The sequence below is a fragment of the Spermophilus citellus genome (assembly GCF_964194105.1).
Source record: "Spermophilus citellus genome assembly, chromosome: 1".
NCBI lineage: Eukaryota > Metazoa > Chordata > Mammalia > Rodentia > Sciuridae > Spermophilus > Spermophilus citellus.
Window position 1 is genome coordinate 190185674 of NC_138182.1, and position 67472 is coordinate 190253145.

The following is a 67472-nucleotide window of genomic DNA, read 5'->3' on the forward strand; positions in this document are numbered from 1 at the left end:
GCCCTGATCCGCTGAATTCAAACTCCCGGTCACCTGCTTCCCGCAGACAAGCTGCCCGGCTCCTTCGGCCCCTTCTCCTTCTCCTCTCCGCCTCTCCGCCTTGCTTCTTTCTCCCCAGCTGTCTCCCCTCCCAAGCTCAGTCTCTAAATTTAGATCTCAATTTCTTTCCCCCACCCCACCCGCTCTCCTGCGTGTCTGGTACCCAGACCACGCGGCCCTGAGGCGCCGCCTCCCCTCCCCCAACCCGCACCCCCTCCCCGGGGGTCCCGAAGGCCGCCGCCGCCGCCGCAGCCGCATCCCGCGGAACACCATAGAGCAGAATCTGCACCGCGCGAATGAGCTGCCGAATTATATGAAACAGCTGATAAGATGAGTGACAATTTAAAATCCAAGTGATCCGAGAACACACACTGAGCTCTGACCCGCTGAATTCAAACTCCCGGTCACCTGCTTCCCGCAGACAAACAGCTATGACACTGCATTAATTCATCCGGCTGAAACAACTGGTCAGCCCTTCTCATCATACGAATGTAAATGCCTACCGAGCCTTCATAAGTAGTGGCCACTGGTTTGAAACGGGGCTTGGGAGAGGAGGACCCACACGTTGAATTGGTCGCCCGGCAAAGGGAAACAACGTCATCAGACTGCTGCAGAGGAGATAACTTAGTTGAAACAGGTGTGTGATCCCATAGCCTTACCTCTCCACACATCGGGAAACCCTTAGGGCCCCTCCCAGCTCTCCCGTGAGTGCTACAGCCAGCCCGAGGAAGTCAGAGGTGGTGCGGGTCCCGCGGAGCGGAACCACCACCCCCACCAGGGCTGACAGCTGAGGTTCCTTGCACCAGCTACCGGGGGCGTGGCTACTGGAGGGCAAGTAAAATACGCTGAGGATTCTCAGCCCCAAACTCTACAAGCTTAGGGTCTGAGGGAATGGCAAACTGGAAGAGTGTGCCCAGTCGTTCATGAAAACAGGGGTCCCGGGAGCAGCAGACTTGGCGTGTAGCCAGTATTGTGAGAGGGGGCCTGGCTAGAGAAAAAGTGGGAAGTGACTAGACACAAGAAGAGGCCCTAGACACTCAGGATTGGAGACTCGCCCAGTCTGGGAGGAGCTACTGCACAGTGATTGGTTCCCGCGTATTGACAGGAGTAACTTGACCTGGTGGGCACAGCGCCATCTCCTGGAAGAGAAGTTAATCAAACTCTAAGACTGCATCTATTAGGGTTTTTTTTTTTTCTTTTTTTTTTTTTTTGATCTGGGTTTTTCTTTCATTTTCATTTTTTCTTTCTTGTTGTTTTATTAATTTTTTTTTCTTTCTTAAAATTTTTTTTTAATTTTTTTTTCTACTAATTTTAATTTAAATTTTTTTTTAAAAAAATTATTATTATTACTTTATTTTATTATTTTTTTTAAATCTTTTTCTTTTTTAGTTCCTATTCTTTTACTTCTTTAGTCTTTTCATTTTTCTTATCCTCCCTTTTTTCTTGAATTCTACCTGCCTATTCTCATTCTCTTTAGAGACTTCTTCCCTTCCCTTCAAATACCTTTCCTCCCAAGCATCAAATTAATTTATAGGGTAAACAGTAACTCAACAGTCAAACAGAACAAGAAGCAACATGAGCAGCTTCAAAAAACAAGGAAGAAAAGGAGTACAAACAATGCAGGACAGCCTAAATATTCAGGAGGACCTAGAGTCATCAGATAAATGGTCATATAAAGAACTCAAGGAACACCTTAGACAGATGGAATGGAACCTTAAAGAAGATACAAGACAGCAAATTCAAGCAGCGAAAGAACACATTGAGAATGCATTTCACAAACAGATAAAAGAAGAAGTTAAGCATCTTTATCAGGAGATAGAGGTTATAAAAAATAATCAAACAATAATTCTAGAAATGAAGGAAACGATAAACCAAATGAAAAACTCAATTGAGAGTATCACTAACAGAGTGGAGCAGGTAGAAGCCAGAACGTCAGATAATGAAGACAAAATATACCATCTTGAAAAGAGTCTAGCCAACTCAGAAAGGCTGGTAAAAAATCACGAGAAAAACCTCCAAGAATTATGGGATAACATAAAGAAACCAAACTTACGAGTCATCGGGATAGAGGAGGGCACAGAGATTCAAACCAAGGGAATGAGAAACTTGCTGAATGAGATAATTACAGAAAACTTTCCAGAAATAAAAAAGGAAACAGATATACAAATTGAAGATGCATACAGGACACCGAGCACACAAAATCACAGTAGACCAACGCCAAGACACATTGTTATGAAGATATCCAATATACAGAACAAAGAGAAAATATTAAAAGCTACAAGAGAAAGGAGACAGATTACATTTAGGGGTAAACCAATACGGTTAACCACGGATTTTTCATCACAGACACTGAAAGCAAGAAGGTCATGGAACAATGTATTTCAAACACTGAAAGACAATGGATGCCAACCAAGAATTCTGTATCCAGCAAAATTAAGCTTTAGGTATGACAACGAAATAAAAATCTTTCATGATAAACAAAAGTTAAAAGAATTTGCAGCCAGAAAACCAGCATTGCAAAGCATTTTGAACAAAACACTACAAGAAGAAGAAATGAAAAACAATAACCAAAACCATCAGTGGGAAGTGCCTCAGTAAAGACAGAGGGCAAGGGGAAAGACAATCATGGAGAAACAAACTAAATTTTTTTTTTTTTTAAAAAGGATAAACAATCAAACATGGATGGAAGTTCAAACCACATATCAATAGTAACTCTGAATGTTAATGGCTTAAACTCTCCAATAAAGCGACATAGGCTGGTATCATGGATTAAAAAAACAAATCCAACAATATGCTGCCTCCAGGAGACACATCTGATTGGAAATGACATACACAGGCTGAAGGTGAAAGGATGGGAAAAAATATACCACGCACACGCTCCTCGCAAGCAAGCAGGGGTGGCCATCCTCATATCGAATAAAATTGACTTCAAGACTAAGTTAATCAAAAGGGATAAAGAAGGTCATTATATACTGTTAAAAGGAACCATTCACCAACAAGACATAACAATTATCAATATTTACGCACCAAATAATGGTGCTGTGACATACATAAAACAAATTCTCCTCAAATTCAAGAATCAAATAGACCACAACACAATAATTATGGGAGACTTCAACACACCTCTCTCACCATTGGACAGATCCTCCAAACAAAAGTTAAATAAAGAAACTATAGAACTCAATACCACAATCAATAACCTAGACTTAACTGACTTATATAGAATATATCAACCATCATCAAATGGATATACTTTCTTCTCAGCAGCACATGGATCCTTCTCAAAAATAGACCATATATTATGCCATAGGGCAACCCTCAGTAAATATAAAGGGGTGGAGATAATACCATGCATTCTATCTGATCATAATGGAATGAAACTGGAAATCAATAACAAAAGAAGGAAGGAAAAATCCTACATCACATGGAAAATGAACAATATACTACTGAATGATCAATGGGTTACAGAAGACATAAAGGAGGAAATCAAAAAATTCTTGGAGATAAACGAAAATACAGACACAACATATCGGAATCTATGGGACACAATGAAAGCAGTTTTAAGAGGAAAGTTCATCGCCTGGTGGTCACTCCTCAAAAAAAGAAGAAACCAACAAATAAATGAGCTCACACTCCAACTCAAAGCCCTAGAAAAGGAGGAGCAAAACAACAGCAAATATAGCAGAAGGCAAGAAATAATTAAAATCAGAGCGGAAATTAATGAAATTGAAACAAAAGAAACTATTGAAAAAATTAACAAAACTAAAAGTTGGTTCTTCGAAAAAATAAATAAGATCGACAGACCTCTAGCCATGCTAACAAAGAGAAGAAGAGAGAGAACTCAAATTACTAACATACGGGATGAAAAAGGCAATATCACAACAGATGCTACAGAAATACAGAAGACAATTAGAAATTATTTTGAAAACCTATATTCCAATAAAATAGAGGATAGTGAAGACATCGATAAATTTCTTAAGTCATATGATTTGCCCAGACTGAGTCAGGAGGATACACACAATCTGAACAGACCAATATCAATGGATGAAATTGAAGAAGCCATCAAAAGACTACCATCCAAGAAAAGCCCAGGACCGGATGGGTATACAGCAGAGTTTTACAAAACCTTTAAAGAAGAATTAATACCAATACTTTTCAAGTTATTTCAGGAAATAGAAAAAGAGGGAGCTCTTCCAAATTCATTCTATGAGGCCAACATCACCCTGATCCCGAAACCAGACAAAGACACCTCAAAGAAAGAAAACTACAGACCAATATCTCTAATGAACCTAGATGCAAAAATCCTCAATAAAATTCTGGCGAATCGAATACAAAAACACATCAAAAAAATTGTGCACCATGATCAAGTAGGATTCATCCCTGGGATGCAAGGATGGTTCAACATACGAAAATCAATAAATGTTATTCACCACATCAATAGACTTAAAGATAAGAACCATATGATCATCTCGATAGATGCAGAGAAAGCATTCGACAAAGTACAGCATGACTTTATGTTCAAAACATTAGAAAAACTAGGGATAACAGGAACTTACCTTGACATTGTAAAAGCTATCTACGCTAAGCCTCAGGCTAGCATCATTCTCAATGGACAAAAGTTGAAGGCATTCCCTCTAAAATCCGGAACAAGACAGGGATTCCCTCTATCTCCACTTCTATTCAATATAGTTCTCGAAACATTGGCCAGAGCAATTAGACAGACGAAAGAAATTAAAGGCATAAAAATTGGAAAAGAAGAACTTAAATTATCACTATTTGCAGATGACATGATTCTATACCTAGAAGACCCAAAAGGGTCTACAAAAAAACTACTAGAACTAATAAATGAATTCAGCAAAGTGGCAGGATATAAAATCAACACGCATAAATCAAAGGCATTTCTGTATATCAGCGACAAAACTTCTGAAATGGAAATGAGGAAAAACACTCCATTCACAATATCTGCAAAAAAAATAAAATACTTGGGAATCAACCTAACAAAAGAGGTGAAAGACCTATACAATGAAAACTACAGAACCCTAAAGAGAGAAATAGAAGAGGATCTTAGAAGATGGAAAAATATACCTTGTTCATGGATAGGCAGAACTAACATCATCAAAATGGCAATATTACCAAAAGTTCTCTATAGGTTTAATGCAATGCCAATCAAAATACCAACGGCATTTCTTGTAGAAATAGATAAAGCAATCATGAAATTCATATGGAAAAATAAAAGACCCAGAATAGCAAAAGCAATTCTAAGCAGAAAGTGTGAATCAGGCGGTATAGCGATACCAGATTTCAAACTATATTACAGAGCAATAGTGACAAAAACAGCATGGTACTGGTACCAAAACAGGCGGGTGGACCAATGGTATAAAATAGAGGACACAGAGACTAATCCACAAAGTTACAACTATCTTATATTTGATAAAGGGGCTATAAGCATGCAATGGAGGAAGGATAGCATCTTCAACAAATGGTGTTGGGAAAACTGGAAATCCATATGCAACAAAATGAAACTGAATCCCTTTCTCTCGCCATGCACAAAAGTTAACTCAAAATGGATCAAGGAGCTTGATATCAAATCAGAAACTCTGCGTCTGATAGAAGATAAAGTTGGCTCCGATCTACAGATTGTGGGGTCGGGCCCCAAATTCCTTAATAGGACACCCATAGCACAAGAGTTAACAACTAGAATCAACAAATGGGACTTAATTAAACTTAAAAGTTTTTTCTCAGCAAAAGAAACAATAAGAGAGGTAAATAGGGAGCCTACATCCTGGGAACAAATTTTTACGCCTCACACTTCAGATAGAGCCCTAATATCCAGAGTATACAAAGAACTCAAAAAATTAGACAATAAGATAACAAATAACCCAATCAACAAATGGGCCAAGGACCTGAACAGACACTTCTCAGAGGAGGATATACAATCAATCAACAAGTACATGAAAAAATGCTCTCCATCTCTAGCAGTCAGAGAAATGCAAATCAAAACCACCCTAAGATACCATCTCACTCCAGTAAGATTGGCAGCCACTATGAAGTCAAACAACAACAAGTGCTGGCGAGGATGTGGAGAAAAGGGTACACTTGTACATTGCTGGTGGGACTGCAAATTGGTGCGGCCAATTTGGAAAGCAGTTTGGAGATTCCTGGGAAAGCTGGGAATGGAACCACCATTTGACCCTGCTATTGCCCTTCTCGGACTATTCCCTGAAGACCTCAAAAAAGCATGCTACAGGGATACTGCCACATCAATGTTCATAGCAGCACAATTCACAATAGCTAGACTGTGGAACCAACCCAGATGCCCTTCAATAGATGAATGGATAAAAAAAATGTGGCATCTATACACAATGGAGTACTATGCAGCAATAAAAAATGACAAAATCATAGAATTTTCAGGGAAATGGTTGGTACTAGAGCAGATTATGCTTAGTGAAGCTAGCCAAACCCTAAAAAACAAATACCAAATGTCTTCTTTGATATAATGAGAGCAACTAAGAACAGAGCAGTGAGGAAGAGTAGGAAGAAAAAATTAACATTAAACAGAGACTTGAGATGGGAGGGAAAGGGAGAGAAAAGGGAAATTGCATGGAAATGAAGGGAGACCCTCATTGCTAAACAAAATTACACATAAGAGGTTGTGAGGGGAATGGGAAAATAAACAAAGAGAGAAATGAATTACAGTAGATGGGATAGAGAGAGAAGTTGGGAGGGGAGGGGAGGGGGGATAGTAGGGGATAGGAAAGGTAGCAGAATACAACAATTACTATTAGGGCATTATGTAAAATTGTGGATGTGTAACCGACGTGATTCTGCTATCTGCATTTGGGGTAAAATTGGGGGTTCATAACCCACTTCAATCTAATGTATGAAATATCATATGTCAAGAGCTTTGTAATGTTATGAACAACCAATAAAAAATAAATAAATAAAAAAATAAAAAATAAATAAAAAAAAAAACTTTCCAACAAAGAAAAAACCAGGACCAAGATGGCTTCACTAGAGAATTCTACCAAGCAATTAAAGAAGAACTAATAGCCATCTTTTTCAAATGCTTTTAAAAAATTGAAAGTTGGAACACTTTCAAATTCATCTGATAAAGTCAACATTATCCTAACAAAATAAAAGTCAGACAAGGACATTGCAAAAGTAATAGCCCTTAGGAACACTGATGCAAAATCCTCAACAATGTTCAGGGTACAGCTCAGTGTATTACCTAGTATTGCCACAGCACCACAAAACAAAGACAAACAAAATCAACAAAAAAACTAGTAACTGAACTCATCAGCATATTTAAAGATTTATATGCCATAATTAAGTTCTTTTAATCCTCAAATGCAAGAATGATTCAATATGTAAAAATCAATTAATGTAATTCACCACATTAAGAGAACAAAAACCACCACATGATGATCTCAGGTGATGCAGAAAAAGCATATGGTAAAATTCCACACCCTTTTATGAAAAAAAAAAAGAAACAAAAAACTAGGAATAGAAGAAAACTACTTCAACATAATAGAAACCATATAAGAAAATTCAGCAAAAAAATCTTACTTAATGATAAAATACTGAGAAGCTTCCCTTCTATGATCAGGAATATGACAAAGATACACACTTTCACCACTTTTATTCAGCATAATGCTGGAATTTCTAGCCATACAAATTAAGAAATTTTTTAAAATCTACAGTGTAAAGGAAGAAATAAAATTCTCTCTGTTCATAGATGATATGTATAAAACTCTAAAGATTCCTCCAAATATCTAATAAGTTAATTCAGTAAAGTAACAAAAATCAATTGCAGCTGGACGTGGTGTTGCACACCTATAATCCCAGTGATTCAGCAAGCTGAGACAGGAGGATTATGAGTTCAAAGTGGGATTCATAATCCTCCTGTCTCGGCAACTTTGTGAGGCCTTAAGCAACTCAATGAGACCCTGTCTTAAATAAAATACAAAAAAAAAAAAATCAGTCGCATTTCTACACAATCCTGAAAAGGAAATTAAGGGTAAATTCCACTTACAATATAATAAAAAAATTCTTAGACATAAACTTAACCAAGGAAACAGAAGACTCACACTGAAAACTACAAATTGTTGTTAAAATAAAAAAGATAAAAATAAATGGGAGGGCTGGGGTTGTGGCTCAGTGGTACAGTGCTAGCCTAGCATGTGAGACACTGGGTTCAATCCTCAGCACCACATAAAAAAAATAAGTAAGCAAAATAAACATATTGTGTCCATCTACAACTTAAAATTTTTAAATAAATAGGAAAACAGCCTAGTTTATTTATTGGGAAAATGAACATTATTAAGATATCAATATTACCCAAAGTGATATACAGCTTCAGTGCAATCCCTATCAAAATCCAATGTAATCGCAAGGCACAGTGGCCCATGCCTGTAATCCCAACACCTCAGAAGGCTGAGGCAGGAGGATAAGTTCAAAGCCAGCTTCAGCAACTTAATGAGGACCTATGTAATTTGGCAAGACTCCATCTCTAAATAAAAAATTTAAAGAGGGCTGGGGAAGCTATCCCACTTCTAGGTTTATACTCAAAGGATTTAATCAGCATACTATAATGACCCAGATACATCAATGTTTATAGTAGCTGAATTCACAATAGCTAAATTATGGAACCAACCTAGGTGACTTTCAACAGACGACTGGATAAAGAAAATGTGGTATATATACACAGTAGAATATTACTCCACCTTAAAGAGAAATGAAATTATGGAATTTGCTGGTAAATGGATGGAGTTGGAGAAAAGTATTCTAAGTGAAATAAGTCAATCCCAAAGAATGATTGTTTTATCTGATATGCAGATGCTAATTCACAATAAGGGGGGCAGGTAGCTAGGGATGAATAGATGTATTTTGGATTAGAAAGAGGGAAGTGAAGAGAGGGGAGTGGGTATGGGGGTAGAAAGGATAATAGAATGAATCAGACATTATGACCCTATGTGCATATATAATTACACAACCAATGTAAATCCTACATCATGTACAACCAAAAGAATGAGAAGTTATACTTCATTTATATATGACATGTCAAAATGCATTTGGATGTCATGTATAACTAATTAGAATAAAAATAAACTTTGAATTGAATAATCTATTTTCATTATTTAAGAAAAGACTGGGGATTTGGCCTAGTGGTTAAGCTTCCCTGGGTTCAATCCCTGGTGCCAAAAAAAAAAAAATCAAATGGCATTTTTTGCAGAAATATAAAAATCTATACCCTAAAACTCATATGGAATCATAAGAAACCCAGCATAGCCAAAACAAACTTGAAAAAGAACAACAAAATTGGAAGTCTCACACTTTCTGATTTCAAAACACATTACAAAGCTACAGTAATCAGAATAATGTGGCATGAAAACAGACATATTAGCCAATAGAATAAAATACAGAGGCCATAAATTTGTGTATGCAAAAAATGATCTTTAACAAGGATGCCAAGACCACTCAATGAGAAACATATAGCCTCTTCAACAAATGTTATTGGCAAAAGAATGAAATTGGATCCTTAACACCATATACAAAAAATAATTCAAAATGAATTAAAGACCTAAGTATACAAAACTCCTAAAAGAAAATACAGAGGAAAAACTTAATGAAATTGGATTTGGTAATGATCTCTTAGATATGATGCCAAAAGAACAGGCAACAAATGCAAAATCAGAGAAATGGGACCACATCCAACCTAAAAACTTCTGTATCAAAGAACACACCAGAGTGGAAAGGCAACCTATACAATAAGAGAGAATACTTGCAAATCATATATCTGATAAGATGTTAATATCCAGGATACATAACAAACTCCTATAATTGATCAACAAAAAATAATCCAATTAAAAATGCGCAAAGCCAGCAGTTTGAGAGACTAAGGCAGGAGGATTGCAGGTTCAAAGCCAGCCTAAGCAACTCAGTGAGACACTGTCTCTAAATAAAATATAAAAATGGGCTGGGAATATGGTTCAGTGGTTAAGCCCCCCTGGGTTCAATCCCTTGTACCAAAAAATAAATAGACAGGAAAGAAGGTAACCCAGGTATCCATTAACAGATGAGTGGATTAACATGAATGGATAAATAAAATGTATTATATACATACAATATTATATCATTTACTCATAAAGTGAAAGGAAATTTCAACACATTCTATAAGATGAATGAAACTTAAAACAATATGCTAAGTAAAATAAATCAACTACAAAAAGATACTGTATGGGGCTGGGGATGTGGCTCAAGTGGTAGCGCGCTCGCCTGGCATGCGTGCGGCCGGGTTCGATTCTCAGCACCACATACAAACAAAGATGTTGTGCCCGCCGAAAACTAAAAAAAAAAAAATAAAGATTAAAAAATTCTCTCTCTCTAAAAAAAAAAAGATACTGTATGATCACACTTAGATACTTATAGTTGTTAAATTCATGGAGACAGAAAGAATTGTGGTTGCCAGGGGCTGGGAGGAACCGAATTGAAAGTTATTGTTTGTTGGGTACAGAATTGTAGTTTTGCAAAATAAAAAGTTCTGGAGCTTTGTTGTATAACAATGTGACTATACTTAACATTACTAGACTGTGATTTTAAAATGGTTAGAAGGTAATTTTTGTTTCATATTGTTTGCAGTTCTGGGAATTGAATACAGGGCCTCATACATGTTAGGTAAGCACTCTACCACTGAGTTATATCCACCTCCCATGAAGATGATAAATTTTTTGTGATGGATTTTGCCACAGTTTTTAAAAATGATTTTAAAACTATGTCAAGAAAGAAAAAACTGTCAGGTGACATAGGAAACTAGAGAAATATAACAAACCAAATAAATTCAAAGCATGATTTTTAATTGGTTCAAGAATCAAACATGTTTGTACTTAAGTATACCTTCATGTATGTATACAAATGTCCAACCAAGTAACAAGATTTTTTGTTTTGTTTTTTTTAGTTGTAGTTGAACACAATATCTTTATTTTTTTTATTTTTATGTGGTGCTGAGGATCAAACCCAGGGCCTTGCTCTACTGCTGAGCCACAACCCCAGCCCACAATACCTTTATTTTATGTATTTATTTATGTGGTGCTGAGGATCGAACCTAGCACCTTGCACATGTTAGGCACGTATTCTACTGCTGAGCCACAACCCCAAACTCAACAAATTTTATTCTCCACTTTTTTTTTTTTTTAGTTTTCGGTGGACACAACATCTTTATTTTTATGTGGTGGTGAGAATGGAACCCAGTGCCCCACGCATGCCAGACCAGCACGCTACTGCTTGAGCCACATGCCCAGCCCCTTATTCTCCACTTCTTGTGAGCACTTGTAGGAGCCACAGGAAAAATCTTTTGGGCCTCTCTCAAAAAAATAAATAAAAATAAATAAAAACAAAAATCTATAGTAAAATTAATAAGAATAGCACATTTTATAAATATAATGGTCAATATTCACCAAAGGGTTATGAGAAAAAATTGAGATTTATTACAAAAATAAATGTCAAATTGGCAGTGAGAGAGTAACTCACAAATTATTTGATTAATGACAAATGTGATCGTGAAAGGCCATACTCTGGAGTCAAATTGAAAGGCAATTTTTCCAAATAATGCAAACAGTAACTCAGAAAGGATGAATATAATTCAGAAACATATTTAGGGACATAAAGAAATGCACCCTTTTTTTTCTTGGTTTTTGTTATTTTTAAATGCTGGGGATTGAATCCAGGGCCTCAGGCAGGCCAGGCCTGGCAAGCCCTCTACAACTAAGCTACTTCCCCAGCCCCAGGTATTTCATGATCAATAAGTAAACAGAGAACAAAAGGAAGGGAAAGAGTATCAGGAGAATTGCTACTGAAGGAAATCTACATGACATTTTGTTTGATTTTCACTTCGTTGTTTTATTCTTCTTGCCTTCATGTTACTCCAATATTCTTCAAAATTCCATTTTGACTTATTTATGATGTTTTGGCATTGTCTTCCTTTAAATCCCTTTTTATGGGGGAGGACAGGTAACAGAGGATTACCTCCTGCCTCAGCCTATCAAGCTACTGGGATTATAGGCATGCACCACCACACACAGTGTCCTTTAAATCCCTTTATCCTCTCCAACTTATATTGTAATCTTAACTATTTCCTCTAGCTACATTTAGAGTCACTTTGAACAGTAAGTAATTTTTTCTTCAGCCATCAAACACAATATAGGAAACTCAACATAAGGAAAGCCTATTTTATTTATCCATATTCTTGTTAACTGTGTTTTTTTGTTTTGTTTTGTTTTGTTTTGTTTTTTTACTTACTGGTGTTCCAAGATTTCTAGTTTTGTCAATTTCTTTGTTTAGTGAACATCCTTATGTCATTTTTTAAGGACAGATCTGCTGGCAGCAAATTCTCTTGGTTTTCTTTTACCTAAGAACCTCTTGATCCTCCTTCCCCCACTTCATTCTTGAAGAATATTTTGATGGCATAGGATCCTGGATTGCCAGTTCTCTTCCTTTAACACCTGAAAAATATTGTGACACATTCTTCCAGTACCCACAGTTTCTGGGGGAAACGAGTTTACTGATCTAATTCTTTTTCTTTGTGTGTGTTGTCTTTTTGCTCTTACTGCTTTAAGGAATTTTTTATTGTCTTTAGTTTTCAGAAATGTACTATGGATTTCTTTGAGTTTATCCTGTTTAAGGTTTGCATGGTTTCTTGAATCTTTAGATTTAGTCTCTTGTCTAAGATGGGAAGTTTCAGCCATTATTTCTATATTGTTTTCAGCTCTGCTCTAGCTCCTTTTTTTAAAAAAAAAAATTGTGTTTTCTTTTTAAATATACATGACAGTGGAGTGTATTTTGACAATTTATACATGCATGGAGTATAATGTCCCATTCCTGTAGTTACACAGGGTGTGGAGTTACACTGGTCATGTATTCATATATGAACATAGGAAAGTTATGTCCAATTCATTCTACTGTCTTTCATATTTCTATCCCCACTTCCCTTCCCTTCATTCTCCTTTATCTAATCCAATGATCTTCTATTCTTCCTTCCCCTGCCCCTTAGTGTGTTAGCATCAGCATATCAGAGAGAATATTCAACCTTTGGGTTGTTTTTTGTTTGTTTGTTTTTGTTTTTAGAGGGATTGGCTTATTTCACTTAGCATGATCATCTCCAGTTCTATCCATTTACCGGCAAATGCCATAATTTCATTCTTCTTTATGGCTAATATTCCTATGTGTGTGTGCGTGTGTGTATGTGTATCAGATTTTTTTATCCATTCATCTGTTAAAGGGCACTTAGGTTGGTTCCATAGCTCAGCTATAGGGAATTGAGCTCCTATAGACATTGATGTGGCCTCATCACTGTAGTATGCTGATTTTACATTCTTTGGGTATAGATGGAGGAATGGGATAGCTGGATTAAATAATGGTTCCATTCCAGGTTTTCTGAGAAATCTCCATACTGTTTTCCATAGTGGTTGTACCAATTTGTAGTCCCACCAGCAATGTATGAGTGTGTACCTTTTCCCCACATCCTCACCAACATGTATTGTTACTTGTGTTCTTAATATTTGCCATTCTGACTGGAGTGAGATGAAATCTTGATGTAGTTTTAATTTTCATTTCTCTAATTGCTATCTCCTTTCCTTCTGATGAAATGAATAATAGGTATTTTATAGTCCCAACTATTCATAAGGTTCTGGTCATTTTTTTCCAGCAGTGCTGAAAGGAAAATGTACTTAAATACACCAAAGAACAAGAAAGGGTAAAAATAAATGAGTTAGGCTGGAGATTAAATCAATGGTAGAGTTCTTGCCTAGCAGGTGTTAGCAGGTGTGAAGTCCTGGGTTCTATCAACAGCACTGAAAAAAATGAGTTGTCACAGAAAAATTAAGTCCATAGAAAAGAGTTGTCACAGGACAAGAGAATACTTCAACATTTTAGAATAGCTACTGTCAAAAACAAAAACAAAAAGCATATTAAGAATAACAAGCTTTGGGCTGGGTTGTGGCTCAGCGGTAGAGCACTAACCTAGCATGTGCGAGGCCCTGGATTTGATCCTCAGCACCACATAAAAATAAATAAATAAAATAAAGATATTGTGTCCAACTACAACTAAAAAATAATATTAAAAAAAAGTGTTACCAAGGATGTGGAGAAATTATAATCATTCTGTACTGTTTGTAGGAATATAAAATGATATAGCCATGATGAAAAAGCAGTATGATAGCTCCTTAAGTAATTAAAATTGAATTATGACCGAGGAATTCCACTTCTAGATATTGAACCAAAATAACTAAAAGTAGAAACTCAATTATCTATATAGCCATGTTCATAGCAGCACTATTCATAATGGCTAAAAGGTAGAAACAACCTAAATGTCCATCCACAGATAGTTATAAACAAAATGTAGTATCTGCAGACTTTGTGTATGGGTGTGTGATAACTGGGGATTGAACCCAGGGCCCCGTACATGGTAGGCCAGTGTTCTACCACTAAGCTACATCCCCAGCAAACCACCCCCCCACCCCGCTTTTTTTTTTTTTTAAAGACAAGGTCTTGCAAAGTTACTTAGGACCTAAGTTGCTGAGGCTGGCTTTGAAATTGTGATCCTTCTGCCTCAGTCTCTGGAGCCACTGGGATTCCAGGAATGTACCACCATATCTATTTATTTAACCCCCTCTAAAAAAAATAAAATTCAGCCAAGCAAGATGACAAAAGGTTTTGGGTTGTAGCTCCGGGGTAAAGTGCCGCTGAGTTCTATTCCCCGAACTGAAAAGAAAAGAAAGGAAATTCTGACATATGCTACAACATGGATAAACTTGAGGATAATACACCATGTGAAATAATCCAGTCACAAAAAGACAAGCCCTGTACAGTGGTGTGTACCTGTAAACCCTGGGCAGGCTGAGGCAGGAGGATTGAAAGTTTAAGGCCAGCCTGGGCAACTTAGCAACCCTGTCTCAAAACAAGCTGAAGATGGAGCTCAGTGGTACAGCACCCCAGAGTTCAATTCCCAGCACTACCAAAAAACCAAAATAACAACAATAACAAAAGAGACAATACTGCATGATTCTACTTCTATGAGATATCTAGAGTAGTCAAATTTAAAGAGAGAAAATATAATGGTGGTTGCTAAGGAGTTGAGGGTTGGAGGGAGATGGGGAGTTATTATTTAATAAGTATAGAGCTTCTATTTTACAAGATGAAAAGAGTTCTGGATGGGGGGGGGGGGAAGGTCCACTAATACATTGCTGGTGGGACTGCAAATTGGTGCAGCCAATATGGAAAACAGTATGGAGATTCCTTGGAAATCTGGGAATGGAACCACCATTTGACCCAGCTATCCCTCTCCTCGGACTATACCAAAGCACTTAAAAACAGCATACTACAGGGACACAGCCACATCAATATTTATAGCAGCACAATTCACAATAGCTAAACTGTGGAGCAAACCTAGATGCCCTTTGGTGGATGAATGGATAAAAAAATGTGACATATATACACAATGGAATTTTACTCAGCAATAAAATAGAACAAAATCATGGCATTTGCAGATAAACGGATGGCGTTAGAGAAGATAATGCTAAGTGAAGTTAGCCAATCCCAAAAAAACAAATGCCAAATGTTTTCTCTGATATAAGGAGGCTGACTCAAAATGGGTTGGGGAGGAGGAACATGGGACAAACAGATGAATTCTAGATAGGGAAGAGGGGAGGGAGGGAAAAGGAGGAGGCAGGAGATTAGCAAGGATGGTGGAATGTGATGGACATCATTATCCAAAATACACGTACAAAGACACGAATTGGGTGTCAACCTACTTTATATACAAACAGAGATATGAAAAATTGTGGTATATATGTGTAATAAGAATTATAATGCAAAAAGACAAGTACATATATAAAGACATGAATTGGTGTGAACATACTTTATACAAAGATATGAAAAATTGTGCTCTATATGTAAAATAAGAATTGTAATACTTTCCACTGTTGTGTATTTTTAAAAAATAGAATAAAAAATAAAAATAAAGAACAAAAAAATTCTAAAAAAAGAAAAGAGTTCTGGAGATGGATGGTGGTGATGGTTGCATAACAAAGTGAACATACCTATACCACTGAACACTCGAAAATGGTGGTAAATTTTATCCTCTGTGTATGTTTACCATAACCAATTTTGGTGGGTTAGGGTTACTAAAGATTAACCCAGGAATGCTTTACCACTAAGTCACATCACCCACCCTTTTTATTTATTTATTTACTTTTTTTTGAGACAGGGTCTCACTAAGTTGCTTAGGGCATCGCTAAATTGCTGAGCCTTGCCTCAAACTTGCAATCCTCCTGCTTCAGCCTACTAGCTAGGATTACAGGCATATGCTGCTGCACCTGGCTCCCATAATCAAAAATATTTAAAGAAAAACAAAAAATAAAAGTATTATTCAATTTTTCCACATAAGAACGCCAGCCACCTGAATTTGAATCTTTGAAATTTCAGCCACATCTAAAAAGAAAACATTCACACAAAGTTAAGAAGAACAAATAAAACCATCTACATTGTAAGGAGCATCTACCATAGACATGCTAGGTTAGGCTGGGACTCACTAAGATGCTGGCCATAAGGAACAGCAGCCACAGGCATGCTTAGTCATGACTCGATGCAATTGATAAGTACCATCATCTACAGACAGAACAACGCTGGAGTGTAATAACAATGAGCACCAACTTGCAACTGTATATAAATGGCTTGTCCTGCCACATCAGAGAGCTTCACCCTGAGGACATCAGTGAGACTAGCCACCTTGCTGTCCCTCCCCAGATCAACTCCACCATTCCCTGAAGTCCAGCCATGGTTGGAGAGACCCACTGGACAATGACAACATCTACTCTTAGGCTAAGAGAAGTTGCGTGGCATCAGAGGTACTTTGGGGCTCGTGGTTGCCCTAGGATTGTGTGATTTGCTTGTAATGTTTAATTAGTGTATTGTATGCTAATTGGGGTGCTCCGGCACACCTAACACTTTTTGCATTGTGTTTGATGACTGCTGTGATCTAATATACACTTGCATTTAAAGACAATCCACCTCTGAGTAACTATTAATAGTGCCGCTGGCGACATACATCTCACCATAACTTGAAGAAAAAACTATAAACCTCAATTTATATATATACAGGTAAATATACCTCCCAAGTCAGCAGATCCAGTTACAGAGCCATGTTATAGAACAGAAGCCAAGATGGCATTGAAAAGACTAGAAAGAAGCAGGAGCCTGCAATGGTAGAAGACAAGTAAGACCACGACCAGAAAAAGACGGTTTAATATTAAGTGGAGCAATACTGACAGTACCTCTGAGACCTGGTGGATGCAAGGAACGGAGAAAGGCTTAAAAGTGCTTGAAACTAAAAATGGGAAGACACCACTTCTAAAGAAAAGAAATGATGTGAAGGAGAAGAAAACTTTGAGCGCTGATGGTGACGCGAAAGAAAAAAAAACACCAAGAGAAAATTAAGAATCCCGCAGAAATTAAAAAATAATCTCAAAATCTAAAGGCAGCCTGTGCTCGCTTCTCCACCTCCCCCAAAAAAGAGCCAGGTTACTACCGCGAGAGGGTGCATTCTGTTCTTCCAACACAAGAGGGCAGTCGTAAGTTAAGAAATCTGATAGAGCACCCGAACTCCTGACTCATTTACCATTGTTAAAACGTAAATAAAACATTTCAAAATGCACAAAAAATGAAGAAAATTTTAAAAAAATAGACATCAAAAAACTAACCATGGATCAGAAACAGAAACAAAACACCCTAAGCTAAATAACCTTAAATAGGTGCTTGGTGACGTGAAAAAACTCCTGTGAATCCGAAAAGTAATTCATTGACTAAAAACAAAAAGAACAGAATTGGCCTAAAAACATGAGATATTAAGGGGAAAAAATTCAGATAGTGAGGAAGAATACGACTAAATTTATAAGATTCCAAAGGGTAAGATGTTTTAATTTAAAAGTTGGTATTAAGGAAAAGACTTAAAATAACTTAGAAAATAAAAAATCAAGAAAGCAGTATAAAAACATGAGAATGTGGTGTGTACAGGCGCAAAGAAAATCCAACATGTATTACCGTTTCTGAAGAAGAAAATAATAGAACAGATGTAATATTCAAAAGTGTAAGAAAAGGAAACTTTCTGGCCATAAGGAACATTGAAAAGGTCTTCGATGAGTCTACGAAAATTGATCCGGATTGATCAACTCTGAGGTATATCTTAGAAAATCAACTAGATTTGAAAGAAAAAAATCCTATGGGTCGCAGGTAAAAAAGACATTTAAAAAGATGCAAGTATAATGGTAATTATTTGAACAAAAACGCAGATATTAGTAACTACAAAATTACAAAAGTCTTGGCACTTAACGGGCGAGGGAGGGGTGGCTTTTAAGCACTCCCTTACTTTCCCGCACTACAAGATGCTCCGGGCTCATCTCTCCATTTCTTGCCCCAGTATTAGAATCCGCCGTTTCTCTAAAGAAGCCTTGATTCCTTCAATCACGGAAAGGTTGCTGAACTTCGCGGGAAACAGGTCCTTCCAGAAGCTCCGGGTAGAGAAGGGGTTTCAAAACTCACTCCAAAGTAGGTTACAGAGAAATGGAGGCAGAGGAGGCGTCTTAAACCCTCCTGGCTGGTTACTTGGGAAAATAAAAGTTGAGGTTGCAGCAAAAGGACTGGGGAGCGCCCGCGGGTCTCGAACCACAGAGATGATTGTAAGTTTTCTGTCGAAGGAACCGCTGAGCTAGAGCCAGCCCGGGAGCCGGGATGTGACTTTACTTACCTGACTGTTGGGAAAGACGTGCGTCACAAAGACTGAATCACGCTAGGAGCTCTCCGGGATGACTCGGCGTTCCACTGTCCAATCCGCTCCCAGCTCCAGAATGCTCCTCTCCCGACGTGCTGCAGCAAGGACTCAGAGGTTACCCTTCGGTGAACTCTTCCGCAGTAAAGTCCTCCTACCGCCTTTCGGTCCCTTTGCCCCTCCAACAAACACACGGGGTCTCTCAATCAACTTTTACCACCCCGTGATAATCAACCTTTCAGGGAAGTGAAAGCTTTACAAGGTGCAAACTGTAATTCAGTCCTTGGGACTTGCATGCTTAAACCAGAAAAACGCTACAGACCTTCGTCCAGAAGTTATATACTTCTAGTATCATTTCCTCTATTACTGTTTTCTCTAAAATTATTTTAACCACAAAACACCTATTCTGGCCGGGCGCGGTGACGCACGCTTGTAATCCCAGCGGCTCCGGAGGCTGAGGCAGGAGGATCAAAGTTCAAGGCCAGCCTCAGCAAGGGCCAAGCTCTAAGCAACTTCAGTGAGACCCTGTCTCTAAATAATATACAAAGTAGGTATAGGGCTGGGATGTGGCTCAGTGGTTGAGTGCCCCTGAGTTCAATCTCTGGTACCGCCCCCCCCCCTCCACATACACACACCCAAAGAACACCTATTCCTTTACCTGCCCTGTAAACTGCTAACATTCCCCCGAAATTTCAAGTTTTCTCCAGTTGGCCACTGTTAAAATTTCACTGTGTATCTTCCCAGTCCTTTTCCTCAATCTGTATGCCTAACTAACTGTACACACAACAATTTTTTGTTTTGCAGGGCTGAGGATCACAAATTTTTCCTTGACTAAGTCAAACTGAAAATCCAGTTTGTTGGGTATTCTTTTTGTTTACTTAATGTCTTGTGGAGGTTTCCTATCACTACATATAAGACCTAATTCATATGTATTGTAATGCTTCCTTTATATTTAAGTTTAAATATACTAGTTTTAGATGCTTTGCTATCATAAAGCTGCAGTGAATATCCTTGTACATATATGTACACATACACAGGTATATTGTTTGAATTTGTCGTGCTGGGGATCCAACCAGGGTCTCCTGCACACTAGCATGACACAGATATGAAGATAGGTGCTTTTAAGTAGAAATGTTGGGAGAATCTGCTCATTTCAATTTTGGTAGGAGGTTATGGGAGAAAGGCCAGAAGCCCAGAGGATGCCTGAGGCCACAATCACCTAAAGGCATAAAGATCTTTTGTTCCTCAATTATTTTTTAGTGGGTTTTTGTTTTGTTTTGTTGTTGTTGCATGTACAGGGAAGGACATTCTTGGTAAAAGAAACAAAACAAGGCAAATTCACCCCCACAAATCTCATGCCCTCAGCTCCAAGATTAGCTCATTGAGGACAGAGATCAATCGATATCTTATTCCCTGCATCATCATCTCTGAGCATCTACAGCTTAATGAGGCACAAAGCTTCTCCCTGTCCAGATTTGCAATTAACCTACATGATTAGGTGTCTGTCTGATGGTAACAGCTACCTCAAAGGCTGTGTTCAAAATCACCAAGGGAAGCCAGGCACCTGTAATCCCAGCAGTTTGTGAGCCTATGGCAGAAGGATTGCAAGTTCAAGGCTAGCCTCAGCAATTTAGGAAGGCCCCAACAATTTAGGGAGACCCTGTGTCAAAATGAAAAAATAAAAAGGACTGGAGATGTGGCTCAGTGGTTAAGTACTTCTGGGTTTAATCCCTGGTACCAAAAATCAAAAACCAAGATCAAGGAATTGCCTGTGAATGGTATGGAGCAGGTCAGGTCATCCAGGAGATTACTGCACAGTCACTTAAAATTCCTCCTGTGTTTGACCCGCTGGTGCCCACTTAGGGACTTTCAATTTCATTAGGTTCCTGCTAATTTCCAATTACCTAAGAGCCTTTTTTCCATAACTGTGGAAGGAAAGCTTATCTTCCCCATCTACCATACCAGGAAAACAATAACCTCCCCAGCAGCCCTTGACTCTCAGGAAAAACACTCCAGCTCCCTTACTCTCCCCTCCAGGTAGGATATTCTGAAACCAGTGTTCTATGTTGGTCTGTGCCGAGTTCCACAACATAAGGCTCCAGCTATTCACACTGGTAGCCATCCAAGTAATCTAACCCTCCTGTCTCAATTCTCTATTCTCATACATGATCTAAATCAATGACTTGCATCAAATCCCTGCTCCAGATCTGCTTCTTGGAGAATCCAGACAGACATCAACCATGCACCTGGAAGTTGATATACATTAATTGATGGAACCTGCTTAAAAGCAGAGAAGTCTTTCAGAGAGTTAAAAGTCATGACATGGATCAGAGGAGACATACACAATGTCACTTCTTAAGAGAAAGGCTCCTAATCACAAGGCTATGATATGACTAGATAAGGTTATTTACCACCACAATATGGAAACGCAAAAAGATGGGACAGTTCACTGGTGCAAATACAAGCAGAGCTGGTGGGAAAGGGCTATGGTCACTTGACTCAAGTGAAGGGCATCTTGTCCCATGGGTGATGCTTTCCTTCTGGAAAACAGATCCTTCAGGCCCTATCAACTTAATGCCCTTGGCCACTGAAATCACACCATCCATACCTCCTTATTTCTGACTTGTGTTTACATAGTGCCACCTAAGCACTTTCAAACAGCAATTTCACCAGAATGTATTCCATGACATTTGGACTCTTGATATTTTGCCCCAGAGGAAACCACCAGAAACTAAGATTGTTCACCTAAGCATTCACCAAATAAACACATCTAAGCCAGTTACAGGTACATTCCTCAACTAGAATGCAGTTGCCATGGATTTCATAGTTTTGAAAAATAAATTCCTCTTCCAGAGATTTCTGAATAATCTGAGATTATTCTTGGTTCCTAAATTTTCATACTATCTCCTGCCTCCCTTTTCTAAGCCAGCACTTTGAGCCCCTCTGAACACCCATGACCTGTCTAGGTCCCTTCAAGACTTAGGAATGGCAGCATATGCCTGTAATCCCTGCTAAAGAGAGATTGAGGTAGGAGTATCCCAAGATTGAGGGCAGCCTTTACAATTTAGCAGGATCCTATCTCAAAATAGCCCCAGAGTTCGAGTTCCAGTGTGGGGTGAAGGGACATCGCAAATCAGCCAAGAGGGTTTAGAAAATATGGAATTCACAATTGCTTTTTAGTAGAGATGACCAGAAGATTCCACTGTGATAGAGAAGAAATCATTTGAAGCTAAGTTGAATTTCCAAAAATGGGTTTCCAAAATAATGAATACTTAACCACAGTAAGAACTCCCCATCAATAATATATCCAGCCTGTCTTGAAAGAAGGCCCAAGGCCCTGGAATGTACATGATCCTGGCAAGAGCAACCACTGATCTACCCAGTATTGACTAATACTTATATAAAACTTTGAGCCCAACCTTGAGTCATAGGTGGACAAATTGTTTCCAGTAGCCAGATTCAGTATCAGAACTAGGCAAAAGGCATGCCTGATAGCAAGGGCATTTTATACAAAAGCCCAGAGTACGATGCTTTGCAGGACCCACAGTGGTTCAGATATTTCATAAAGATGAAGAGCTAAAAAGAGCAGAGATAGGTGGCAGCCTTAGCCTGAATAAATCCTCCTTTTTAGCATACAAAAGCAAATGTATTTTCAATGAGGTTTTTTGTTTTGCTTGCGTTATGGCTGCTTTTTACATCTGTATCACTAGATCTGGCAGTACCCGATTTAGATCAGATTTCTGTTTTGTTTTTAGACTGTGCTATTTAATTCTCAAGTTAGATCCTGGTAGGGAAGTCGCCTTCTCAGTGATTCTCAGTGGAGGTTAAGAGGAGGCAATTTGCCTACCTCCTGAAACAGACATTTTTAGTTGTCAAACTAGAGGTGCTGTTATGCCAACTAGTGGGTAGAGGCCAGGGATGCTTTTAAACATTCTATAATATTTAAAACAGTCCCTATACCAAAGACTTATCTAGCCCAAAATGTAAATAGTGCTAAGACTGAGTAACCTGGTGCCTAGCCCCAAAGAAAAACTGTTAAGTTCAACCCTGACTTCTATTCATGATCAGAGGAGGCTGAAATTATAGGAAGTTTTGTCTAGACTCCTCAGGACCCAGACCTTTCATCAGAGGAAAACAACTCATGCTGAAGGAACCTAAGTTAATATAAAAACACAGAGGTCAAATGAAGAGAGAAAAAAAGGCTCTATAGTAAATCCTCAGTATGGGAAGGAAAAACATACACACAGGAAAGAATATGGAATGTTCCCACCAAATGTGAAACAGGCCCAGTCAATGCCATTTATTATACATGTTGAATAACCTCTGAGACCCAAGGGCTCCCACAGTGAGTTTGTTTGCTTGGTTGTATTTTTTGGTTTTTGGTTGTTTTTTGTTGCTTTTTTTTTTTTTTCCATTTTCTTTTTTTGCATCAAACAGGTTCTTCCAAGAGCCTGCTCACAAGGAAGACAAAAACAAATCTTCAGTAAAATGAAACAAACTGGAGAAGGTAAAACAGTCCACATCTGAAGAACAATGTTAAAAAACTCAGCAGACAGAAACCACACCAAACACTCATCCCATTTAATTTCCTGTTACATGCGCTAAGGAAACCAAGAACATCAGGCCCCAGGGCAGCAATGCTCTGAGAGTCTAGCTCAGGCTCCCCTCTTTGTGACAGATTCATGCACACAATCCACACATACCATTGACCCAGGCAGAAATACACATGCATGCACAGGAGGAGGCTAGAGAACCACAGGGCAGGATGGGAGGCAGAGCTGGTCAAAAATATGGCATCAGCTGGAAAATGGGGACCCAGAGAATCCTTCTGTTGCAGGCTGAACAAGTCAAAAATAAAGGCAGAACACAGGATAAAGGTAGGATGCTCAGACAAGAGGTTAGATAGATGAAGAGGGAAAGATGCAGAGGGAGTTTTGGGAAAGCAGTCTCAGAAGGGGAGGCCTTTCTTAATTGGGAACTCAGATGGGCAGAGGTCTTGTGACTCCGGTGATATACTGGAAGCTAAAGGAATATGCCACAGCATTACCTCTGCATCCTGTGTCCTCTCCCACAGTAGAGGGAAGCCACAAACACCCACCCTTTAGAGCCCTGCCCACAGACACTCTTAAGGACTTTCCCCAGTACCCAAAAAAAAATGATCCCCCTAACACACACACAAAGTTAGGTCCAGCATAGGCCAAAGTTAGGCCAAGCATAGAAAGCCTCAGTAACTCTTCTTGGTGGAACCAAAGCCAGAGAAGCCCATCACAGCTGCCATCTCATCATCTTCTTCAAATGTCAAGTCTTCCTCAGCCCTCCTCTTCTTCTCCTTCTGTTTCTCTTTCTTATATGCTTTAGCCTTTTCCTCCTGGGGGGAAGGGTAGAAATAACTCAGAAGCTCAGACTCCTGAGCCAAATGTTGTCAAAAGAGATGGGAGGGGCCGGGGTTGTAGCTCAGTGGTAGAGTGCTTGCCTAGCATATGGGAGCACTGGTTTTGATCCTCAGCACCACATAAAAATAAATAAATAAAATAAAGGTATTGTATCTATCTACAATTTAAAAAAAAGATATATATATATATATATGATTCCTTTCTATCGTTAGAAGAAAGTAAAAAAATCTCAAGGGCAGAGTAAAAGCCACAGTAAAGATTATAAGGTATATAACAAATTAGAGTAATTTTTTTTTTAAAACAAAGATTATAAGGGATAATCTGGAACTTCCAATCCTATACCCAGTTCATCTCTAGTTCTCCCCCACTGCCCCTTTCATTTCTAGTTCTTAACAGGGTTATAGGTACAAAACCATTTAACATTTTGGAACATGTAGCATATGCCAGGAAGTACTTCTTGAGTACTTTACGTATTATTATACTAAGATCACTATTATAGGGAACCTGAATCATGGGGAAGTTATATAACATACCCCAGTTTCTAAGTTTCCTCCACAGTCAGTAAGTAGAGGAAACAGAATTCTGACACTATCAACCTAGATCCACAGACTACTCAGAGACTAGGTACACTGAGCTAATCCATTTTTTTAGTCTTTTTTTTTTTTTTTAATGGGTTAAATCCCAGCCAGAGTGGAGGAGCTGCGGGTTTGTTTTTTTTTTTTTTAAGAGAGAGTGAGAGAGGAGAGAGAGAATTTTTAATATTTATTTATTTTTTTTTAGTTCTCGGCGGACACAACATCTTTGTTGGTATGTGGTGCTGAGGATCGAACCCGGGCCGCACGCATGCCAGGCGAGCACGCTACCGCTTGAGCCACATCCCCAGCCCCTTTTTTTTAGTCTTATAGTTTTAACAAAGAATATGGGGAGTCTATGCATGTGTGGGGTGCAGGAGGTAAATCGAAAATCTTTATACCTTCCTCTAAATTTTGCTGTGATCCTAAAATTGCTCTTAAAAAAAAATAAGTCTTTTTAAAAAATTAAATAAAAAAATAATAAGCTGAAACAGTCTAGGAAAATGGCCCAAACAGTCTAGGAAAAAAGGTATATTTAGAGCCATTTCCTTTAGCTCATGAGCAGCTCAAAGAACGTTTTCCCCTAGTATACAGAAATTCAGGGACAAAACTAGGGAAGAGAAAGTATAGCATGAGGAAGGAAGCCAACCATGAGCAATAAGATAAAATTCAAAGCTAAAGAGGGGCAGGGATAAGAGTCTCACCTCTTCTCTGAGCTCCTTCATCCTTTCCTCAAAATCATAATCTTTCTGCTTCTCTTCCATCTTTTTCTTGTTGACTTCAAAACGTTTCTTCACCTGATCCAGGGTGGAACGTTCCACACGCATAGACATACCCAGGTTTCGCTGATCTGGGTGGCATCAATAGGGAATAAATCAAGGTTATTACAAAGCCCCTCAAAAAGTCTTGGAATTTCTTTTTTTAATGTTTCAAAAATAATAAAATAAGAAGACATTTTTTCAGGGCAAGGAGCTCAGTGGTGGAACAATTGCCTAGCATATGCAATGCCCTGAGTTTGATCCCTAACACCACAAAATAAATAATAAAAAATATATATATATCTTTTTGCAAAATACCTAAAATAATTATATAGCAGAAATAATTATGGCTAAAAGAAATTCTTATCCTCACCTGTTCCCAGAAGCAGCAGTGGCTTTCTACTGCCCTTACTTAGCAGATAAGCACCAGTGGGGCTACCTAGGCCTAGAAGGCCATATTTGGGCTTACTGAGAACCTAGAACAATCTCTCACCTTATAACCTCAAGAAATATTAAACTAAGAAAATAAAGGATGGCCTGCGCTAAAGCAAATGGAAGAGTTCCCTGGGTATTTAAAAAAAAAAAAAAAAAGGGTGGGGACAAAGACAAACAACTCTTCCCTACCCCACTTCCAAAACCCAATCCCAGTCCCACTCACAAACTACCTCCAAGCCTTACGTTTCTTTCCATTAATGTGATCCAGGAAATTGATAGAGTCTTTCACCACACAGTCACAGACATTGCAGTAATATCTGACAGATGGGAAGAAATAGCACATGGGTCAAATCTGGTTTTAATCAAACAAGAAATTACAATTTCAGGGGGTCAGGCTTACTGGTGATTGAACTCAGAGATGCTTTACCACTCAGCCACATCTCCAGTCCTTTTAATTTTGAGACAGGGTCTCACTAAGTTGCTGAAGTTGGCCTCAAACTTGGAATCCTCCTGCCTTAGCCTCCTAAGTTGCTGGGGTAAGTGTAAACCAACACACACAGAAAGAAACTAATTTTTATGTAATCCCTTTAGAGTTTCCATTATAGCTTAATTCTTGAGAGAGTGTGGTAGCCAACCTCCAAAACAGACCAAACCTCCTATTCCTACCCTGTGTTGCCTCCTCTCAGTTTGTACCAAGGTTGATCTGTATGACCAACATACCAAACATGTCAAAACTGATGGTATGTATTTCTAAGGACATTAAAAAACAAGGCTTCTGTCCTTGTGTGGATTACTTGCTCTGGGCAAGTCAGTTGCTTTGTTTTGAGAAGCCCATGGGATGAAGAACTTCAGCCTTCAAATCACAGGCATGTGAGAGAGCTTGAAGGCAGATCCTCCAGCTTTATTTAAACCTCCAAGCCAATTCCTTGACTACAGCCTTACAAAAGACCCTGAGCCAGAAACACCTGCGTAAACTACTCCCAGATTCCTTGCCCACAGAAACTATTTTTTGCTGCTTAACTCTGAATTAACTTGATAATTTACGTAACAAAAGATAACAGAGATAAAAATGATATCAGTGGGTATACTAAACAGCTCAGAGAAGGGACACTAATTGGTATCTATATTGCTCTCCTGCTGGAAATCCTAACTGGACAGAGGAAGAGTCGTAGGGTGACAAAAGGGTAACAAGCTATTGTGGAACCCTACTTCCTACAGAATGGAGTCTAGGTCTAGAAAGAAGATGCACAACCAGACATCTTCCATACAACCAATTAATAACAACTATGGACTTTGCAGCTAATCTGGAACCTCAATACTCTTTCTTCACCATTAACAGCTTAGTTCTAATCTAGCTCTATTAAATTTCTCCCCTAAAAATCTTCTAATTCCTTCCTTCATTTCTTCTGACAGAACAAATAATCCCTTTCAAGATTTTAAGAAATAGTTATAGTACTAATATTAAAATGCCCACAAAGCAACTTCTCCTAAAGACCACAAACTTGAGAACTTAACAAAGAAAAACACCCCAGTAGTCATAGGACTAATATACCGAAGTCCACAAAGCAATCCCTCCCCTCCCACAAACTGTTCACTAAAGACCCTGGAGAGAAATAAAAATACATGTTTACATAAAAGGATAGAATTATGGTCAAAATAAGATTGTTCCCTGGGGTCAGGGACCCTCCTCTACACTTCCTAAAACCAACAGGTAGTTTATTATACACATCTTTGCTTCAAAGAAAGATGAAAAACTACTTACCCTCCCATCTCAGACTGTGGGGTGGTCTTGGTAATGACAATTGTCTTCCCAAGCTTAGATTCCAAGTCCACTTTGTAGTCCCTATGCCGCAGAAGTTCCCGTTTGACTGGCTGCACTGGTTTTCCTAAAACATGATGGGAAAGAAAAAGAAATGAATGAAACTCAAAATCCAGGGAACTACTCTCATTTTTTTTTAATATTTATTTTTTAGTTCTCGGCGGACACAACATCTTTGTTGGTATGTGGTGCTGAGGATCGAACCTGGGCCGCACGCATGCCAGGCGAGCGCGCTACCGCTTGAGCCACATCCCCAGCCCTCATTTCTTTTTATTTCTGTTTCTTTTGTGGTACCAAGGATTGAACCCAGCTCCACTCTATCATTGAGCTACACCCCCCAGTCCTTATTTCTTATTTTGAGACAGGGTCTGGCCAGTTGCCCAGACTGGCCTAGAATTTGCAATCCTCCTGCCTCAGCCTCTTAAGTAGCTGGGATTACAGGCATGTGTCACCTCGCTCAGGTTTTCATTTCTTTTTTGATTCATGAAAGATGAAACACAATATGCACCTTAAGAGACAGTTAGCAGCAGCTGAATGAGAACCTGAACACAGAAAAAAGTGATAAGCAATCCCCAATTCACTACAGTTTTTCTTCACTTTAAAGCCAGCAAGTCACCAGGCACGATGGCACATACCTGTAAGCCCAGCAGCCTGGGAGGCTGAAGCAGTATGATCACAAGTTCAAAGCCAGCCTCAGCAACTTAGCAAGGCCCTAAGCAACTCAGCAAGACCCTGTTTCTAAATATATATATAAAAAAAAGGGCTGGGGATGTGGCTCAAGCGGTAGCCACTCGCCTGGCATGCGTGCGGCCCGGGTTCGATCCTCAGCACCACATACCAACAAAGATGTTGTGTCCGCCGAGAACTAAAAAATAAATATTAAAAACTCTCTCTCTCTCCTCTCTCACTCTCTTAAAAAAAAAAAAAAAAAAAAGCTGGGGATGTAGCTCAGTGGTTAAGCACCCCTGGGCTCAATCCCTGGTACCAATCTAATAAAAAATAAAGTCAGCAAGTCTAGAAGCAACGTGTTTTCTATTCATTAACTTAACTGAAGGGAGATATGTATTTCCACCAGAAGCTACCTTTTTAAGAGAAGCAAGGCACTCAGTAATGCTTTTATGCATACAGATACCCTAAGCACCACACAAAAAGGAACACTTGGTCAAATTTTTTAAAAGACCACCTAACATTTGGGAAATACTTATTCATTTAACAGGCACACCAAGCACTATTTATTATACACATTACATAAAAAACAAAGAGGATTAATGTTAGATAAGGTGGTATGGAAGTAAAGCATAAGACTGTATGTTTGAAAACAGATGAGAAAATAAGAAATTTCTTTTTGTAAAACGAAGCGGATACAGTAGAGGAGCACCAATTCCCTGACACTGTACCAGGTACTGAGAAATGGCATCCACTAAGCATCACATGAAACAATCACAAATTCCTCGTGGGTACCCCTGCTTTTCTGAGACTTTGCGGGAGGGTCTTGATTGGGCCTTCTCTCCCTTAAGAAATTTCAAAATACAGCAGTAGTGTTCAGCAGTAAACTATTCCACTTTGCTTATTCTTTGTTACTACTGCAAATTCCAGTCTCCTCTCTGTATGTCCTTCAAGAAAGCACTAATTGAACAAGCGAAGGAATGGCAAGGAAGCAGAGGATAACAAAGCTGAAAAGAAACTCAACTTCAGTCCACCTTCTCGCTCTCATTTTGTTATACATGTAGAAACCGAAGACCAGGGAGGCCACGCTCCCAGAGATGACATGGGGCAAGTGAGCAGCGCTTTTCAACTCCCACCCACTCTCCAGCCATTGCATCGCCTCTATGATACCCTTAACCCTTGAAGTGGGCACCCACCATCCTTCTTTTCTCTCTCTTCCGTGAGCCTCTTCTCGGCGAGCTTCTCGTATTCATCTTTGTCCCACTTTCGGCGAAAGTCCAAGTTTTTTGTCTGTAGGGGAAAAAAGTGCTCAAGATCCGTCGCTAATGGTGTCCGGACCCCTAGAGAAAATGAGGTGACAGTGTTCTCGCCACCAAGTCAACCCCGGACTTTCCGAAAGCGAAGCTTCTCTGGACCGCACTACGAGGCTAAGATGGACTCAGGACCCCAACCCGAGAGACCTCCGCGAGTTCACCGGTCTCTGCGCCTGGACCTTAAGGGGGAGTTCTCGAACTCAGACCCTGGGATCGCCAAGTGGTGTTGGGAAGCCAGTCGGGTGCCGTTGTCTGTCTCTATTCAGCGACGAGAAAGCACACCCGCCCTTACCCGCAAACATTCTCCTCACACACAACACCTACCCCGCTGCCCGACGCCATCTTCACAGCGAAGTGAATGGAAAGCCGGAAAATGCCGTAAAAAGCGGCCTGGAGCTGTAAAGCAAGACCGCCGTCCAATAAGTTTAGAGTCCCGTGTTCTAAAACGCGCTAAGGACTGGAGAGCTTCTAATACACGCTCGTCGGCCCCGCCTCCGCTCCTAGGAGATGGCGCAGGCGTAATGAGAGCGTGAAGCAACGCGGAAGTAAGGGCGCCTGCAAGCGTTCTTTTAACTGAGGCTTTCAAAACAACCATCAAAGGATTATTAGTTCAACTCATCTGTTTTACAAAAAAGGAAACTGAGTTTCAGAAACTAATCTAATCCAATCAACTATACGTGTATTGTCAAGGGGTTGATCTAATCCAATCAACTATACGTGTATTGTCAAGGGGTTGATCTAATCCAGTCAACTATGCATGTATTGTCAAAGAGTTTCTAACCTTTGAAAGGCTGAAGTGCTAATTAGGGGATCTATAAGTTCCATTCACCAGCAAGCACTAGGAATATGGTCCTAAGCTAAAGTATATTTGCAACAGCTGCTACCTTTCCCCAGGCACAGAAGAAAAACTCTTTTTGCACTTGGGCCCTAGTTCTTGAAATAATGGACCCACCCATTCCTTAACTCAGTTTTCATTGAATTGGCCATTCAGTTTGTAGGGCACAATTTAATCAACAGGATTAGATATGGAAAGAAAGGTCATCAGCACACCATCCTAAAGTGAAGCATTCTGGCAAATGGCTCACAATATGGTGATTTTTAGTGACATAACTGTATGAAGGGAGAATAGAAAGAGGGAACTGTGGCAGCTCCCTTTACTAAATACAGAAGTATCACTCCAGGGAGGTTTCTCCTAGCTCACAGAATTCTCTAGTGTACACTCAATCATTTTCTATGGCCTATGCAAATGAACCCCATGATAGCAAATTACCCAAACTATTACACTTAATATTTTATTTAATATTTTATCCAACCAATTCTAGAAGAGCCTCCATGGCAGTGTAGAATAGTCACAGCAATGATTCTGGCATAGAAAATGGTCTCCAAAATCTCAAAAGATCAGATCTCCATCTATTCAATTCACCTATTAAGTTCAATATTCAAGGTTATTAAACAGACAGCCCCATCCTGCTACTGTTACCAGTGGATAGGCTAGAAATAATACCATGCTCTTGAAATACCATCTATGTCCTCAGATGTAACAGAATATAGCCATTGTCCATTCGTGCTGTCTTCCCAAAACTCTCTGGACAGGCCAAGGACTTGTGGACAAATTCCCCAGAATCTGGTTCCAACACTACAATGAAAAGCTAAGTATCTGGCATCTGATCTCCATGGTTCAGAATCCTCAGCCTGAGGCAACTCTTCCAGAGCCTTGATCACAGCAACCATTTTAGCACCTCTTCATAGCATTCAGAGGCATTTCAAATTTGCCTCTACAGCAAAAGTATGTCTCTTTCACATACCAGCAATCTGCACCAGGCAGAGTAGCTGCTTACACTAGCCCAAGAGTCCTTAGGGCCTTCTATAGTTCCGTATTCAGAAAGGACAGAGGAGGCAGAAGGCACTTGTCACCCATCCTGGCCAGCTGTTGTGAAGTCTATCAGGAATTCAGTCCTGGATGAAAATTTTTCTACAAAGAGCAGCAGATGGCAATCAGGCAAGTATCAAGACTCAGACAGTCTCTTCTGAATTTCAGCCACAAGATTTTCCCGTTTAATGGCAACCTAAAACATAAGAGAACCCTCATGTGACAAACTAGAAAGGGTACTATCTTCTTAGCCATTGTTTTTCCAGATTTATTTTACTCTGTATCAGTTCCAACTATTTATGCAACCAGTAGGGAGTAGTAAAGGCTCCAAGTTCACGAGAAAATGTATGCCCTCAAGACAAAAAGGATTAAAACATCTGATCTATTTTGTTGATTAGTCTCAAAACACCAATTCAAATTTCATTTGTCCTTCTTCTGCCCACACAGCCAATATTCACTGGCTACAATTGTTGTTTGGGGTAGGTCTTCATTCAACCCTAATACTACTACCCCTGAATTTATTTTCTCAGCCAGAAAACACATATTTCTTAAGAATCTAGAAAAGATACAAACACTTGATCCCTTCTATTTCTGCCTGCTCCCACTCACCTCCTCTCTGCTGGCCACCGAACGGAGTTTGATGACCCCTTCCTTCTGTTCTTGCTCACCAATAATGACCACCAATGGAATGCCTGTGTTCTCACAATAGTGCAGTTGGGTTAATAGTTTAGGGTTGTTCTTGTATAGCATCTCTGCCTGAAAGGAGTCAAGACACAGTAGGGGACCTTACTACTATCACCATAGCATATAAACTCCAAAAACATACATTTCTAAGGAAGCCAGAAATAAGTGCCTGGCCCTCTAGTGGTATACTAAAAAAGGTAGAAATAAGCCTTGCTCCTGAGTTCCATATATGCCTAAATGGCACAGATAGCAGCCCCACTATACCTTGATTCCAGCATCCCAAAGCTCTGCAATTAGTTTCAACCGTTCCCGGAGAAAGTTCTTCTGGGGCGTGGCCACAAATACTTGGGTCTCTGTAGTCCGTACCTTCTTGAAAGAATTCTGATAAGAAACAGAAGAAAGTAAAATTAATAAAAACATCCTCTGCACCAGCAATTCCAAAAACCAAGATAAATAAATTATCAGAAAAGCAGTCCAACTATACTGCCAGAAATAGATTTTTAGATCTCTAGCCCTACCTCAGCCCTACCTAGGACCTACCTTCATCCTCTGCTCCACAATGTAGAAAATTCGCTCTATTCCAATGCTTAGGCCCACACATGGCACTTTGTGGCCCTTGGGGTCAAACGTGGCCACCAGCTCATCATAACGCCCACCAGCTGCCACACTGCCCACATTCAGGGGCTCCTCCCCAGCCTGAGCTGGGGTTTGTAGCAGTACTGCTTCATAGATCACTCCTGTATAGTAGTCCATGCCCCGAGCCAGGCTTAGGTCAAAGCATATCTGTGGGGACAAGGCTATAGTCAATCCCAGACCAGGCTCTCACGACACAAGAGGTCCACTCCCAACTCAGCTTACCTTCTCAGCAATTCCAAATAAAGTCAGGTATTCAAAAAGCAACTTCAGGTCCCCTAGGCCCTCCAGGGCCTGCTTATTCTGGGATAGTCTGGGATCCTGAAACAATTGCTCTATCAGAGATACTCCACCTGGGAAGAAATGTAGGGAGCAATAAGGTGTATGCTATTTACCTGGATGTGCTTCATCCAAATTTATCTAATCTTGTTTTTAAAATGAAGGAGAAGGAGAAAGAGAAGATCCTGGTCTCGTATCATGCGGTCCTCCTCCCCTGCCTTTACCTCTGCCATTTGAAGATATAACATACTTATATTAAGTAAAAGGAAAACTAAATTCAGACCAGGCTCTGAAGCTTAATAAATACATCTATAGAAAGTAGCTGATTTGGAGGTGGAAACTGAAAATGTCAGCAGCAGCCTGGTTCTATCACAGCTCTGAAAACCCTGGTTCTTACCATGACATTGGATATACTCCCCAATTCGATCAGCCACCTCAGGAGCCAAGCCTTTCTTTGCCACCATCTCATGTCTCACATCTCTCCAAGACATCTGCATAAATATCCAAATGTTAGCTCAGTTCCAAATCCTTTGTCTAACTGGAAAAGGGTATCTGTCATTTAATAAGTATGTCATAAATAGTTAAGTATATTAGTATACTCAGAGGCAGTTTTTTTAAAAATATTTTTTAGATGTTGATGAACCTTTATTTTATTCATTTATTTATATGCAGTGCTAAGAGTCAAACCCAGTGCCTCACACATGCTAGGCAAGCACTCTAACACTGAGCCACAATCCAAGCCCTCAGAGGCAGTCTAAGATACTCAGCCACTATCCTCACCATACAGTACAACTCAGATCTTGCTTCAGAATATCTCCTTAACTTCCTCCTTCAAGAACTCACTTCCAGACACTGTTCCTTATTTTCTTCAAATGGTATGAATTTGAGGACATGGCAGAAATCCAAACAGGGTCTACTGAAGCATGGTTTCTTCATTACCTTGTCTAGTTTGTCCATTGAGGCACAGATGGCACGGAACTTGCTTTCAGGAACACCACAAACAGCAAACATCCCGTCCACTATCCGCCGGTCATTGACCTGTAAATTCAATGCGAGTAATCCAAGTGTCTTGTCAAGACCCTTTCCCTTAAAACCTCCTGACTCATAACAGGAATAAGGAAAAAAAAAAAATCTTACCAAAAGAGTACATGTATATTCACATTATCAGGCCAAATCCAGACATCTCCCCCAGTCCTCAGCCTAGGCCTCACCTTAATGAGAAAGTCCCCTAGCTGTAACCCACTTAGGACTTCACACATGATCTTCAAACATTCTGCATCAGGGATCATAGGGTCAAAGTGACCAGCAATGTCAAAATCCTACAGTAAAGAAAAAAAAAAAGGAAAAAACTTCCACTAATCAGTCAATTCCCTGTTTAACTATCAAGCTGTGCTATCCCCATCAGGTCACTTACACACTGGCAGAACTCCCTATAGCGGCCTTGGACTATTGTTGGGCTCTCTCGCCGCCACACCTTTCCAACTTGGTAGCGTTTCATCTTCTTCAATTTATTCATGGCCAGATAACGAGCAAAGGGGACCTCATAGATAGATTAAGGAAGAAAGATATTGCATTCAAAGTTTGGGCCCATTAGAGAGGATTTGTCCTCTATCAATTGGATCTTATCCACTAGGATTGAGAACAAGGACTTTCTATGTCTTATTTCCCACTATCCCTAAGGGGTAGCAGTGCTTGGCATTCAAAATATATTGAAGAGTGTCAAGTGAAGGAATCTCACCTAGCAAAACTGAAAGTTGAACAGAAAGAAGAAGCAGAGAAATTCGGGTCTGGGCCATTTCCTCCCAAACCCTACTATTTCAAAATAGTCAAGCTTCAGAACCTAGATTTTCCTACAATTTCAAATCCTTATTTCTAAAAGTGTAGGCCAAGGACCACATGCATTTTAATTACCCAGGATGCCTGTTTAAAATGCAAATTGTTGAATTCCACTGAAGTTACAGAAATAAGAATCTCTGGAATTGATGTTTCATCAAGCTTCCCCAAGGAATTCTAATACACAACAAAATTAAATGACAGGGCTCCAGCCCAGGCTCTGCTGGAACAAGTGCCTTCTGGGAGAAACCAGAAGTAAAGGCTACTACCAATAAAACTATAGTGTCCCAGAATCACTCTCTTCCCTTTTGTCAGAGAAAGCTCTCTGGATCTGGACAGAGGTCAGACTGCAGCACTCAGAAGGATACAGTAAGGTCATAGCGAAGGGACAGCAGTTCTCCACCTTGATCCTTCAGATCATACATGAGCCCAGAGTGCTCTTCATATTTCTCAGTTAGCATTTCCTACAGGGGCCAAATAGAGCCACAGTTCAAAGTATGACTAGAGAACACAGATGAGAAACCCTTTGGGACTCTGAAGGTAGGTAAAGAAAAGGGGTTCTAGGCCCTCTTCTATTCTTACCGTTAGCTCAAATGCTGGGGTATCCAAACCCTTTGCTCCATGACGTTTAAAACAGCTGACAACCATATCAAGAATTTTCTCCCTCACAACCATCTGTTGAGGACTAAGATCCCTGGTGCCCTGGAAGCCAAAAGCAGCCAAAATACAAGCAAAACAAAACAAAAATTTTAAATGACCATTTAAGAGAAAGAGTTAAACTATACCTATAATCTAAGGTTTAGAGCTAACATTTTTTTCTGACTCTGATACCCACCCAATATCTCAAAAATAGTAAAGGTTTTTTAAATTTTTTTTAGTTGTAGTTGGACCCAATACCTTTATTTTGTTTATTTTTATGTGGTGCTGAAGATCAAACCAAGCATCTGGCACAAGCTAGGCGAGCGTTCTACCACTGAGCCACAACCCGAGCCCAGTAAAGGGTTTTTGTAAAAACAAAACAAAACTTTGTGGTGCTGAGGATCAAACTCAGGACCTCTTGGATTTTTTAGATTGGTGATTGAACCCAGGGGAACTTTACCACTGAGCTACATCCTCAATTCTTTATATTTTTATTTTGAGACAGGGTCTCACTAAATTGCTTAGGACCTCACCAAGTCTTTAAGGCTAGCCTCAAAGTGTGATCCTCCTACCTCAGCCTCTTGAGTCACTGGGATTACAGGCATGCACCACCATGGCCAGCTGTATAGGTTTTGTATGAATGTGTTGTTTTCTTTTAATTTAGCTTAAAAGGCTAGGTGTGGTGGCACATGCCTGTATTCCCAGCAACTCAGGAGGGCAAACAGGAGGTTCACAAATTTAAGGCCAGCCCTAAGGCCTTAGCAAGGCCCTAAACAACTTAGTGAGACCCTATTTCAGAATGAAAAAAAAAAAAAAAAGACTGGGGATGTGGGTCAGTGGTTAAGTGTCCCTGGGTTCAATCCTTGGTCCAAAGGGAGGAAAAAAACTTAGCTTAAAAGGATTCTAAAAGGGGTCACAGAAATAAGTGATGCAGAGGTCAGTCCTTGAAAGCATGCTAATGGGACAGGATGAGCAAAGGGTATTACCTTCGGGATCTTAATGATAAAATTTGGTTTCTCTTGATGTGGTTTAGGTTGGGATGTTAACAATGCCTCTGCAACCTGGAAGAAAAAGGAATATAAGATGTGGCTCCATCGCACACTGGTCAGACTTGTGACGTCACTGATCCTATGGACCACCAACCTACAAAAACCCTTGACCCTAAGCAACAGGAAGCCTGAGTGCTATCCTGATCTCAGCCGCCCTCCTCAAGAACCTATGCTGTATCTACAAATATACATGTAATATATGAGGTCAGGTCTTCACCACACAAGCTTCTTCACTGTATCTTAGTTTTTAAGTGTCTGAAAAAGTTTAAATAACTAAGAACAATGAAGGCACAGAACACCACTACACCAACAAACATGTAAAAGCAGGAATTAATTATGACTTCTTCCAGTCTTCAGTTCCTACTCAAACAGCAAAAATAGGAATCCTAATAAGACAGTTTTGTTTATCAGGCTTGGAGATAAGGAAAATGTAAGCTGAAACAGAAGTAGCCCAAGAACCTGGAACAAGCCTGAGGTGAAAAGGAAAGCATTTCTTGACAAAACTTAAAAACTCAGGCTAGTAACATGCTGTGACTGAAAATTAATTTTTAAAAGGAGTTCTGTTGGGGCTGGGGATGTGGCTCAAGCGGTAGAGCGCTCGCCTGGCATGCGTGCGGCCCGGGTTCGATCCTCTGCACCACATACCAACAAAGATGTTGTGTCCGCCGAGAACTAAAAAATAAATATTAAAAAAAATTAAAAAATAAAAGGAGTTCTGTTGTTTGTGACAGTACATTGCATCTGCTAAGAGGACATTAAGGAACTTTCCAAAGCACAGCAAAACAGAACATTGTCTTTATTAACAGCATGTCATATGCCCTTCCAGAAATAAAGGGTTTGGTAGTTCCATGTTTTAGTGATTCTATCCCCCAAAGAGAAGTACAAGTTCAAAGCCACAATTCCTCATATGTAATACCAAACTCCAAAAATTTCTGAAAATTGAAGATGTCCTTCTGAGATTCATTTTAAAGTAAACTCTAATGTGAACTCAATGTGTTTATGGTCTTTGGCCATCCCATTTAGTGGGAATATCCACAATATTTTGCTTAAGAATATAATGTGTTCGACTCCAAAATTTTCAGTTAATAGAATATAGACCTGTATTAAAATAATGCCCTTGCTGCATGACTTCAGACATGGCATTAAACCTTGCAGCCTCCGTTTCCTCAACTGTAAAATGAAAATTAAAACCCCAACCTCCCAAGATTGCTCCAAATGTTAAATGACAAAGCACCCAAAATGCTTAGTTCTGTGCAAGTACATAATGAGCACTCCATTTTAAAAGCCGTGATAATATAGTACAGGTCGCGAGTCATGTTTCCAGACCTGAAGACCCAACTCTGAAAGACAAGCTATCTCAGTCCGGCTCACCTGGCTATGACAACCTACTGCAGAGATGCACGCAGCACGGGGCGGTCGCAGGAGCTGGCTGAGCAGCGTAACCCAGGTCCTCCTGGGCAGGAGTCCGAGCTGGGGCATCGTGCGGCAGAGCACCGGCCTTCCGGGACAGGAGCCAAAGGCCTGGGAACCAGTGGGGCGGGACCCCCGTAGTGCGCGGGAGAAGCGAAGCAGGACCGCCAGGAAGGACCAAGTACTGAATTAGTCCAGGTTGACTGAGATCCTGTCCTCCCAGGCTCTCTAACCCGGAAGTGGATTTTGCACTCTGCGGAGGCTCTCTAGGCAGGCGGGCCAGCGATTCGATAGCCGGAAGTCGTCCGGGTTGCAGTCGAGTCCACCCAGGCTGGTCTAGACTTCAGTCGGCTCTGGTTGGCAGACGGAATGGCAGAGCGAGCTAAGCTGGAAGAGCTGGTGCGACTTCAGGGAGAGCGCGTGCGGGGTCTCAAGCAGCAGAAGGCCAGCACCGAGCAGGTGAGACCCAGGCGGCAGGGGAATGGCCAGGCAAAGCCAGGGAGGGCATAAAACGGGGGTGGTCTACACGGAGGTCAGGTATGTGAAGGAAGGGGACTGGATTGCTAGGGAGAAGGATGGGCTGGGTGGAGAGGTAGCCAGGAGGGGTCCCCAGAGAAGTAAGGCTAGTCTAAGCAGAGAGATCTGCCCCAGTTCCTGATGAGGGAGGAATATCGAATGAATGGCGGGGGAGGATGGGAGTGACAGATGAATAGCTCAGAGGCCTTTTTCTCTCCACAGATCGAAGAGGAGGTGGCAAAACTACTGAAACTGAAGGCACAGCTGGGCCCTGATGAAAGCAAACAGAAGTTTGTGCTCAAAACCCCCAAGGTAATATGATTCCTATGGGGCCTCTGAGAATCCTAATTCCATTCACAAGGGCACTAATATGTTTGGTTCCCTAAACCAGGTCATTGAGGAGGCTCTGAAATATTGCAGAGGAAACACAATTGCTCTGGGCACTGGGCTGGATTGAACTCTATCTGACTCATTATGGGAAGGCAAAATGATGACAGAAACTAGTTAGGTGGATGCTCAGGGGAGTCAGCCTGTTGCTGCTACTCCTTTAATTCAGTAACTCATTGAGTACAATGTTCTTAACATTGTACAAATCACTTAATACAACATGGTAGTATTAAAAGGAGTTCTGTTGTTCATGACAGTACATTGCAGCTGCTAAGAGGACATTAGGGAACTTTCCAAAGTCCGTCAAAACAGAACATTGACTTTATTAACGGCATGTCATATGCTCTTCCAGAAATAAAGGGTTTGGTAGTTCCATGTTTTAGTGATTCCTATAGTCCACTGAAAGACAGATTTAGGACAAATTATCCCACACATGCATATGTGATGGGTAATATAAAAAAATTAACAATAATTGTCTGAAAAACATAAAAGAGAGTTGGAGGATCTAAGAAAGACTCATTGAGGCTTCAATGGATGAGAGACAGCCAAGAGAAGAGTGTAAGGAAATAGGTCCAGTAGAGTATGGAAACCCTGAGGCAGGAAAGAACTTTTTTTAGTAGTTTCCAGGAACTAGAAACAGACCTACATGACTAGAACCAGAGAGGTAGAGTGAAATGAAGTTGAAGATTCCTAGCTCATCCTTGAGGATTTCAATTCAAATGCGATTTTCTTTAAGTTCTGCAAACAGAACTATTTACTCCTTCCTCTCAGTTCTCTTGCCACTTCATACAAATCTCTATTATTTCACTGACTTTTAATAGTTACTCATGTGGTTTACTTACCCTGAGAGGCTTAGACTAGATGCCTAGAAATAAGTAGGTATTCAGTGAAAGTAACTGAAATTGAATTTCAAGGAAGAAGGGAAATAGTTTGTTTTCTTTGAGTTAAGGTTAAATTATTTGGGCTCCTAAATTCATTGAGCTTTTCCTTTCTATATTCTCTTTTTCAGAGGTTAAAGAGAGTATAAAATCTTGAAGCATAATGATTAATAATTATTCAAACTACTGAATGAGGTGTAAAATTTCTGGGGAATTTATGATAGCTCAGTCCAGCCTTATCTAAACTCAGCAATCAATCCTGACATCACTAAAAGCAGGACAACTAGACATATGTTCCTGCTGATATGATGCAATAAGAAATACATAGCACTCACTATGAAATATTCTTGCCAAGGGAAGTTGAACTTAAATCCAATTAGGTCTTTGGACTATTAATTTAAACAAAATACCCAAGATGAAGGAATATGTTAAATGACTGACACATGGAGGGTATTGTTAACCAAATTTAAAATGTGAAAAAAAAATTAAGTCAAATGACCCAATTTCCTCAATAAGTAAATTATATGAAAAGGAAAAAAAAAAAAAAAAAAGAAAGCTGGGATGTAGCTCAGTGGCAGAGCAAGTATTTAGCGTGCACAAAACCCTGGGTTCAATCCCCAGCCCCACAGAAAAAGAAGAAAGGAAACTGAGAAATTGTCATAGATTAAACAAACATATCAACCAGGTACAGTATATAGACTTTGTTTAGAAGCTGATACAATTAGATTTAGTATTAAATACTATTAAAGGGTTGCTATGTAGTTTTGTGATTAAAATAAAGGTAGTGTTTTGAGTTTTCTTAAAATCATTACATGTTAGAGGATCATACTGAAATATATATGGATGAAAATGATAGAATATCTAGAATTTGAAAATACTTCAGGAAAAAGATGTCAGGGTTTAAATGAAATAAGAACTAACAGGTGTTACTGGTTGTTGAAGTTAGGTAATGGCTACATAGTGATCTATAATATTATTCTCTAAATGTTGTCTTTGAAATTTCCCATAATATAATGTTAAAAGAAAATGAGGATTGGTGCATGCCTGTAATCCCAGCGGCTAAGGAGGCCGAGGTAGGAGGATATCGAGTTCAAAGCCAAGCTTGGGCAATGGTGAGGTGCTTAGCAACTCAGTGAGACCCTGTTTCTAAATAAAATACAAAATAGGGCTGGAGGTGTGACTCAGTGGTCAAGCGCCCCTGAGTTCAATCCCTGGTACCAAAAAAAAAAAAAAATGAGGTTATGCTAAAGAGTAAATATCTACTTCACTTTGTTGAAACACATTTCTAAATGTGTAATTCATATTTTTACCAAAGATAGCTCAGTAATGTAGGGGTAAGGCCCTTTCAAGGCGACTTCATGGTCAAAACCATTTTTATGATAATAAACCATTATTTGCTTTTTCCACTGTTAACATTTGCATTGAAGGTGCAAAAGCACTGTAAGAGTAGAACGTCTACCTTAGGCACAAATCGAGACAGTGGCACTAAACTATACTAGTAGCCAGTACAGTCATCTCTTGGTAACTTCAGGGGATTGGTTCCATTTGTCTCCTACAAATATCCACAGGTGGTCAAGTATTCCATATAAAATGAAATACAAACCATGCACATAATACAAACCATGCACATCCTGTATACTTTAAATCATTTCTAAATTACTTATAGTGCTTAATATAATGTAAAAGCTACATAAATAGTTATTATATTTTTCAGGGATAATGACTAAGGAAAAAACTGTGTGTGTGTTCAGTACAGATGCAATTTTTCCCCAAAATATTTTTTAATCCAGTTTCTTAAATCTATAGATATGGATTTATGGTCCTTTGGATACAGAGGACCAACTATATGTTCTTTCCTCAGTGTACTCACAGTTAAAAAATAAAATTCAGTGTCTAGGGCTGTAGCTCAGTGGCAGAGCGCTTGCCTGGCATGCATGAAGCACTGGGTTCGAGATCCTTAGCACCACATAAAAGTAAACAAATAAAATAAAGACATTTTGTCTATCTACAACTACCAAAAAAATAATAAAAAAAGAAGCAAAATTCAGTTTCTCCCAAGAATGTTCTTTATAAAACAGTAAAAGTTTTTAATTTTATTTGATCTCAACCCTTGAATATGCTACTTGTACTTCATTCTGAAATGGGGAAAACACTTGAGCCATTGTTCAAGTTTTGAGCTTGGCTAGTTACATTTTTCATAGAACATCTTTTTAATTTGAAAGAACAACTGAACAATAAATTATGGCTTTTCAGACTTGGATATTTAGCAGACATTTTTCAAAAAAATGAGCCTTGTCATTTTAAGGAAGACATGGCAGTGACTTATTGTCAGTGATAAAATTCAGGCATTCAAGTAGAAGTTAGAATTTTGGAAAAATTTTATTTTCCACCATGAGCTGGACAGTTTTCCAATGCTTTAAAGACTTTCTTGATGAGATCTGTGGTGATAATTGACAAGTATAATTTTCTGATATTGCATAATGAAATGTATCAACATTTGAAAGATCTGTATAACTGTTATCAATGTATTTTGCAAATGACCCATGTATGTATAAAATCATGCATGGGTAAAAGATCTATTTAAAGTACAAGATACAGTAATGGGTTTGTTTTTTTACTGTGGTAAAATATACATAATGAAATTTACTATTTTAACAATCCTTAAGTGTACAGCTCAGTAGCATGAAGTACATTCACATTGTTTTATAACCATCACCACTATCCATTCTAGAACTTTTTCATCATCCCAAGTAGAAACTATACCCACTTAACAAAAACTCCCACACCACCTGCCCCTTCTGCCATCTGGTGACCACTATCTTATTTTCTGTCTCTGTCAATTTTACTATTCCAGTTACCTTATATAACTGTGAAGCTAATGCATTCTAATGTACCTGTATGAAAAATTCACTGATGTAACTTTCAGATTCCACATTATATGCAATCTTTAAGAAACAACCGCTTGTTGGATCTTGGGATAGTATTAAAGAATATCCACAGTTAGCTGAAAAGTTTGCTAAAATACTCCTTCTTTTATAAATATATATCTATTTAAGATTAGATTATCTTCGTATACTTTAACCAAAACAACATATTGAATATTGAATACAAAAAGCACAGCTGCCTTCTTTTAAGCCATACATTAAAGAATTGCAAAGATTACTCAGTGCCACTGTTCTTACTAAATATTTTTGTTTAGGAAAAGAGGTCCTTTGACGAGAGTTCTCCTGCTACAAACCTGGCTTCGGGTGATGACTTAACTTCTCAACATCCTATAATTTATCTACAAAATTTATCTCTCTAGCCTGTGTCTTAGGACTACTAACAGAAAAAATTAAAGAACAAACAATAGTATTAATTAGAATTTAGAAGAAAATTATGTTGAGAAAGAAAGGCTGCTTGTAAACTTTAAAATTCAACTCTGAACCGCTTTGAGTTAGTTATGTGCCTGTTATGAGGTAGGTATTTTCTGTTAGACAAGGAAATTCTGTTATTCCCAAAATTTTTAAAAACCTGCTTGGAGAAAAATGGTCCAAGAATTCTAGAAAATAGAACCAAACTAAAATGGAAATGGAATTTAAAAGGCCAATAGCAAATGAGTATAGAAATTAATAGGGAATTTGTATTCATTTTACTATTCAGTGGTCTATAGGAAAATCTGAGTTTAGGAAAGGATTTGTTTTCCTCATTGTCGAGATCATTCTTTTATATTTCCAGAACTTACTCTTCTTTGTTTTAAATCTCATTCCTGATTCTTTGGTGGATTTTGACTCAGGGCACAAGAGACTACAGTCCCCGGCAGATGGCAGTTCGGGAGAAGGTTTTTGATGTAATCATCCGCTGCTTCAAACGCCATGGTGCAGAAGTAATTGATACACCTGTGTTTGAACTAAAGGTAAGAGAAGTGTGAAGAGAAACATATGCTTTTCATAATAGAAGTCATTCTCGCTCCTATTTACACTGAATTCCATAGCATCTGTACTTGGGATGTTTTCTAGATACATGGATGCCCCTATGTATATGAAGTATAAATATGCAACCAGTATCCCATTGATGGACCCTACAGTTGTTTCTAGTTCTTTGCTATTAAAAAACAGCTTGCCCCAGCAACTTGGGAGGCTGAGGCAAGAGGATTACAAGTTCAAAACCAGCCTCAGCAACTTAGCAAGACTCTGTCTCAAAATAAAAAATAAAAAGGACTGGGCATGCTCAGTGGTAAAGCACTCCTGAGCCCAATCCCTGGTCAAAAAAAAAAAAAAACCCCATACAGATTGCATCAATATCTGCTTGATGCCCATTACACTCAAAATACAATTCTGGCTCTTTACTTGAGCTTAGGAGGCCCTAGATCACCTGGCCACTGCCTTTTCCGCTTTATCTCATGCTATTTTCCCCCTTACCCATTATATTATTCTGGTCTTCCTTCTAATCCTGGAACATATTAAATATGTTTTACCTCAGGATGTTTAATATTCTTGCTCTTCCCTTTTCCCAAACTCTTTTTTTCCCCAGCTCTTTGCATGACTTTAGTTTCAGAGTAAATTAAATTAGAGATTGCAGGCTTTAGTTTTAGATCTCAGCTTAGATACCATTCCTCAAATAATCCTCTCCAAATTGTCTGCAGTAACCCCTCTCTCTAACATCAACCTATTTTATGTCTTTTAGAGTAATTGTGACTATCTGAAATTATCTGTATTTCTTTCCTTGCATAATATAGTACCTGTTTCTTCTCACTGCCTTTGTCTTGTTCACTGATATATACTCAGTGCTTAGAGCAATGTCTATTCATGGGCATTTATCTACAGGGCAAATTCATATAAATGGAATTGCTGGGTCAAAAGATTGAACCCACTGGGCACACACCTGTAATCCCAGCAGCTCCAGAGACTGAAACAGGAGGATCGCAAGTTCAAAGCCAGCCTCAGCCTTAGCAAGGTCCTAAACAACTCAGTGAGACCCTGTCTCTAAATAAAATACAAAAAAGGGCTGGGGATGTGACTCAGTGGTTGAATGTCCCTGGGTTCAATCCCCAGTACCAAAAAGAAAAATTTTGAACCCATTTATATTTTTACAAACTATTCATGTGCTAGAGCCATAGACTGGGTAGCATAAACAACAGAAATTAATCTTTTCACAGTTCTGGAGACCAAAAGTTTGAGATAAGGTATTGGCAAGGTTGGTTCATTCTGAGGGCTATGAAGGAAGAATCTATTCCATGGTTCCTTTTGTCTTCACATCAACTCTTTGGGTCCAAATTTCTTCTTCTCATAAGTTCACCAGATATATTGAATTAGGGCCTTAGCTTAATTATCTCTTTAAAGACCCTGTTCCCAAATACAATCACATTCTCAGGTTACTAGAGGTTAGGACTTCAACATGAATGGGGGTACTCATAGTTCAGCTAAAAACAACAATCAGCATGTGTTTCTTATTCAAGGCACTGGCAATTTTCAGGCTTTTTACATCTTCGGCAGTCTGATGACTGAAATATGTTGTCACTGTTGAACACATCACAGGTTAAGGACTGCTATAATACCTTTAAGACATTCTGTTTTAGCTTTTGACATTGTTTAGCTCTCTCAGGCATTATAAAAAACACTTGTTTGTTGGTCTAATAACCCCTCTTAGAAGCTTTTCCTCAAGAAAAATATTCAAAAACAGAAAAGATATGTATCCAAATAGGCTTATTGAAATGTTACAGAATATTTCTAAAAATTAGAATAACCTGGTGTGTACAGTTCTCACACCTATAATCTCAGCTGCTTGGGAAACTAAGGCAGAAGGATTACAAATTTGAGGCCAGCCTGAGCAACTTAGCTTTTATTATGAGACTGCTGTTATATAATAAAATTACATAAATAATTGCTCAATGGTAGAGTACCCCTGGGTTCAATCTCCTCAACCACCAGCAAAAAAAAAAAAAAAAAAAAAATAGAATAACCTAAATACCTAAAATGATAACAATAGGGAGGAAGTAAATACAGAGCTTCTTCTCACTGGAATATTGTACATCTTTTTAAAAAAATATTTTAAGCCCAGATACAGTGGCATGCATCTGTAATCTCAGAGACTCGGGAGGCAGAGGTAAGAGGATCACAAGTTGAGGCCAGCCTCACCAACTTAGTGGGGCCCTAAGCAATTTAGCAAAATTCTGTTTCAAAGAAAAAAGGTCTGGGGATGTAGCTCAGTGGTAAAGTGCCCCTGGGTTCAATTCCCATTACAAAAATAATTATAATTTCCGCCAAGCACAGTGGTGCATGCCTGTAATCCCAGTATCTCAGGAGACTGAGGCAGGAGAATCTCAAGTTAGAGGCCAGCCTCCACAATTTAGCAAGACCCTTCTCAAAATCTTAAAGAAGAGGGGACTGGGATGTAGTTCAGTGGTTCAGCACTTGCCTAGTATGATGAGGCCATGAGTTCAATCCCCAGAATCACAAAATAATAATATTAATAATATTGCTTTAGCTCTATCACAGAATGGAAAAGTAATAAGCAGAAAAATCAATGCAAAATTGGTGTTTCCTTTTTATTTTAACTGCATCAAACACATAAGCATTGGAATAAAGAGCAGAGGGAATATGGACATGTTGAAATTAGTCATGTTAGCATAGTGGATTTTTGTTTTCAAAACTTTCTTTTAAATTATTGTGACCATATTTCTTTGTTTTCTCCAGGAAACACTAACAGGAAAATATGGAGAAGACTCGAAGCTTATCTATGACCTGAAGGACCAGGGTGGGGAGCTGTTGTCCCTTCGTTATGATCTTACTGTATCTTTCTAAACCTGGGCTCTTTAGACTTTGGATGGATTAACTCTTACTAGGCTGTGGCTATTTCTAGCCTCAGGTATAGGGACAGGCAGACAGGTAAGATTAAATATGAAGCCTCAGGCAATTAGGGGATTATTTCTCTAAACCAGAAATGGGATATTACCAAAGAGCACAGCCTTAGAAATCTTCTGAATCCCAAGTGAGACTTCAGCTTTATGTCAAGGCCCAGATCCCAGTTCTACAACAATCCCCTGGCTCAGAATATTTCTCCCCTGCCATTTGTAGTAGATAGAGTTCTCTTTTGTTGACCAACAGCACAGTTCCTTTATCTCCAAGCTACACAGAGAATCTTCTGTTTAGAGATATCCCCATGGCTCAGTGGCAGAGCGCTTGTGCCCAATCTGCTCTGTGCCCAATCTGCTTAGCCCCCTGCTGTGTGAGCACAATGAGGGGAGACACTATCAAAGAGGAAGGAGTCCTCTTTTTGAGACTTCAGCTGCTCTTTAGGGTATCACTATTGATTCTGTCTGATGTTCAAAAATGCTTTTAATCTTATGGGTTATGGTTTTGCCTATACAGGGTGAGGTTAGACCCCAGCTTCTATAGGTGATGATAACTTCCAAACTGTGATAGGAGGAACTTCCTCCTTAACTCTCTGTCATCAGGTTCCTTTTGCTCGGTATTTGGCAATGAATAAACTGACCAACATTAAACGTTATCACATAGCTAAGGTATACCGACGTGATAATCCAGCCATGACCCGAGGCCGATATCGGGAATTCTACCAGTGTGTGAGTACTGGGAAACTATTGGGTAGGATGGGTAACTCTAGCTCTCCTTCAAGCCACTAGAGTACTGAATACTGTGGTGTCTTATTAAACTGGTTGTCTCAATAATGTTTCTAGGTTTCCATGTTGTTTTCATATAGATTTCACAATGGCCTTATGGGGAAGGGAAGAGAGATTTTCTCCATTTTACATAGACTTAAACTTGAGCCAGGTGTGGTGGCGCATGCCTGTAATGACCCAGCAATTGAGGAAGCTGAGACAGGAAGATCTCGAGTTCAAAGCCATCCTCAGCAATGGTGAGGTGCTAAGCAACTCAGTGATTCCCTGTCTCTAAATAAAATACAAAATAGGGAGTTGGGATTGTGACTCCGTGGCACAGTGCTTGCCTAGCATGTGTGAGGCACTGGGTTCAATTCTTAGCACCAAGTATCAAAAAATAAAATAAAGGTCCATTGACAACTAAAAATACGTTTATTTATTTAATCTTTATTTTATTTGCTTATTTATTTTTATTGGTGCTGGGGATTGAACCCAGGGCCTCACATATGTGAGGCAAGTGCTCTACCCCTGAGCTACAACCCCAGCCCCAAAACAATATATTTTAAAAAATACAAAATAGGACTGGGGATGTGGCTCAGTGGGTGAGTGTCCCTAGGTTCAACAATCCCTGATACTCCCCCCCACCAAAAAAAAAAAAAAGAAGTAAACTTGATATTCAGCAGATGATGAGATCAGGTCTAGTGCTTTTTATATTAAACCACTATGATAAGATTACATAAGTGGATGAGGAAATTCAATTTGAGATATCAAATCATCCGAGCTGCCACACAGCCTTGTAGGTTCAAAACAGGGACTCCTTTATTCTCCGCACTCCCGAGAATGCCACGCGACCACGCGTGAGGACACACCACACACCAACCGGAAATCCCTCCTACGGCACTTCCCCAACCAATGGGAACTCTCCAGAAATCCCCTCGAGAACTCCAAAGTAGCTTGAGAACTCCAAAGTAGCAGGCCCAGAGTGACAGCAGGGGTCTAATATTACAATTGAATACACAGCTTAACATAACCATTATCATCTCAATGGCTTGCTGGTGTCACTTCTCAACCACTCCTTCTGCGACATGGCCCTCAGCTTCTGATGAATAGAAAAAAATGGTTAATGACTAAGGCTGAATAATTGCCTTAAAACAATAGGAGGAATTAGGGAAAACCTGATGAAGATATAGATAATGAAGGAAAATAGCCCAATACATAGAAAGGAAACCACAACTGGGATTTTCCTCTGAGCTGATGATTGCTTGTAGAAAGTGAATGAAAATGTCTGTGCTTGAGTACAAATAGGCCTTCATAGAGAGCTGAGCTCCCAAGAGTCTCTCCTAAGATGTTTCAAACTCTGAGGCCCTTTAACTACCCCTCTTCCTGCAGGATTTTGATATTGCTGGGCAATTTGACCCCATGATTCCTGATGCAGAGTGCCTGAAGATCATGTGTGAGATCCTGAGTTCACTTCAGATAGGCGACTTCCTGGTCAAGGTCAGAACTGAACAGGGCTGGGAGGCAAGATAGGGCCTGGATTCTCACAGGAGAAAGTCCTTGTGCAAAGGAACCAATAGCCCCGGTGATTAAGGAATATTGAGGTCACAAAAAAGAAAGATATTCCCTCTTTATCATGTCTTGGGTCCCCACAGGTTAATGATCGGCGCATCCTTGATGGAATGTTTGCCATCTGTGGTGTTCCTGATGACAAGTTCCGTACCATCTGCTCCTCAGTGGACAAACTGGACAAGGTAACAACCCAAGCACCTGACTCTCTTCCTAGATCCCACTCTGCCTTGAGAAATGAAAAATAAAATTAGGAGGAGGAAGTGCCTGCCTCTGTGCCCACCAAAGAAAGTTTAGCCCCAGGATCTAAGTTGAAAGGCAGGTTCTGCTCTAAGACTACCCCCACGGAGGGTCCACCTTGCTGAGGTAGGGAAGCTGTCCAGGGTCAACAACTGGTATCTCTCTGTCCAGGTATCCTGGGAGGAAGTGAAGAATGAGATGGTAGGAGAGAAGGGCCTTGCACCTGAAGTAGCTGACCGCATTGGGGACTATGTCCAACAACACGGTGAGGAACAGAACCCAGCCTCCCCATCAGCCTCCCACTGCTCTCAGTCCTAAGTGTGTGTAGAGAGTGAGTGTGTGTGCTAATATACACATGTGCTTGCAGTTCAGGCAAAAAGTTGAACCTACTGCCTTTTTCCTCTCCTGGACAATCTGGCTCATGAATCTTTCTCCCCAGGTGGGGTATCTCTGGTGGAGCAGCTGCTACAGGATCCTAAACTATCCCAAAGCAAGCAGGCCTTGGAAGGCCTAGGAGATCTGAAGCTGTTGTTTGAGTACCTGAACCTGTTTGGCATTGCTGACAAGGTAAGTCAACTTGGGGATGGAGGCCCTGGCTTAACTCTGGGGCTTCAGGTCCCTGATCCTAATCTGTACTGACCATATCCTTATCTCCACAGATCTCCTTTGACCTGAGCCTTGCTCGAGGACTGGACTACTATACTGGGGTGATCTATGAGGCAGTGTTGCTACAGACCCCAACCCAAGCAGGGGAAGAGCCTCTAGGTGTAGGCAGTATAGCTGCTGGAGGGCGCTATGATGGGCTGGTGGGCATGTTCGACCCCAAAGGGCGCAAGGTGCCATGCGTGGGGCTCAGCATTGGAGTGGAGCGGATCTTCTCCATCGTGGAGCAGAGATTAGAGGTAGGTCCTAGGGTGTGGGTACAAGACAGTCTGGGAAGGCAGTGGCATCCAAGCTACCTTTGATCTCCAAGTGAGCAAGAAATACAGAAAAGATGATTGTTGGCCTTCACAAATTCTAACCCAATTAAAGCCCCTTTTTATAGATATTTGATCTGTCTCCACTAAATCCTGTGCTCTGGACCCCTACTTCCTCAGGGCTGTCTGGAACCTAGGCTGGTGAATCCAAAATTCAAGTCTTCCTCATAACAGAATACTTAATATTTTAATGTTATATGTTGGGACAGTGCTTGGTGATTTTCATGCATTAGCTAATTCTGGCAAATAGCCATCTATTTAGCATAGCTATTTTTTTGCATGTTTTTATATATGAAATTGATAATTTGCTCAAAGTCATGAAACTTGTAAGTGGCAGAGTCAGAATTTAAATTCAGGTAGCCAAACTCAAGTCTTACTCCTAACCACTCTGTAACATTCTTTCTCGGTGGGCAGTATGTGTCTAAGACTTGAGATGGCTGCCTTGTCTCTCTAGCACCTAGATTAACACCAAGGAAGCCCCTCATGGCCTCAAACCCTCCTTTTTTCTTTTCTTTTTTTTTTTTTTTAAACTGAGGGGGGATACTAGGGATTGAACTCAGGGGCACTCGACCACTGAGCCACATCCCTAGCCCTATTTTGTATTTTATTAGAGATAGGGTCTCACTGAGTTGCTTAGCGCCTCACTAAATTGCTGAGGCTGGCTTTGAACTCACAATCCTCCTGCCTCAGCCTCCCAAGCCACTGGGATTACAAGTGTGCGCCACAGCGCCCAGCTAAACTTTATTTTTCTTTTATGCGGTGCTGAGGATCAAACCCCGTGCCTCATATTTACTAGGCAAGCACTCTACCAGTGAGCCACAATATCAGCCCCAAGCCCTTCTTTCATGCTGCTGCTCTTAAATGGCTGGCTGCATTTTATCCTTAGGAATATTCTGGCAACCTTCCCAATGTTCCTGTGTTACTATAGTCATAGCAGGACCTCTTCTACAGGGTGGACATGATGTGTGTTTCCCAGTTGAGGTCCAATGTAGGCATCTTACATTGTAACAACTTTTTTTTTTAAGTTATTGATAGAACTTTATTTTTATTTATGTATATGTGGTGCTGAGAATTGAACCCAGTGCCTCACACATGCTAGGCAAGCGCTTTACCACTGAGCTACCACCCCTAGCCCACATTGTAAGAACTTTGACAGTAATTTCTAGAAAAAGTCAAAGGGCAGCAGCAGCATTTGCCCTTGTCCCCCATACCTTGGGTTCTGCCCTAGAACTGAAGTATTAGAGACATAGTCTCCTGAATGGACAAGTAGTTAAGTAGGGACTTTAGAAGGCCAGGGCTGATTTGCTTGCCTGGGATGGGCTCATAGTAGTACTTCTGTGTGAATGTTCTTATGGACCTTTAACATATTAGACAGAAATGAGCTTGAAATAATGCAAATAAGATATATTTTCCCTTGCCCTAGATTATTTTTTCTGGCAAGGCATATGTATAAATTTATTTCTTCTATCTTCTGAGAGCTACCCTAAGCTAAATTGCTACATGAGAACACCGATACCCTTCCCTGGTGAAACTCACTGACTTGGACCTAGTCTCTCAGAATGCTAAGTAGAGCCTACCCTGTCAGTGTTTGCTCCTTGACAGTGTTAGCCCTGCTGTCTGACTTTTATCTGCCCATTCACCAGGCTCTAGAGGAGAAGGTCCGGACCACAGAGACACAGGTGCTTGTGGCATCTGCACAGAAGAAACTGCTGGAGGAGAGACTGAAGCTTGTCTCAGAGCTGTGGGATGCTGGGATCAAGGTAGGGTACAAGCCCCAGGATGGCAGCAAACTTAGAAATGCTAGGCACAAACTAAATAGAAGTTCATCTATAGGGTCTTTTGCAATTATTTCTTTTTTTTTTTTTTTTAATATTTTTTTTGTTGTTGTCAATGGACCTTTATTTTACTCAGTTATATGCGGTGCTGAGAATTGAACCCAGTGCCTCACACATGCTAAGCAAGTGCTCTACCACTGAACTACAACTCCAGCCTGCAATTATGTCTTGAGGTGGAACTAAGAGCAGGATGCCAGTTTGGGTTTCCAAGAATTTGTCCCTGAAGATAGCAGAAGCCAGTCTTCATCATCTGCCCTGGTCCCTTGCAGGCTGAGCTGCTCTACAAGAAGAACCCAAAGTTACTGAATCAGTTGCAGTACTGTGAGGAAGCAGGCATCCCACTGGTGGCCATCATCGGGGAGCAGGAGCTCAAGGAAGGGGTTATCAAGCTCCGTTCAGTGGCTAGCAGGGAAGAGGTAAGGGGGAGGTCAGGAATGCCAAGGAAGGAGAATATAAGCCAAGTTGATGGGCTCATGCCCATTTGAGACCTGAGCAAAAGCCTGGCATTCATATAGTACAAATGCTTAAAGGAGTTAAATAAGGACTTAACATGTTACTATGGTCATAGCAGGATAAGATATCCAATACCACATATACCCTGTGTCTTTCTGTCTCCTGAAGAGGCACGGACTACCTTAGGGTGTCTGAATGGGTTCTTGCTCCCAGTGAGCCAAATCTGATGACTAGAAGAAGTAGGCACTCAAGGAGCAATGGAGTGGAAGATGCTTATACTACCTTCTTCCCTGTCCTGCCCAGGTGGACGTCAGAAGAGAAGACCTTGTGGAAGAGATCAGGAGGAGAACAAGCCAACCCCTCTGCATCTGCTGAACTGAGTAAACTATGAAAGGAAAGTGGGACTGGCATTGTTTGAGACTAAAACAAAACTGCATATGTACTTCAACAGCTTTGCACATTCCTGTTGCAGCAGGAAGACCTCAAATGTGGTCAGAACAGAGACTTTTTATTTTTATTATGATTATCTTACTGGTAATCAGTGACAAAAGTGGCCAAGTACTACACCACTTTTATAGAAGGCCCTGGGGATTAGACGAGTCTTTTTCCTGAGTTACCTGTGGGGGTTCTGAAATGGCCTCAACCACAGGGTCCCATACCAGATGGAGCAGATGTCTTCCTGCAACTAATCGCCAAAGGTCTAATAAAATGTCTCAACCACTGGAGCCTGTCCGTTTCATTAATGCCTAGCATCGCCTTCCCCATCTGAGCCTGTCCGTTTCATTAATGCCTAGCATCGCCTTCCCCATCTGAGCCTGACCCACCCATTCAAATCAAGTCAAGAGTGGAAACGGCAAAAAGACACGGTACTGCCCATGAGCTATCCCCCAAAGTGAAAGGGGCATCCAGGGGCCACCACCCTCCCCATTGCAAATGACTCCACTCCTTGGGATGCAAGCCTGGCTCACCAGGGTTTCTAGTTTTCCACTTGAGTGTCCAAGGGCCCATGGCGCACGTGCAGGAGGCGGGGTCGCGCTCTGCCAATAAGAGCTGGGGGCGGGGGTGGAGGGTAGGGAAGATTCCAGAGGCCGTCCGAGGGAGTTATAAAGAGGGTGCTGGCGGGCTTGGATAGAGCCATGCAGTCCAAACGCGAGTGTGAGGTAAGTGGTTGGCGATGTAGGGGTTCCACGAGCTCCGCCCGTGCAGGGGATTTTCCGTAGGGATCCCAACATTGTAGGCGAGGTGGGGACTTACTTGGCGATCCGCCATTCCAGCCTGCCTTTTTTCTCTCAGCAATGGTGTGAAAGAGTGAATCCTGAGAACAAGGCGGCCTTGGAGGCATGGGTTAGAGAGACTGGCATTCACCTGGTGCAGGTGAACGGGCAGAGGAAATACGGCGGGCCACCCCCAGGTACCGTAGCCCTAGCCCCTATGCCTGCACTTGCTGCGCTGTGCCAGCCTGACGCCGGCACCCATTGAGGGAGGGCCTGCCCCGCGGTTCCGCAGTAAGAAACCCCTAACTACCGGAGAGCAGATGTGGAAATTCATCCAGTTACCCGGTCACTCTCCCGTCGAGGAGCACCTACCCTGTGCCACCCGCATTGTTTGCTGTCACCTAATGTATGCCTATGACCTGAGTGGGATACGGGCATTCCCATTTTATAGACGTTCGGTGGCATCGCCCCCTCCCTTGCTGGTTCCTTGGGCTCAGACGTCCACGGAACCATCCCGGTGACTGACGGTGCCCCTCTACACCCTCTTCCCCAGGCTGGGTGGGAAGCCCGCCGCCGGCTGGGTCAGAGGTGTTTATCGGACGGCTGCCCCAGGACGTGTATGAGCACCAGCTGATTCCACTATTCCAGCGCGTGGGCCGCCTCTACGAGTTCCGCCTAATGATGACCTTCAGCGGCCTCAACCGCGGCTTCGCCTACGCCCGCTATAGCTCGCGGCGCGGCGCCCAGGCCGCCATCGCCACGCTGCACAACCACCCGCTGCGGCCCTCCTGCCCGCTGCTGGTGTGCCGCAGCACTGAGAAGTGCGAGCTGAGCGTAGACGGGTTGCCGCCGGGCGTAAGCCGCCGCGCGCTATTGCTTGCGCTGCAGCCCCTGGGTCTCGGCCTGCAGGAGGCGCTGCTGCTGCCCAGTCCCGGACCTGCGCCCGCACAGATCGCGCTGCTGAAATTCAGCTCGCACCGCGCAGCTGCCATGGCCAAAAAGGCCCTGGTAGAAGGTAGGGGTGGAGGCTTCGGGGAGGCGACTGGTTGGCACTTAAAGTCCTAAAATCTTAGGGTCAAGCGTGCTTGAGTTTGCTACCTAACACTAATTCCTATAGTGCTACACCTACCACTTACGGAACATTTCTCCTTGCATTCCCTAGAGGACTTCTTTAACATTTCAATGTTAAAAAAAAACTGACTTGCCCTAGGGAGCCCAACTAAGCCTACCTTCTATCTATTGTAGAACTTGCTTCCTTAGACCAGTGTGAATTAAATACAATGGGTAGCCCCAAAGGTTAGCTATTGTAATGGCTATGAGGTAGATAAAGCCTGCTTCAAACTACTCCAAGGAATCTTAGAGGGCAGCAGTTGTTGTTTTTTTTTATTGGTTGTTCACAATATTACAAAGCTCTTGACATATCATATTTCATACATTAGATTGAAGTGGGTTATGAACTCCCAATTTTTACCCCAATTGCAGATTGCAGAATCATGTCGGTTACACATCCACAATTTTATATAATGCCCTATTAATAATTGTTGTATTCTGCAGTTTTTACACCCCCTTTACACATAAATACAGTGAAGCCTAAAGAAGTTGTTTAACTTACCCAGGGTTACACAGCCAGGAAGTGAGGAGGCTCTAAATTAAATACAGGCTTATGTAACCCCAGAAGGTTCAGAATCTGGGGAACTTGGGCCCAGGGCTTAGACTTGCCCTTATCTCTTGCCTTTTTCCTACAGGGCAATCACGCCTCTGTGGAGAACAGGTGGCTGTGGAGTGGCTCAAGCCAGACCTGAAGCAGCGACTGCGCCAGCAGCTCATGGGTCCCTCTATGCGGTGCCTACAACCAGATAGCAACCGACTAGCCCTGGCCAGGGACAAACTAGGGTCCCAAGGGGCTAGGGCTGCCTTGCAGCTACTCTGCCAAAGAATGAAGCTGGGCAGCCCAGTATTCCTCACCAAGTGTTTGGGCACAGGACCTGCTGGCTGGCACCGTTTCTGGTACCAGGTAGTGATTCCTGGGCATCCAGTGCCTTTCAGTGGCCTCATCTGGGTTGTACTGGCTCCAGATGAGCAGGACGGGCATGAGGTGGCCAAGGATGCTGTGTCTGCACGGCTGCTGGAGGCACTGAGTGATTCTGGGGCCAGCCTCCTGTGGTATGCTGGGGCTGAGGCAGGTGCTATGGTTAAGCAGTGACCTCATCCTCTCCACCGGCAGCTTGAACAGGTAGGCAGAGCCTGTGTCTGTCTGCAGCCCAGCAGGCCTGGGCAGTCACTATCTGATCCCACAAGGGGAGGTGGCACAGGCCCTGCCCTAGGCCTGAGACAGCCACCCTGCTGGGACAGGGCCCCATCACACCTGGGGCTATTCAAGTTTGTCTTAAGTTGTGGTGAGGGACCTTGGCCTCCCCCTTTGAGCCTAGGGTCTAACCTGACCCTGTATTCTTCCTTGGTCTTTCCCTGTGGCACACATCATACTTGTCTACCCGCCCCCATCCAAGCTTAGCATGAATCGTGTATTTCTCTTTATTTTTATTTGGGGAATTTGCTGAGCCAAAGGGTTGAAGCCTGCCCTTTTACCACTTGTCCTTCTGGTTTTGGTTCATGTATGGTTTTGAGCTTTTCTATGCTGATTGTATTTATATTAAACCCCTCACTGGTATACACACGTGTCTGTGCTGTCTTGCCACAGTTGAGGGTTTGTCTTCTGGTAGTGAGCAGCTGCTATAGAGCAAGTACTTCCCACTTCAGTGCCCTGAATCCTGGGCCTCTGTGCAACTTCTTACTATGCACAACACAAATTGATGTTGTAGCTAAGTAGGTTCAATCTCCAGCACCAAAAATGATTTGAATATTCATGTCCTCTTTGGAGGTCCATTCCAGGAAGCAAGGCTCTTTCATATAAAGACCTGTCCTCATCCTCTCAGTCACTGTCATTCTCACTGTCCTCCTCTTCTGAAACCTTGGAATCCTCTCCCTCTTCCCTCAGCCCTGCAAAGAAGTCATCAGTGCTCCAAGCCTTGCTGCTCAGAGCACGCAATGGGCCTCCCTTTTTCTTGCGTCGACGGTAGTCATCCACCACCACAGCACGTAGCTGGGTCATGTCCCAAAACTTGACATGCTGGTCATGACCACTGCTGGCTAAGAAGTGGCCACAATGGGAAAGAGCCAGCTCTTCCACAGGTTCTCCAGCATGCTGGCCCACACTGCCCACCACTCGATTTGGCAGGATGTTCACAGCCCTGGGTGGGGAAAGAACAGTGTTGGGTACTGGCTAGCTGGACTTGTCCTTTTTGTAACCAAGGGTTGTCCCAGCTTCCCTTACCTGATGATTCCATCAGTGGAGCCAGTGCACAGCAGACTCTCAGTGACTGGAATCATACAGTCGATGGACTCAGCTCTTAGGGCAAAGCGGTCACTTGTAGCCCCAAAACCGTTCCAGTTAAAGAGATAGATGGTACCTTCACTAGATCCACAGGCCACTTTCTTCCCATGCTGAAGGAAATAAAGCAAAACATGTCTGTGGAGCCACCTCAAACTACACCTTTATCTAGCACATACACACACACCCCATCCCATCATTCCCAGCTGTACTTTCATGAGAGTGACAGAAGTCAGGTCCCCGGACTGAGGTTCTGAGAGCAGCTCAAACCGACGTCGCTTGATATTGAAGACTCCAAGGCAGCCATCCCCACTGCAGAGAGTAGAGCACTAACTTAGCCAAAAGTTTCTTTGAGGAAAACTGACTCAGGGACAGGAGGGGTAAGGAGGCATCTCTGAGGCTGTACCTGGCTGTTAGTAGCAACTTCTTTGCTGGGTCCAGGGCCATGTCAGCAATGTATTCCTCATGCTGCCGCATATCCATCAAGGGGCCCTCCTTCCGAAGGTCCCAGAGCCGGACTCCACCTGTGTCATCCCCAGTGGCCAAAACATTCTCATCCACCAGCAGCAGACTGTTGATGGGGGCACTGGAGAGGCAGATGCAAAACTTCTTGGAGTATCTGTCCTCATAGGGACCTCCTGATCCTTACCCCTCACTTCAGTGCGCAAATAACTGGCTCCCTTACCTATGAGCCTTGGAAATACGTCTTTCCAGTCGGCCCTGTTCCACATCTAGAACATGGATGGCTTTGTCCTTGGAGACAGTAACAAGTTCTGGGAGGAAAGGTGCTCAGGTCATAGTGCTGCTCACTGCACCATTCCCACATTACCAGCTGTCTTTACCAGTACTTACTCTGCCCATCTTCAGAGAAGACCACAGCTCGGCAGGACTTGAGATGGTGACCTGAGGACCAAAGTTCCTTGGTTTCTCCCTCTTGGCAAGAGTAGGAAAACCTAGGGAGAAGGGAGGGAGGTGAATGACCCTCAGGCCATACCTGGGATACATGGAGTGCAGAGACCAACTAGGTAGATCAACCTTCCGACCTAAATAAGCATTCTTGCTTGCACACCTCCAAGCCCAAAGAGCTTACCACCCTGTTTATCCATTTCCAGTGAGCTTCAAATGTTAAGGTTTTTCAGTAGACATTAATTCAAGGTGATTTTGCATAGGACTTCTCTGTGATTTCCCTCCACCCTGTCTTTCTTTTACCAACCTTTGAAAAGATTGGGTCTGGACCACTATGGAGGCCCAGAAATTCTTGTTAAATCAGTGATAGAAAACTAGCCCCCAGAAGAAGGGTGAACATCAGGGTATGTGCCCTCCATGTCCCCAGGAGCTAAGAAACAAAAAAGGCTGGGGATGTTGCTTAATGGTAAATCCAAGTAGCAAAAGAAAAAAAAAAAAGTGAAGCAGAAAGGCAGTAGCCTATAAACTCATCCTTGAAGCAATTACCCATCTAGGAATATCATAGTGCTTGCCTCCCCAACAGATCATTCAGTATAGCTGAATGAGATCCCACAGGACAAGCAGTCTGATTTTAATCTCCAGAAAAGGACCCCTTTCACAATGGTTATGGGAAGAAGAGTCAGAGGCCCAACAGAAAGCAGCAACTGAGGATAAACAGAACTGGATGACAAACAGAGGAAGGAGCGCTGGAAATAAAGGTGGAGGTCTAGAGAACTCCCAAGTTTATCTTGCACTGTAAATACGGATAGTAATAGAAAAGAACCTATATTTGTTGATCTACTTGGGGGCTATACTGAACATTTGTCCCCTCTAAAGATAAGTGTTGTTTCCATTTTTAGAAATATAAATACAGAAGTTAACCTGCTATAAACCTTTATAACTAATGAGGGGTTAAATTAAATTTCATAACAACCCTCCTGGTTATAAACTTTAGTGGCTTTCCACTGCTTCCTGCCTACATTTCTTGCTCAAAATCAAACTTGTATTGAACACCTTACTTGAATTAGAGGGAAGAGATAAAATGGAGAACAAAACAGACTATATACTACACTCCTGACAAGTGTTTTCCAAATTCCAGGCATAATCCATTAGTGAGCTGCAATCAGCACTTTGTGTGCATGTAATAATGATAAAGAAGAAATTATCAGAATACATTATACATAAATATAAATGGTATTATTACAATGGGGCAAAGCCAAAAGTTTTAAAAACCTTAGTGAAGAAGACAAGCATTCAAATAACTACACCAGCAGATGTATGGCTACCAGCAATTATAAAGTTTATGAGGGAAAAGGACAATGGCATCTGGCAGGTATCTAATTTTTTTTTCAGATTCTAATATTTATTTAGTTATAAGTGGACACAACATCTTTATTTTATGTGGTGCTGAGGATCGAACCCAGTGCCTCTTGCATGCTAGGTAAGTGCTCTACCTCTGAGCCACAACCTTAGCCCTAGATATCTAATTTTAAGTCTGGGGAATGGTGCAAGAGGGAAGAGAGGCTGAGAGCTCTGGAATAGTAGGTAAAGGGGAGGGGACAGTATTTTCCAGACATAAGGAATAGCATGTGCAAAGGCGCTGAGGCTTCAAGATACTGAGCAAGGAAAGGGTGAATGAGCACAGAAAGCAAAAGAGTACAGACATGGGCCTAGCGGAAAAGGACTTGAAAGCCAAATTAAGGGGTCTCTTCTAAATCCTAAAAGCAGATTATTGAAGGATTTTAACCTCGAGGGTGACGTGACCACACGTGTTTTTAAAAGATCAGTTAAAGGTGGAAAATCACGGAGCCCGTTAATCCTGTGTCGGGCTCAATATAATCGATGGTAAATAAGTCTCATACACCCTTTATTCTGCTAAGCTCTTGTGAGTCACGACGTTCCAGCTTTGTCTTTTCAGTTCTTTCAACAAATTGTGTGGTAACTTGGTTAAGTCAAACGTTAAGGAACGTATGAGATTAAATGAAATCCTGCAAAATGAGTTTCCCTGCAACATTTTCTCCTCCCTCGTCCCCGCTCCATCCCTGGGAAAGGAGACACCATGCCACTAGCCCAGCACCTCACTCACACGAATACGTCCCCGTCCACATCCCCTGCTGCCAGCAGGTCTCGGGTTGGATGGAAGGCCAGCCCACTGGCCGGCGCTTCCAGCACGATATCTTCCGGGGTGTCCCGGATCCGGGACGGGGATTCGGTGGAGTCAGGGTTTTCCTCGTCGCTCTCATCCTCGGCGGGTCTCTCCGCACACGTGCTGTCCATGCTGGGGAGGATTTGGAGGCGAAACTGCCGGCTGGCTAGCGACAAGTGAAGTAGCCGCAACGCGGAAGTTGTGCCCCAGCGCGCCGCTTCGGCGTCGGGGGCGGGGAGAAGGCGCGGCGGGGAGAGGGCGGGGCCGGAAGCGCCTTGTCAATACTCTCCTCAGTCACTTCTTTTTTTTTTTTTAAACTCTTTTTTTTTTTTTTAAGAGAGAGAATTTTAATATTTATTTTTTAGTTCTCGGCGGACACAACATCTTTGTTTGTATGTGGTGCTGAGGATCGAACCCCGTGCCGCAAGCATGCCAGGCGAGCGCGCTACCGCTTGAGCCACATCCCCAGACCCCTCAGTCACTTCTTATAAAGTCGGAACTGCACATAAGTCCTCTCCCCTCACACTATCCCATTCTGGTGGATGCTCCCTCAGGTAACGAGGAGGAGGACTTAATTCATTCTTAAATAGGAGAAGGACATCAGTCATTTGTGGTTTGTTGAAATCCAAGACCATGGTAAGCAGCGCCAAAGCGCTTAGGAAGCAGCAAAAGCCCACAAAGCAAAAGCCTCGCAAAGATGACCTACAGGGGTCTTAAGGAGACAACCCGCGTACACTTTAAAGCCACCATCCATGCCCAATGTATTTGAGTCGAGAAACTGAACAATGCCTGTGAGCCTTCTTACAGTTTAGCTCCAGACTCTCAGCCGGCTAGACTGGAAGTGCTCAAGGCTATTGAGCAATTGCTGAAGAAAAAAATGGACATCACAACTGATGCTCTGGATATCTCTATTACTAAAGGTCACTCTGCATGGTAAGGCAGAAGAGGAGCAGGTGCCAGGTTTAAGAAAAACTGCTCACATCTCTTTGGTACTAAGCCTTCTAAGACATTTTTATGTGCTGATGTCCAGCACCTTAAAAAGAGGTGAAATAAATGAGGTTACAAACTTCTGAGAGAGGCTTTGTTCCATTTGCTGATTGGAAAGTGTCCTGGTCACCCACCAGAGAGCCTTGATCACTTCCTTAAGGTTGGAGGTATTGCAGAAACTGTGTATGTGGTGCTGAAGATTGAACCCAGGGTCTTGTGCATGTGAGGCAAGCACTCTACCAACTGAGCTATATCCCCAGTCCCCAGAAACTGAATTTTAAAGTGGCAGTCAACCCCTAGGTCTTATTCTTACTTCCCTTCTAGGTATCAATAATAAGCCATGTCTCTTGACATTTTCCTTAGTTGGGACTAAAGCCCACACTTGTCATTATTCTGAAATTAGCCATTCTAGATCTGTTGGAGACAGGGCCCAACAGATCTAGGTGCCATTGACAAAGCTGGCCTCCTCAAAAGCCCTCTCCCAGGACTGGGGGTGTAGTTCAGTGGTAGAGCACTTGCCTAGCATGCAAGAGGCCCTGGGTTCAATCCCCAGCACTGCAAGACAACAAAGTACCCTTTTCCATCAAGCTGAAAATTATCAAAGGTAAGGGTTAAGGTGACTTTGGAGCTTTCCTGGGACGTGGTGAACCTACATGCCTTGAGCTCAGGGTAGGCAGTGGCAGTTTGGCATCCAACCAGAAAGAAATGGGTAACTCCTAATGATAAACACCACACCAAAGTGCTGGCAATGAGCAGAAAGGGAGAAAAGAGTACAGGGCATGGGATGGAGTGAAATGAAGGCCAGTAGGCCCACCCCAGACATTGGCAAACTTCAGGGTGATGAAGGGCACCAATACCTTCTGCACTATGATAAGGGATTTCCATACCTGCAGGCCTGGGTACATCAATTTTACCCTTAAGACTTATTTCTTCAACCAAGGAGGTGGTGATTTTCACTCAGCACTACTAAAGCTCCCAGGACATAAACTTATGAAAGGTTTTTCTTCCCATAAGTCTTACCCCTAAGGCTTGTAAGGTTTTTCTTTCCATTTTCATGATGCCTTTAGCAAAAGCCCAGTACTGTATAGCCTTGACACCATAAGAATGGCAACCCATCCTGATAAACTTAATCCACAGGGAATCTCTGCTCTGGGATTAACCCCCCAGACAGGACTGAATGAGTCTGACATTTGAAGCAATCATACATATATTCCTCTATTTCTTGCCCATCAGTGACAGTCATTCTTCTCTTTTCCACAGGGCATTCTTCCTAGTAAACATCTTTACTATCTAGGATTCTAGAACTTCAGCTCAGGAAGGAGTGATATGACTTTCTGGGTGTGATATATAACGAGTACAGAACTAGTTTTCTTGGTGTTCTAGTGGTCCTAGAATGAAGATGCTCAACACAGAGAAGACAGCAGGTTAACCAGTTTTAATGGAACCAAATGGTTATACAATAAAATTTTATATACATTCACAAAGACATCTTGCAACCTTCCTAGGACCTGTAGAAAGTAAGCAGTAGGGAGAACATCCATATGAAGATACTCCAGTAGGAAATGGAGATTAGTATTTTGGTCTTTTCACTTCAACCCTACAATGGAAGGAAAAATAGGTCAGTGTAAGATCAATACACCGAACAATTCCCACAGGTCCCACAAAGGAAGAAAAATGCTGCTCACCCATCAGCTTCCATCTTCTTTCTCTTCTCAATGATCTGCAAGAAGAACAGTGACATTCTAAGTTCACTGGAGGTTCAAGGCTAATAATCTCTCTCTCATGGCTCTCCAACCCCCTGCTTGTTCTTGGGTCTATTAAGCCAGTATCTTCTCCCAGCTAAAACACTCCCACTAAGGGACAATCCCACTTACTGCACTAATCTTCTTCCACTGTCGATCAAGCTCTGCCTTGTCATTGGTTTCCTTGAAGCGCCTGGTTTTCCTTCCTTCAGACATCTTGATACCATACTGGAATGCAGCCCTGAAAAGATCCATTGGAAGAAGATGATATTAAAGATTTTGTAGCAGTAACAAGGTTTTCCCCCCAAATTTCCATACCCCTCTCCTTACTCCTTACCCATATTCAGATCAACTCACTTGGGCAAAGCCTCCTTGTTGTTCATATACTCGCTGTATTCTTCCTGGGTATCAAAGTCCCAGCGGCCTAAGGGGCCTTTTTTGTTTCCCTGTAGTAGGACAGTACAAGTGGATGAAGAAAGAAACAGAAAAAGTATTTTAATCCTTGATTAAAGTCAGGCTGGGCTGGGGATGTGGCTCAAGCGGTAGCGCGCTCGCCTGGCATGCGTGGGACCCGGGTTCGATCCTCAGCATCACATTCAAAAACAAAGATGTTGTGTCCGCCAATAACTAAAAAATAAATATTAAAAAATTCTCTCTCATTAAAAAAAAAAAGTCAGGCTGAAATCCCAGGTGCCACCATTCATAAATCCTACCCTAATAAAAAATAAAAGCTTTCTATTTACTCACTCTGTATCAGGTATTGTTCTGAACACTAAACATATATCTTAATTCATTGATGTGACCAGGGAATTATATTTTTGTTTTCTTCATAAAGAAACTAAGGCAGTATCAAATAATAAAATAACTTAGCAAGGTCACAAAACTAATAAATGGCAATCACAGGACGAAACAATTATAGAAGAAACAGTTAATCCATACTCTTAATCACTGAAGTATACTGAAAACAAGAAAACGAGATGTCTCCACAATTAATGGTATTAAGGGTGGCTTTATTTTTAAATTTTGTTTTGTTTTGGGGTTCCAGAAATTGAACTCAGGGGAACTCGACCACTGAGCCACATCCCCAGCAACTATTTTGTATTTTTATTTTGAGTGAGAATCTCATTGAGTCGCTTAGCACCTCACTTTTGCTGAGGCTGGCTTTGAACTCGCGATCCTCCTGCCTCAGCCTCTTGAGCGACAGGGATTATAGGCATGCACCACCATATCTGGCTTAAGTTATTATTTTTTAAGACAGAGGAAGGCTGGGCACAGTGGCGCATGCCTGTAATCCCAGCAGCTCAGGAGACTGCAGCAGGAGGATTGTAAGTTCAAAGCCAGCCTTAGCAATGATGAGGTGCTAAGAGACTTGATGAGATCCTCACTCTAACAATACAAAATAGGGCTGGGGATGTGGCTCAGTGGCCGAGTTCCCCTGAATTCAATCCCCAGTAACCTCTCAAAAAAGAGGAAAGGGCTGGAGTTGTGGCTCAGTTGTAGAGTGCTTGCCTAGCATGCGTGAGGCACTGAGTTTGATCCCAGGCACCACATAAAAAAAACAAACAAACAAAACAAAGGTACTGTATCCATCTACAACTAAAAAAAGTTAAAAAAAAAAAAAAAAAAGATGAAGACTTCTAATACTGGCTATAACAAAATTCAGTTATTTTCTAAAAACTGCAATTCCTTCTGCCATTCCACTTACGTATTAATGCTTGCTTACTGCCTAGGATGGGACCAAAGCCTGATACATAACTGTAGTAAATAAAAAAGAATAGATTTTTGGTCATATCTCATTTGATCTTAGCAAACCCTAAGGAAAAGGAAATGTGCTAAAGAATAAATGCCCAGGTCCCAAACATTCTTCTAATTTCATACCTGGTCCATTTTGCTATAATCCACCTCCTCATCACTATCCACAGCCATGTCATCCATCCTAAAGAGAAGCAGCAGTTAAACAGATGCTGTAGACTCAACAATCATGCTTCATGATTCACAAACCCATGCCATCAGAAAAGGCCACCCCTCCACACTTCATCCAGAACCTAACAGTTCTTCCAAGTAATAAATAAGCAGCCTTGGATCTCAGTATATCAAATTTTTACTTCACCCCACAATTTGTTCTCCAGTCATCCCAGCCTCCCTTTCTTAATAGGGTCCTACGTACGTGGCTGGGTAGCACTCTGCATAACTGTTGGACATGCCAAAGAAATCGCCCAGCTGCTTTTTGTCCTCTGGTTTCTTCAGCATATGCTATGTTAAAGAATATACTACACAGAATACCACCTCTTGCAGAAAAGCTTCAGGCAAAAGGAACCAAGGGCTGAAGACCTCAACATGAAAATTCTCAGAAGCACACTGTGAGTTTGGATGGATCCTCTAAGGAAGGGGCAAGGCATCATTTTATTCCTGTCAAAATTGAGCATAAGGCAAGCACGTAGAGGTAGGAGGGATCAGGGAGGCAGGCAGAGCTGTAATGAAGATAAAACAGCTCTTTAACTCAGAAACATTAAAATAAAGGATATGATTCTGTGCCTTCCCAGCCAGCAGACCCAGCAAACTTTTCATTGATGGACTTGATCAACTCCTTGGCAGAACCAGGTCCTGAAGGAAAGAAAGCTCTGTTTAGACTTTGAATTAATACGTTTATAACCTCCACCTCACAAGCCAGGTGCAGGGGCGCACACCTGTACCCCCAACTTGGCAGGCTGAGGCAAGGGGACCACAAGTTCAAGCCCAGCCTTAGCAACTTAGCAAGACCCTGTCTCAATATAAAAAAGGATGTAGATGTAGCTCAGAGGTGAACCCCTGGATTCAATCCCCACTCCCACAAAAAACAACACCTCCCCATAATATATCAACATATTTCCAACTTATGCCTTCATTAAAACTTTTTTTAAAAGCACAGAATTTTATCTAACAAAATTTTAACCAAACTCCAACTCATAACAAATTTCTGTGGTTAAAATGGCAGTTGGGAACCCAGAACACTGCACACTCAACTTCTGCCTCACCTCTTTAGAACCTCAGAGCTGGAGGAATTATATCTAAAAGCAAATATGTCCTACCATTGCCCAGGAAGATGGGAGAATTCCAGACTCATCCTGTCTATTCCATGAAATAAGACATGATTCTTAAAATGAGTCCAGAACAAGGAAGTTTCCTAATGCCACCAGCCCTTGAGCATTACTTCAGATTCTCAGTCCAGGGGAAAGCAAAGCTGCTAGATGAAATAAGAGATGCTATGAATATGACCCACCTTTGTCAACATCCATTGGCTGGAAAGGAAATGAAAATTGAGGTGAGTATCACTTTAATAGATTCCCACCTATCCAGCCCCCAAGTCCAAATTGATTCCCTGCCCCACCTTGCCTGTATTTCCAGATTCGGTGACCCCCCCATTAGTTGATCCAGGTGCTGCTGTGGAGCCACAAGGTGCCTATAACAGCAGGGTCCCACATCTGGCTGAATGGGCAGAGAGGAGCAGCTCCACCACTTGATACAAGGGTCCACATCTCACCTCATCATCTACTTTTGGTTTTTCAAAGTAGCTGTGCCGCTTCTTTTCCTCCTCTCTCTCCCGGTCCCGCTCTCGCTCCCGCTCCCTATCTCGTTCTCGTTCCCTCTCTCGATCCCGATCTCTGTCTCTCTCGCGATCACGCTCCCGTTCCCGGTATCTCTCCCGTTCCTTGTCCCGGGGTGTCTTGGTCGTGGAGGGGACATAGTCCCCAATGTCTTCAAAAATGCTTGGGAAAACAGAGATCACTAGCTGTGAAAGTCACATACATTTCTACTTAACCTAGCCATTGCTCTAGTTTCTCATACCACCACAAACAACTTCCCAAAATGCCAAAGGAAAGAAACACAGAGGCCCTCCCCTCAGATTAGGTGCTAGGTTTAAGATACATACTTCATGTCAGCTTCAGGAGGTTTCTTCTCTTCCAGCTTCCCTGCAATGTAACCAGGAATCAAGAAAACAATCCTTAGTTAATACCCACTCAGCTTCACCATCCTTTTCAGTTCTAAATGCCCTTTCAAGCTTCTTCTGTTTAGAATATAGGACAGGGACAGGTGTGATAGTGCATGCCTATACTCCCAGCTACTCAGAAAGGTGAGGCAGGAGTATTCCAAGTTTAAGGCCAGGCTGGGGAACCTAGTAAGATCCTGTCTTAAAGAATAAAAAGGAGAGGGAATATAGCTTAGTGGCAATATGCTCGCAAGTTCAATTCCCAGTACCAAAAAAAAAAAAAAAAAAAAAAAAAAAAAAAATTAGGATGAATGCTACCACTACCACTCTTCCTTCTCATGCTTCAAACCTGATCACTGCTTTCTTAGTAGGTCAAGTAGAAAGAATCTGGATATACTCATCTTTTCCAATGCTCCATTGCTCCCATT

General features: G+C 41.4%; 6 protein-coding genes and 1 long non-coding RNA gene across 7 annotated transcripts in view; 2 read left to right on the forward strand and 5 right to left on the reverse strand.

The window, feature by feature from the left end:
• Positions 1-18936, reverse strand: part of LOC308650061 — a 128237-nt gene extending 109301 nt beyond the window's left edge. The window contains exon 1 of the long non-coding RNA XR_014022226.1: positions 18833-18936. This is a non-coding gene — a long non-coding RNA (uncharacterized lncRNA). The remainder of the gene's footprint in view (positions 1-18832) is intronic.
• A 4175-nt stretch (positions 18937-23111) lies between these two features.
• ZMAT2 (zinc finger matrin-type 2) lies at positions 23112-30191 on the reverse strand. Its single transcript, XM_081295411.1, has 6 exons — positions 30134-30191; positions 29693-29786; positions 27774-27897; positions 26255-26328; positions 25523-25668; positions 23112-24221 (listed from the first exon to the last, which is right to left on the reverse strand). Exons 1-6 carry the CDS (start codon positions 30149-30151, stop codon positions 24078-24080), a joined length of 600 nt encoding a protein of 199 aa, XP_081151537.1. The 5' UTR covers positions 30152-30191; the 3' UTR covers positions 23112-24077.
• Positions 30192-31087: 896 nt separating this feature from the next.
• HARS2 (histidyl-tRNA synthetase 2, mitochondrial) lies at positions 31088-38441 on the reverse strand. The gene is made up of 13 exons (XM_081295403.1): positions 38168-38441; positions 36734-36808; positions 35691-35810; positions 35477-35572; positions 34690-34815; positions 34487-34594; positions 34215-34313; positions 33673-33766; positions 33222-33349; positions 32904-33146; positions 32628-32744; positions 32289-32435; positions 31088-31875 (listed from the first exon to the last, which is right to left on the reverse strand). The coding sequence occupies exons 1-13, from the start codon at positions 38273-38275 to the stop codon at positions 31816-31818; spliced, it is 1521 nt and encodes a 506-aa protein (XP_081151529.1). The 5' UTR covers positions 38276-38441; the 3' UTR covers positions 31088-31815.
• Positions 38442-38497: 56 nt separating this feature from the next.
• HARS1 (histidyl-tRNA synthetase 1) lies at positions 38498-53375 on the forward strand. Its single transcript, XM_081293758.1, has 13 exons — positions 38498-38665; positions 38945-39034; positions 43763-43882; positions 46662-46757; positions 47423-47548; positions 48974-49081; positions 49237-49335; positions 49562-49655; positions 49830-49957; positions 50050-50292; positions 52011-52127; positions 52472-52618; positions 52959-53375. The coding sequence occupies exons 1-13, from the start codon at positions 38576-38578 to the stop codon at positions 53028-53030; spliced, it is 1530 nt and encodes a 509-aa protein (XP_081149884.1). The 5' UTR covers positions 38498-38575; the 3' UTR covers positions 53031-53375.
• A 416-nt stretch (positions 53376-53791) lies between these two features.
• Positions 53792-56213, forward strand: DND1 (DND microRNA-mediated repression inhibitor 1; the record flags this gene model as incomplete). The annotated part of the gene is given in 4 exon segments (XM_081308021.1): positions 53792-53868; positions 53870-54066; positions 54423-54884; positions 55615-56213. Coding segments are annotated over 4 exon segments (1194 nt in total). The 3' UTR covers positions 56073-56213.
• A 195-nt stretch (positions 56214-56408) lies between these two features.
• On the reverse strand, positions 56409-60578 carry WDR55 (WD repeat domain 55). The gene is made up of 7 exons (XM_081308042.1): positions 60289-60578; positions 58110-58210; positions 57943-58030; positions 57664-57843; positions 57470-57569; positions 57201-57370; positions 56409-57117 (listed from the first exon to the last, which is right to left on the reverse strand). Exons 1-7 carry the CDS (start codon positions 60477-60479, stop codon positions 56799-56801), a joined length of 1149 nt encoding a protein of 382 aa, XP_081164168.1. The 5' UTR covers positions 60480-60578; the 3' UTR covers positions 56409-56798.
• Positions 60579-62755: 2177 nt separating this feature from the next.
• The window catches only part of IK (IK cytokine), a 12117-nt gene continuing 7400 nt past the window's right edge, over positions 62756-67472 (reverse strand). The window contains exons 11-20 of the mRNA XM_081310778.1: positions 66988-67027; positions 66598-66823; positions 66337-66355; positions 65603-65681; positions 65245-65325; positions 64956-65013; positions 63435-63523; positions 63210-63318; positions 63021-63055; positions 62756-62932 (exon numbers count right to left, since the gene is read on the reverse strand). Coding sequence (XP_081166904.1) covers positions 62905-62932; positions 63021-63055; positions 63210-63318; positions 63435-63523; positions 64956-65013; positions 65245-65325; positions 65603-65681; positions 66337-66355; positions 66598-66823; positions 66988-67027 — 764 coding nt within the window. The 3' untranslated portion in view covers positions 62756-62904. The remainder of the gene's footprint in view (positions 62933-63020; positions 63056-63209; positions 63319-63434; positions 63524-64955; positions 65014-65244; positions 65326-65602; positions 65682-66336; positions 66356-66597; positions 66824-66987; positions 67028-67472) is intronic.

Coding starts and splice junctions, on each gene's coding strand:
- ZMAT2 (XM_081295411.1), bottom strand. Junction 26,329..27,773: donor CCACAGTCTGAGATGGGAGG/GTAAGTAGTTTT, acceptor CCCATCTGTCAG/ATATTACTGCAATGTCTGTG. Junction 25,669..26,254: donor TCACATTAATGGAAAGAAAC/GTAAGGCTTGGA, acceptor GATGCCACCCAG/ATCAGCGAAACCTGGGTATG.
- HARS2 (XM_081295403.1), bottom strand. CDS start 38,275: ATGCCCCAGCTCGGACTCCTGCCCAGGAGGACCTGGGTTACGCTGCTC. Junction 35,811..36,733: donor TTATCATTAAGATCCCGAAG/GTAATACCCTTT, acceptor TTTGGCTTCCAG/GGCACCAGGGATCTTAGTCC. Junction 32,745..32,903: donor TTGTGGAGCAGAGGATGAAG/GTAGGTCCTAGG, acceptor GTTTCTTATCAG/AATTCTTTCAAGAAGGTACG.
- HARS1 (XM_081293758.1), top strand. CDS start 38,576: ATGGCAGAGCGAGCTAAGCTGGAAGAGCTGGTGCGACTTCAGGGAGAG. Junction 38,666..38,944: donor AGAAGGCCAGCACCGAGCAG/GTGAGACCCAGG, acceptor TTCTCTCCACAG/ATCGAAGAGGAGGTGGCAAA. Junction 50,293..52,010: donor TCGTGGAGCAGAGATTAGAG/GTAGGTCCTAGG, acceptor CCCATTCACCAG/GCTCTAGAGGAGAAGGTCCG.
- WDR55 (XM_081308042.1), bottom strand. CDS start 60,479: ATGGACAGCACGTGTGCGGAGAGACCCGCCGAGGATGAGAGCGACGAG. Junction 57,570..57,663: donor AAGTTGCTACTAACAGCCAG/GTACAGCCTCAG, acceptor TACTCTCTGCAG/TGGGGATGGCTGCCTTGGAG. Junction 57,118..57,200: donor TCCACTGATGGAATCATCAG/GTAAGGGAAGCT, acceptor TTCCCCACCCAG/GGCTGTGAACATCCTGCCAA.